Source organism: Homalodisca vitripennis, unplaced genomic scaffold (genome assembly GCF_021130785.1).
Source record: "Homalodisca vitripennis isolate AUS2020 unplaced genomic scaffold, UT_GWSS_2.1 ScUCBcl_4079;HRSCAF=10011, whole genome shotgun sequence".
Taxonomy (NCBI): domain Eukaryota; kingdom Metazoa; phylum Arthropoda; class Insecta; order Hemiptera; family Cicadellidae; genus Homalodisca; species Homalodisca vitripennis.
In genome coordinates, this window is record NW_025780189.1 from 1 (window position 1) to 50,497 (window position 50,497).

General features: G+C 32.0%; 1 protein-coding gene across 1 annotated transcript; it reads right to left on the bottom strand.

Annotated features, from left to right (window-relative positions):
* Positions 1–199: 199 nt before the first annotated feature.
* LOC124372807 (platelet-activating factor acetylhydrolase-like) lies at positions 200–44,851 on the bottom strand. Its single transcript, XM_046831215.1, has 4 exons — positions 44,790–44,851; positions 33,216–33,389; positions 4,194–4,335; positions 200–736 (listed from the first exon to the last, which is right to left on the bottom strand). Exons 1-3 carry the CDS (start codon positions 44,849–44,851, stop codon positions 4,278–4,280), a joined length of 294 nt encoding a protein of 97 aa, XP_046687171.1. The 3' UTR covers positions 200–736; positions 4,194–4,277.
* Between the last annotated feature and the right edge of the window lie 5,646 nt (positions 44,852–50,497).

Here is a 50,497-nt window from a genome sequence, read left to right on the forward strand (position 1 = left end):
TTATTGAAATATACCTGTCAATATTAACTAATAACAAAAATTCAATTCAATTCATAATCGAGAAAAATTGTTGAATTGAAATTGAAATCACTCCAATTCTAAATACAGTACTTCTTAAACCAATATGGTAGTTTTAGAAAGTAAATAAATATATTAGTACCCCACCAAATAATTAATAATATAGCAATGACTAAACTTATGGAATGCAATATTGTATTGTATTTCTTTTCCTTAGTTACAACTAACTGTCTCATCTACTACTAGAGGATGTTTAGTCTACAAACCTCAGAATTTTAACAACATATACAATAAAATATTATTTGGTAAACGTTAGTGCAGGAAACTATGTTAAAATATCACAGTTACTTTTTAAAGTACATATGTACCAAAACATAAAAATTACACTTTGTAATTGATGTTTATTAAAACCCTCGGACCTGCATAGTTGGCCAGATCTAAAATAAATCTATAAATGTAATATTTCTTCATAAAAAAACTTTCCCTGACTTCATTCACTATTTCCAAACTTAGTAATAAAATAAGTCTGGAGTTATAGTCATCCCCTGATGTGTTTGAACTCTAGAAGATTGTGTAGTTCACACTTGTCCTGTTATGCAAACATTGTGATGAACCGTTTAACGAGCACGACGAACCGAAGATGGCAGCTTGCCTTCAATTATCAGTTCCCGATTTTCATCCAACACTTGAAGTTCCTTGGATATGTTATCTGGCAAATCTGAAAGAAGAGGTAATGTATTATGATTGATTCAGCACAAATATTAAATGTAATATAAAACAAATAAAATTATCATATAAGCATGTTATTCATCAAGTGAATATTAAAAAACATATCCATTTGATGTTGAAATTGTCAGTCCACTTATAAAAAATTTATCTGAAGGAAGTTTTTGATGTTCTCTTGAATTTTTTTTAATTGTCTGATTTCATGAGGTTAACCCATTACAAAGCCTAAACGTCAAGGCCTTTTATAACGGTTATATAACCTAACAAGACGTATTAGCAAATCATTTTCACTCTTGTATGGGCAAATTTCTAAAGATGGATAAAATGAGTGTGCAATGTTAGTGCACACTGCATGATTTATATTACAAGAACAGTGACCAGAACAACCTCACAAGGAGACTTGTTTACTTCTGTACTATACAAACAACTGTAAGTCTCAGCTCTTCTACACAGCAGTAAACAGGCTGATCATGAAACAGAAACAAATAAGAGTGACCATAACAAACTTAAAGACAGATTTCAAGTCCATGGAAAATGAATTCTAATGAAAATCTGGTTATTTGTAACAAAAAACAATTGGACGTTGTTCGCCCGGTGGTTTCTTTTGACATGAGTGGATATTTTGTTGAGGCAGTATATTCTGTAACATACTACCTTTGGTGATATACTGCCCTGTTGTCCACAAAGAGTTAATATACAAAGACTCATCTTTTGCAAGAATCCATTCCATTTAACCACCACGGATTAGATAAATCGTTTTTATGTTATCAGCTGTGCTGTTTAATGGTAACAGCTGTTATATTGTGTTAATCAGTGTTTTATTTGATTGGAAATGTTATATGATATTGTGGTCTAGTTAGTAGTGCTATCTAATAAGGTGCAAATTCCAAGTGTATTCATGAATACAATAAAAAACATGGACACAGTTAACAGAACGGACATGGTGCTCACCTATGTAGTTAGCATGGGGCGTACGCATGAGTGATACAAAAACCTGTTGCTTCATATTCTGGATATGGCAGTCCTCAGTGCTCATGCATTAATTATGTGTAAAACTATTACTTTCTGAATTATAATTCGAAGTTGTACGTTTTGAAAATATACAGCTATGCTGATTCAGCATAAGAAAGGGAAGTGAAGCTGATTCAAAGTTATTTCCCTACGTGTGTTCCCTCGACAGATAAAGAGTATTAAACACAGCAGTGTCACTTGTGCAAACACGTGACAGATGAGCCAAGCAAGAATAATGTTATATGTGCAAGGACTGTGGCGTTATCTTGTGTGTGATACCGTGCTTAAAGGAATTTCATATTCTTAAGGAAATACTGAAAGGAACACTAGTGGGTTTTTATATAGTATATACAAAATAACATTTGATCCTTTTTTCATTTTTCAATCGATAAAAATTGTGGTTTTTATCTCTAGAAAAAATGTAATACGAAAAACTTACTAGAAAATGGTTTTTATATTTTCTTGATATATCCTCCTCTCCAGGGTTTCATAAATAAAATGTTATATTATCAAATATTAATTGAGCTTTAAGATGTTCATTCACATACTTGATAACAGTTTGCTTTAAATGATAAACTTTACATGGCATATTTAAAGATTAAAGAACTAATAAAAACAGGAAAAAAATACCCAGTTCTGGTTAATATCACTAAACACTTTGATTGCACTGCGTGCCTGGACTCACAGGGGTTAAAGGGTTTAAAATATCCTTGCTCATATTTAATGCAATCAATTTGACCCAAAAATCATGTTGCAGCTTTACTTCACAGAAATTGTGTTATGTGATATCTATATATAAAACACAACATATATTTGTGTGATTTATTCATTACATGTAAGCGTCTACACCGTTATGCGTAGAAGACTCGGTTGCTCCGGTTTGAGATTGTGTCAGTTAACATCGTAATGCACTCAGTTGTGCATATGATGAGACAATGAGAATACCTCTTCACCTAGATTACATTATATTTTGTAGTCTAGGTGTCTCTGATGTCAATGATGTAAAGAGTTCGTTTTGAGCTTCTTTGTTCTTCGTCACCAACTATTTTGGGATCCCTCAGACAAACAAGACTCCAGGGTTTCAGGAGTCAGGTCTATGACAGCATCAGATTTAATATGCTGCATACAAGAGGAAGATGAACTGGAGTTAAACTCAACATTTGCATTGCACCAACCCTTCCCACCAAAGCTGCATCATGTGTAATCGTTATATTGTAAAGTTGAAAAATAAAACAATTTCTAAACATTGTTAACCCTCTCCCAGTCGAATTACTGCGACGCGCTTTTGGGGCTACTGGGCTGAATTAAATAGCCGCTCTGCCGCGAGGGGACACTTATTCGCGTTTTTACTATGTTAAGAACTTTATTTTAATAAAACTATTATGTATTATACATCGTTACAAAGATGATTAAATACTCTATAATAACGTTGTATTTATAAAAAAAGTATCAACCTTATGAGGTAAATTAAAATCAAACAAAAATGCTGCTATCACGCTAACACCTTAAACCTGCCATCTATGAAGTACAGAACCAAATGTAAAGACTGCGAAAACAACTAAAGAAATGGTTTCAGTAAATAAGTGGCTATAAAAAAGTCCCAAATAGTTCATCAAATTACGTTAGATAGCAGCACAAGTCAGAAAGAATTGTACTACTAAACAACTAGATTACCGTCAATGAAGTAATCAATGAACCCGTTTCAAATTATTAATCCTAGATAGCATCCCTAGTCATTAAACTATGAATAAACAAGGGAACAATGATACTGCCAATAGATATTTCCAGTATTAGTTCCCCAAACAACCGTATGACAGCAGCACAAAGCAGAGAGCGTTGATAAAGCAGTTGGAGGCGATTGGACTTTAGCACCAGGCGCCCTGCCGAGGCGTTTGCCCGGGAGAGGGTTTAAAAGGTTTATTTTAGATGTACGCTATTTGCAAGATAACATATAAAATATGTTTTTACTAATAGGTTCTACTACAAACAACGAAATAAATCACATAATAATCATAATTTTACCATAAGAAATAAAAGGCAACTGGTTTGGCTTTAAAAGGGTTAGTAAAACTTTCCCAGTGTATGAAATGAATAAAAAAAGATTTTATTGAGAGGTGAAGTAAGGATGTAAAGTGCTCTCTACCACTTAATCTAAAGAACATTAACAAAATTTTTTGTGATAAATAAGTAAACAAAATAAAATTTATATAAAATTACAAGAAAAGTTCAATCTTATCTTGTCATAATTAATTTACAAACACATTTGTACTCTTATTAACAGACATGCTTTCATCCAACTTGCATTCCAACGCCCCAAGTGCCACATTTCAACACCGATCAGTGCTAGGCTTGGTTTTATGTATCTGCAATATCTTAAATAATAAAATCATAAATGTCCTTTCAGTGCAGAATTAGTTTAGTTTACTTAATGAGTTTACCTGTGTAAGACTTTAAAAATGTGATGATGAGAGAGTTGTTGATGGAACTGCCGAGCTTTGGGTCTATTTTCGGCTTAAATAAGTCTAGCCAATAGCCAACCACGAACGGTGTGTGTCGGTTTGTGTTTCGTGATTGGAAGTTCTGAAAACAAAAGTACATAGTTTAGATATATTATTAAAAACATAGACAAACATTTCTGATTGATTATTCAGCTTAAACTGTATTAAGGAGCTTATTTACTGAAAAAACTTATATTTATGATATCTTTTATATCTTATATTATTATATATTATATTATTTTTATATATATATATATATATATATATATATATGTGATATATATCATATATATATATATATATATATATATATATATATATATATACATATATATGACAAAGTTTTCGATTTTTTTCGGACTGATGATGAAAACTTCCAGTCCACGTAGCTCCTGAACCATTAGAGATATTGAAAAACTCTCAAAAGCAAAAATGTCTTATTTTGTAGAGTAGAATCTAAAAACAACATAAAATACAGGGTGTTCCATAAAAGATTTTAAAGTTGGCCGCCATATTGGAAAATGGCAGCCTTCTTCAAAAAATTTGAAAGTGTATTCCTGAGTGAAACTTAAAATTAGAAAGTTCCAAATTTAAAGTGTGGTGCTAAGTTGTGTAATTAAAAAGTTAGCTATTGGATCACTTTAAAAAAACTCACCCATATACAGGGTGATTCAAAACTAAACGGCAATCTCTCGAGAGCTTATTCTATAGCTAAAAACAAGTAAAAAAGTTCATATAACCATATGCCCGGAAACGCTTCGTTAGCGAGTTACGCCTAGCGAAAGATTTCGCCCGGATTTCAGAACCCTTGGTGAAGTCAGGCCGTATAAAAATGGTAAAGGTAGTTACAAAGATACAAATACGATTGTTTTTTATGTTTTTATATCTGACAAATTTATTAAAATTCGTCCCAGAGCTGTAAATGCAATACTTTCAGAGATATCTTACGTAAAACACAAGAATTGGTGCAAAGAAATAACACATTTTTGTGTTTAACGTAAGATTACTTCCATAAATGTTAAATAAAGGTTCATTTTTTTCTTAAACAGATTTGTAGAACATTTTAATTCTGAAAAGATTCATGTGAAATTACTTAGGAAAAAAAATTAATAATAGGTATTGAAATTTAGCTTTATTTAAAAATAAAACAGACACACAAATATGCATATTCTTATCTGCATAAAATATTAACTAATGTTTAGGTTGTGAGTAACAGCTGATCATTTATTCAACACTTTTTATCGTCATATTTTCTTTGCAAAGGTTGGCAATATCAGCTGATCAACAATTAAGTTCATGAAGTAATATTTGAATAACCTTTATGGAGGTTTTTGTATTGTGGCGTGTGAAGATTGTATTTTGTGAGATCCTGTGATTATTTGGAAATATTTTATACAAGTGTATAAAATATTTTATTAAATATTTATTTTTAAAATATTTTATTAAATATTTTTATAAAAGTGTATGTAATTATCTTAGTAAATAATGGCAGATAATGTAAATGGTATGTATTCGTTTGAAGAGTATACGGACATGATACTGATTTACGGCAAAGTTAACAAGAATCAAAGTCAAAGTCAAAGTCAAATACTTTATTGCCATTGATCATTACAATGAAATAGGCACAGTCACATTTATACATTAAAAACAGGCTATTAAATAAGATACATAAATAAGACATTTCATGAATGAACAATTAGACAGATAAATAGGCTACTTATGCTTAAAAGATAAGGCAAACATCAGTTTGTAAAAACTCCTCTACAGAATAAAATGGATTATTCTGTAACCAGGTGGTCAATTTGTGCTTAAAATTAGATAATGGAGTGTCATGAGCCGAAACGTGTAATTTGTTAAAAAATTTGACACAATTTACCTGATGTGAGGAGCCTGTTTTTGATCAATCAAATCAAATCAATGTAAGTTAGTTTTAGTGTAGATAAGGATATGGTAGATGTACAAATTGATCACTGTAAGAATTTTAGCTTGGATGAACAAAGGTCGGCAGTGTTCAAGATACCTGGCTCCACACAGTGTTCTGACGACTTTCTTTTGTATGATGAGAATATCCGATACACCAGAAGAATGACCCCAAAGAATTAGACCATAAGATAAGTGTGATTGAAACAGTGCAAAATAGGAAGACCTCAGATGTTCTATTGATATTAAAGCTCTTAATTTTCCATAGTAAATAGCTGACTCTCGAGATTTTTATACACACATTATTTACATGCTGAGCCCAGGTCAATTTCGAATCAATAACAAAGCCTAACAACTTTACAGGATGAGGCTTTTCTTTAGATGTTAAACTCAGCAACAGATTTTTGAGTTTTTTCTGGATTGCAATGTTAATTTGTTGGAGGTGAACCAATTTAATGCTCCGGTTTGAGCATTTTCAATCTCTGTTTGAAGAACGTCCAGATATCGGTTACTCGAGAAAAGAGACGTGTCATCCGCATAGATAACTGAGTTTACATTTAAGTTCACTGACAGGTCATTAATTATTACAGTAAAAAAGAAAGGTCCCAATACAGGACCCCTGTGGGACTCCAATTGTTACCTCTTTCATTGAAGAATTACACCCCTTAATAGATACAAACTGCTTTCTATCCGATAGATAAGAGGTAATAATCTGACAAGCACTCTCAGATATACCATAATATTTGAGTTTTTGAATGATTGAATCAAAGGGGACACAATCAAAAGCTTTGCTTAAATCTAAGAGAGATAGAGCCGTTGATTCCCTCCTCTCGAAGGCCACAAGGGTATGACTAACAACCTCCAACACCGCTGAAGTTGTGGACCTGCCTGGCCGAAAACCAAATTGTGATTCAGACAGGAGATTGAAATATTCAAAATACAAAAAAAGCTGTTGGTGTATGATGGTTTCCAAAATTTTAGAGAAAATGGGGACAATAGAAACTGGACGATAACTTTGCGGCTTGTTCCTTGTCACCTTTTTTGTAAATCGGAATAACTTTTGACACTTTTAAAGAGTCAGAGAAAAAACCCGCCTCCAGACATTTATTGAAGACAATAGCCAATGGCCTTTTGATTTCATGGATGGTTTTCTTGATTATATTGTTAGATAACCAGTAATAGTCCATACTTTTGGAATTTGAGAGTTTAGAAACCATTTTAACTAAATCATCTGGTTTAATTTCTTTCCACTGAAATGAGTTAGGAGGAACAGGAATATTACCCAATAAATCCATGAAAGGAGAATTATTCTGTGGCAGATTATTTGAGAGCTCAGTGACTGAATCAAGGAAAAACTGGTTAGTAAGTTCAGGATCTAAGTAAATATCTTTGGAAGAAGCAGGAGATTTTTCCAAATTGATTATTTCCCAAGCAGCCTTACAACTGTTAGCTGATGTCTCTATATACTGCTCATAAGCTTGCCTTTTTGCGGTGGTCAGATTTGACCTGTAAGTTCTTTTAGAAGCTAAATACACGTTGTAGGCTACAGGTGTCTGCTCTGACCCCCTATCTCTAAGGCATTTATAAACATTAAAAAAATTTAACATAACATTTCTATCTTCTGCCAATTTATCATTATACCAGTTGATTTTTCCTATTACTATTTAATATTCTTCTTTTTACTTTTACTGATTAGTGGAGAGCTAAAGTGCCACAAGTCTACATATTTCTTAAAAAAATTATTAAAAAGTTGTTTCTACCCCTAAGTTCAATAACATATTTTCATCCAATTCATTCCATTTTTTCCTCCTTCAAAAACATAATAAATTTATTTATTTGTGCCGCATTTTGTTTTCTAAACTCAAATTTAATACTACCCATATTCTCTTTTGAATTCTTATTCTCCAATTGTCTTACATAAATATTAATCATGCTAGATTTATGATCGGCAAATTGATACTCCATATTGCAATTTTTATACAAGTCCTCTGAGAAATTGACCAGAATATTATCTATACATGCCTTTGCATGGGTTGGAGACTTGACAGTACAGTTTAAATTTAGAGATCTGAGTAAATTAGAGAAACTGATAGAAATATTTTTGATCAATCAACGCCATTTCGATGTTGAAGTCACCACAGACTGTCACCAGGCTGTTTTTTTTAAAGATTGATTTCATTGCCAATTCAAAATTGTCAAAAAAAACTTTGAGATTGCCCTGAGGAGACCTATAAAGACTTACAAGGATGATATTCTGTTCAATCAGCCTGACACCACACAACTCAATATCTAACTCCGCATTATACTGACTAAAATCTAAAACTTCAAACTTTATACTACTTTTTAAGAAAATCCCCGACCCCCCATTCTTTTTTTCTCTTCTACAATAGAAGCTTGCAGGCAAATATCCACTGGGCACAAACAAGTCAATTTCATTTTCTGTCATCCAGTGCTCCGAAACACAAATTGCATCTATCTTATGACTTTCGCCCACATGTTCAAGCTCAAGTAGCTTGTTACGTATGCATTGTACATTAGCCTGCAATATTCTTATAAATTTCCTACAGTTAGCTTTACTTTTGAAAGGAATGTCATTATTGTTATCCGACACCCTCATATCTTTACCAGACTTCTGATAACCAAGGCCTTGGTTACCTCTACAACAGTTCACACTTTGTGAATAAAGGCTTGTCTCTATGGTGGTGCAGCTGGATCTGTCAGTAGACAGTTTCCCAAAGAGGCCGGCATTACCTTTTCCCCATCCATGAGTGGCTCAGAGCCTGAAGTGAAGGCTGCAGCACAGATACCATCGGCAGCGTTTGAGTTAGGTGACCTCTCATCAGTTTTGCTGGCACATACTTCTTGTGGAGCAGTTCCCTGGGTCGTGGACACTTCTATCTTCTTGGTCTCATCCGATGCCTCCCAAATTTGTCCTGCAAGCCAGTGCTTCCCTCTTACATTTAAGTGCATGCCATGCTGAGTATGCACGTGTCTGTCTGCTCTACTAAGCTTAACCAGATAGACATTGGGGAAACTCTTGACTAATAGTTTCTAGCTTTTTATTAAATTGTCTAACCTCTTCATTAACACATGACCAAGTTTGTAAGTCGTGCCTAAAGGGTAAGTCCATTAAGACTACTCTAGAATTATTATATTTTACAATTGTTTCTTTAATTGCATTAATTGCATTTTGTGCTTCATTTCGGGAAACATCATTAGACCCACATGCAATGGCCAGCACATCATCAGGACCCAGTTCTTCACCATCAATGTTGTCAAAGTTCAAAATCTGCTTCGCTAAACCTCCAGGCCTAATAAAACCGACAGCTTCCAATGACTTAGTGTGTTTTTTAAGTTGCTGCTGATGTTTATTTAAGTGAAATGTTAAATCACGGCCATGGCTATCGGCGCATAAAAGCAGTTTTTGTTTAGTTCCGTTATTCTTTCTTATATTAATATGACCTCTTCGTTCTTGATGAGCAGACGAGACTTTTTTGTTAAGTTTTTTGCCGGGTAAGAGACTGTGGACGTTCGTATGGAGTACTGATAGTGTTGGATGTGATAGTGCATTCATTGTAATCAGACTTTTCTGATTCAGAGTCATTCTGGAGCACTGCAAAAGAATTCTCTGAAGTGAAGTCCGAATCCGCTACATTCTTAATTACTCCAAATGATCGCTGTTTCCTCCAACAAGAGCTTTTGGACACTTCCTGCCATTTATTATCAACAGAAGGAGGGTTTTTGTTTATTATTAATATTGTTAAGAGGGGGGAAAGCAATTAAGACAGGTGAATTTCTCCGGACTCAAAGGATCATACTGTTTTTGCTGATCAGAACTTTCCCTTTGTAAGATTTTAATTATACTTTCCAGTGTTTGTATTGTTTTCAAGCATTTTTTTAGTCTCTTCCTTATAAATCACACACCTCATACAATTTCCAGATTGCAAACAGTCCTGTTTCAAACTGTTACTGATCTCCTCCTCAGCATGTAAAATAATATTTTCATTTGCTATTTTTTCCCTTTTTAATTTCTGCTTCAACAATGTTATTTCTTTTGAAAGCTCCTTTTCTCTATCATGAAACAGTGTTTTCATTGATTCAATTTTCTCTTCACAGCCTTTCAACTTGTCTTCAAGTTCCAGTACATAGAGAGAACTTTTATTTTTTTCCTGATGAAGTTCTTGTTTTAATTCTTCATTCTCATGCAAAATGGACTTGTTTATTCTCTTCGGCAAGTGAAGAACAGTTTAACTGTTCAATGATTTCTTCACCAATCACATTTTTACCTGATAGCACATTTTCGTCATCAGTGGAATTTAAATTACATTTTGAACATGTAATTTTTTAGCTGCAAACCAAACATGAATGGTTTAGCTGCAGTTCAGGAATATCGTGATACTTTTCCCACATCGAAGAACACCTGATCGCAAAACATTTTGAAGCTGTGGAGAGACGACTTAGAGAAACTGGTAGCTTTAAAACCGAAGCGAATAGATACTGGTCGTCAACGTAGCACAAGGAACTATAATAATGAACAAGCAATAATAAATGCTGTAGAATTATCACCAACCACAAGCACCAGACGATTATCACGTCAGTTAAATATTTGCCAGTCAAGCGTATGGCGGACACTTCATGAAGCACAGTTGTACCCATTCCATATAACACGTGTTCAAGACTTATTACCGCAAGATATTAATAAACGGAAGATGTTCTGCCGCTGGTTAAGAAGAAATTGTTTACGACATCAGTATTTTCTTCGGCGTATTCTCGTTACTGATGAATCCTGTTTTACTAGAAATGGAATTCTAAATTTTCGTAATACCCATACTTGGGCGTACGACAACCCACATGAAACTGCGACGAGGCATTTTCAACATACATTTTCAGTCAATGTATGGCTTGGTGTTCTGGGTGATAATTTGATTGGTCCATTTTTCCTCCCTAATCGACTTAATGGAGTAGCGTACTTAAATTTTTTAAGAACAAACCTGCCTACCCTCTTAGAAGATATTCCTGTTCAAAACAGAATAAATGCATGGTTTATGCATGACGGAGCACCTCCACATTTTTCTAATGATGTGAAAAACTATTTAAATGATACATACGGTAGACAATGGATTGGTCGAAATGGACCAGTAAAATGGCCACCACATTCTCCTGACCTCACGCCAGCAGACTTTTTCTTATGGGGTTGGATGAAGTCAATTGTTTATTCAAAACGGATTAACACCATAGAGGAGTTACGTAATCGCATTACAGAGGCGGCAGAAACTATCAAGAATGCTCCAAACGTTATGAAACGCGCTAGAAAAGAGTGGATTCGTCGTGTGAAAACGTGCATTGCTAACAACGGAGGACACTTTGAGCAACTATTATAGGTGATTATTACAGTTTTATAAAGGTAAATACTTTTTATGTTAATGTTCAGTCTAGAATAAATGATCAGCTGTTACTCACAACCTAAACATTAGTTAATATTTTATGCAGATAAGAATATGCATTTTTTGTGCGTCTGTTTTATTTTTAAATAAAGCTAAATTTCAATACCTATTATTAATTTTTTTCCTAAGTAATTCACATGAATCTTTTCAGAATTAAATGTTCTACAAATCTGTTTAAGAAAAAAAATGACCTTTATTTAACATTTATGGAAGTAATCTTACGTTAAACACAAAAATGTGTTATTTCTTTGCACCAATTCTTGTGTTTTACGTAAGATATCTCTGAAAGTATTGCATTTACAGCTCTGGGACGAATTTTAATAAATTTGTCAGATATAAAAACATAAAAAACAATCGTATTTGTATCTTTGTAACTACCTTTACCATTTTTATACGGCCTGACTTCACCAAGGGTTCTGAAATCCGGGCGAGATCTTTCGCTAGGCGTAACTCGCTAACGAAGCGTTTCCGGGCATATGGTTATATGAACTTTTTTACTTGTTTTTAGCTATAGAATAAGCTCCCGAGAGATTGCCGTTTAGTTTTGAATCACCCTGTATATATATATATATAAGTAGATAGTAATATGGGGTTCCTGGCGCACTTTCGGAGCCAACCGAAAAGCAATGTAAAATACTGTTCAATGTACCATAAAGGAAGCTGAGAAATAACACAGCAAATCTCAATGAAAAATTAACCGAATCTACAGTCGTTCGTCTCCAAAAGCGATCGGTACATTACTATCTACTCTGTGGAATGAAAAATTAACCAAATCTGAGCTTCTACTTTCTTAAGCTGTGCTTTGTAAAATGTTGTCAAATCTGCTACGAATAAAGGATTTATCTTAATAAAATTTAATCAATTTAAAACATTTTTACTAAAAAACATACTGTACTTTAATAAAAAACTTTTCTACTAAATAAACAACATGAACTCACCAAAGTCTCTACAATTTCTAGCATTAAAACAGTGCAACAAAGATGAATTCAACGAATTACCAAAACATTTTAAAGAACAGTTGATACTTTCCTTAAATGATACAGAATTCAAAGAACTTGTAAAGTCTTTTGCAGAAAAAACGTCTAATGGAGTGTTTTACTATCGGCAAAAAAACTAAAAAAGTAAGGGATTACATATTTAATATAATTACGAAAGATATTGAAAAGAAAGTAAAAAATAAACAAACAGAGAGTTTTCATCGTTTTTTTATGACATTTTTTCCCATATTATACGTTCTTTCAAGATAATCAAGACTTAATTGATGAATTTCTTAGGAATTTTTGTGAGTATCAAGATTTATCAACACAATTCATTAAAGAGCATTATAGAATTTTTCTTATAGAATATAGCCACATTTTGTGTGAAACAAAAGGTATTACTGTAGATAATATTCCATGTGATTCCTATGAAGAAAGACACCAACTATGGTTATCAAAACAGTACTATGACGTGGGGAGGGACTGCAAGTTTTAGAGTTAAGACTTTATTCTACAAAGTTAATTGTTATAATTTCTTTATCTTTTATAGTCTTCTTTCCAGTAACAATCAAGTGTAATTTTTCATTTTTGTTTAATTCTTTAATCTTTTTTTCATCCAAAACAGTCAAAAATCTGTTCGGCAAGTGTACTTTACAATCTTCCAACTCGGCAATTATTGTAAACCCGAATTTATCTTTCATTTTCTCCAAATTCAAGATTCTATGTTTCTTCCTTTCTTCCAATTCATTTAACTTCTTATACTCTTTAAACTTACATTCTCCAATATCATTTAACTCTTTCAAGAACTCCATTTAAATAGAAAAAATTTAAAGACGGAAAAAATGAAATTTGCTAACAATCACTCGAGAAGTCGGGGAGAATGTGAGTAAAACCGCATTCTTTTCAAGAGGTTCCTCGTTTAATTTCTCCAAATGTACTATAAAATCATCGAGGATTTCTGGCTTAAAATCGTAGACAAATTCAACATCCAGATAATGAAAAAATACAGGTAATATCTTTTCATAATAAACGTGTGTATTTAAACCAACAAACCTAATGTATTCTTTGAAAAGGAAAATAATTTTGTCAATGGTTCCAAGAGATAAGTAAAAATTTTTATTCTGTTTTCTAAATTCTGTAACAAATTTTGTTTGCTTCTTGTCTCCATATTGCAATTTTGTAAGCAGATTATTCAAATGTGTTAGTTTATTTCGAAATTTCTTAGGTTTAGGTCTTTCGCACAAAATTAAATTACAACCTCTACAAACTAAATACCTTTTATCGATAATTTCTCCTCTATTAGAACACTTGTAACAGTTGGCATTATACTCTTCCATTTAAACAGAAAGATTTTTTGTTTAAATGGAGATTATGGAACTAAGTCTGCCGAGATATAAATTTTTCAGCGCAAATGTTTGTGTTTACATTTCTACAACAGAGATAAATAGAAATAATTTCATTCTATTGTACAACTATTTAGGATATTATGTGTACGATTATAAAGATTATTACGGGAGAAATCGGGATTTTTCAGTGGCGAAAGAGTATATTTTTGAAATATTAGAAGGAATGAAAGAGAATAATATGAACATCATTAACTACTGAATTTCTCTAATATCGTTCTTAATCACATCATAGGCTAAAAATTTCTCAGAGACAACAACAACATAACAAATCGCGTTTGTAACAGCTTTTTGAAAATCCATATTGATAATTATATCGTTCTTTGAACCAGAAATATTTGTCAAACTCTTTGTTGTATCAATGACATAAATAGGTCTATTCGCTAAAAATTCTTTAGGATTGTAATACATTTCCTTATTATTACAGTAAACTTTCTTAAAATCTTGATACATCTGATACATGATTCTGAAAAGACCTCCTGAAATGTTTAAGTTTTGTAATTCATCTGGATAATAAGAACCGTTCAATTTTACTCTGATATTTTTTACATCCAAACTATCAAACTTTGAAGGATTTTTTTCTTGATTATTCTGTCTATCTGTTTGAAAACCTATGATAACGAACTTGGGATTGAAGATATTTCTATAAATATTTGTAATATCGAACGAATAAGTTGTTCCGGAAATACCTTTTTGTTCAATACATTGCCAATCTAGAAAATTAAACATAATGTTTTGACTTTTTGTAATTTCATCAATCAACCCTAATTTTACTCGTGGTTTTATAATCAATCATTGGAACTCTAATAAAAAAATCTGTAATTGTTATTTTTCCATCAACAGGCATAACATTTCCAGTTGCAGTCTTCAGAATCACATCATCGTCTTCTGCTCTTATAAAACTTAGATAAAATCCTCCTTTATAGATCGGAATAGTAACATTTTCAAAAAATCCTAATCCAAAATGAGATAAATTTCCAGCTGCTTCAAAAACACCAAATTTAAAATCTGATTCAAAGCCATTAGAAGTTTGAGAAATAACATCACTTTTTGAATACGAAATAGTTCCTTTAATTGTGCTTAATTGGCCACAGTTTTCGACTTCTTCTATCAATTTATTGTGTTTTCTTACTTCAATCTTAGAAAATAAAAACGGTATAAAATTATCGATTAATCTAACATTATCAGTTCCAAGATATGCTTGACCATCTTGTTTTGTTAAAGTTCCAGAAATATAAAACTAGAAGTTAGACGAGCAAAAGTTATCTCCAAAATCAATATTAAACTCAGTTCTTTTATTCGGTTCATTCAAATGTTGTTTACTAATTGGATAGAAATTTTTAAACTCCGCCCTTTCAATATCACTAGCATATTTTCTGTAGTCCGCCATTTAATAAGAGAAAATTTAGAAATTTTAAACATCGTGTATCATTTTTTCATCGATCTAATGTACGTTTTTATAAGAAAAGATATAAATTTTAGTAAAATAATTAAAAAGATTAGAGTCATTTTTAATGATCTACTTCGTCATATTCAGGATTCTCTTCCTTAAATTTTGCGATCTCGGTCACATATTTCAATAAAATTTGCACAGGATAGTAACCGCTATCTATAATATTGTTCCAATCAACTGTATCTTTATTTTCATCCAAAAACTTTATACTCAAGTGTTGATAGAGACAAAGAACAGACATATGATCTTTTAATTGATAATGTATATTTTCTTGAATGAACTCTGATGATAAAGTTTGATATTTAGCAATGTTATACCAATTCAATTTGTTTACGTATAATCTCATCATATCTTCGGATAATTCATATTTTTGAGAAATGTCATCCCAATGTTCTTTTTTCAAATCTCTTTCGTGTTGCATGATAAAAAGATCGAAAGCACTGTAATGTCCCGCCATCTCTATTTATTAGGAAAAAATTTCAAAATCAAGTTTTTATAAATTGACTCTTTTTTGAGTTACATTCAGCACATTTTCCCGAAATTCTTTTAACTCTGTTAATGTTTGCATAGTATTTTATATCATTTGTTGCAGTTTTTTTCTTTACATCTCACACAATATATGAGCGCCATTTATATAAGGAAAATTAGTCATCATAGCCGCCTACTCCATTAAATCTGTTGTCGATGTTTTCAAAAGATTTATTAACATCTTCTTTAAATTTATTAAAGTTTTTTCTTCTAGTTTATTTACTTTATCGAGATATAAAGAGTATCGATCATCTATTCTTTTAAGTAATTCATTATTATGTGTTGCTTTCTCATTGAAACGTGTACCAAAATTTTCAAAAAAGTTTACTTTCTCATTGAAATGTGTATCAAAATCTTCCAGAATTTTGTTAATTACTTCACCAACTAATACATTAACATCATTTTTATATGTATTAAAGTTTTCTTCTAGTTTATTTACTTTATCAAGTAATTCACCAACATCGTCTACTGATCTTTTACTTCTTTCATCAAGTTTTTCATAGACTTCTGTTGTAAAATCTTTAACATGCTGTTTATGATTCTCATAATTTTGTTTTAGTTCATTAAACATTTTAATAGGATCTTCTAATTGAATCATTACAACAACATCAAATGGATTAATTCCTTTACTAACACTGCTAATTCTTTTTCCTTTAAAATCTAAGGCATTTTTAACATTCGGATCATGTAAATCAACAATATCGATGTTTTCTGATAATTTTAGAGGTTTTAAAATTTGTTCTTTAACAACAACATCATGTTTGTCAATACCAGGTCGAAACACCGACAATTCTTTTTTTATTAGCCAAACTAACATAATTCTTTTCAACTTTGATCGCTTCAGTAATTTTATCAGCTTTTTCGATATGAGACATTAAATTGGTAAATAACTTTTTTGCACCATCATCAAATTCTTTTTCCAAAGTTTTTATTTTATCAGCAACTTCATTTGAACTCATGAAATTTGCAAGTTTGTTATCATATTCTGCTTTAAAATCTTCAATCTCGACAGCAAAACATATCTGAATCTGGAAGGTTTTGTAATAAATTTTCTAACTTGTTATCAAACTCATTTCTCAAACTATCAAAATTCAAACTATTATCTACATTTTGAATAATTTGTGTTCCAAATACGTCAAAAATATTTTGTGAATCCATATTTATTAAGTAATAATTTGTTAACAACTTCTTTAAAATCTTTACCATTACTCAGTTCATTCAAAACAAAAACACATAAATGACCACAAATTGGGGGATCTTTATAGTCTTGAATCTGAGAATCATTGTAGTAGACGCTTGATTTTTTCAAATATTTAATCAATTCTATAGGTGGTTTGTCCTCAATTCTTCCATACGAATCAAAATAACATGCATTCTTATCATTTTTATAATAACAAATCCAATGCGTTTCCACTTCCCATAATCGAGTCTAAATTCACAATTCCACATTCAAATTTCTTAACTTTTTCAGGTAATGTATCTCTCATGAAGATTCCTCTAAAATGTTTAATATTTTTGCAGATTTCTTCCAATTCTCCGAATGTTAAAGGTTTAAATTTTTTTTTTCAATGTTTGATTTCACGTAATTCAAAGTTTTTTTCATCTAATCCAGATCCTGTAACATCTTCCAACTCTTTATCTAACCAATTTAAAATGTTTCGAACAATAGGAATCACATCTTTTTTAACGATTGGAGCAGCTTTACGAACATAAGGAACAACATTTTTAACAACTGGAATATTTTCTCCAAAATCTAATAAATCTTTCAAAAGTCCACCATTTTTAAGTTCTTTCAACTGATTATAAGAAAATTCTATTCTGGTTCCTTTATTGTTTTTCTTATGTTTTTCGAGTTTATTGTATTGTCTATTTGTTAAAAATATCTTATCTTCGCCATTTTTTAGTTGATCTATTTTAAATTGAATACTAACGGGTATTTTCTTCTTAAAAGCGGATTTTATTTTTTTTCTTTCTGATTTTTGCTGAAATTTACATTCACCTCCATTTATATAGTTAAAATTTCAAGTTCTCTTCGATTCCCATTCCTAGTTTTCTCTTCAAAAACATTGCTCCAGCTGTTGGAAGCGCAACAAATCTTTCACCTAAACTAGCATCTTTTGATAAAAATCTATCCATTGCTTTATCTTGCAAAACTTTATCTGCTATATGTCTGGAATTTGTGTCTCTATGTTTTGCATAAAAAATATCGTGTTCCATAGCAGCTTGATCTAATTTATTTATACCAGTATCTCCTCTTTTTAGTCTTTTTTCGAGTTTTGTGCCGGGCCCCAGATACTGATAAGTTGGCACGTGTAATTCAAAAGGTAAATTGTTGATAAAATCATTCAAAAGTCCACTACCCTCAATCATAGATGAACTTATTGCCGGCAAAACTCGTTTTAAATATTTAATTCCATCAGGTTTTTCAATCATTTCGTCAAGTTTGTTCGAAATAAAATCTTTAATCGCTTTCTTTTCATTCAAAAAATTGTTGTTTCCAGCCTTTTCTTGAGCATAAATATAATTAATAATTCCATCGAGTTTTGTCAAATCGTCGATATATCTGTATTCAATCTTATTATCACTGTATTTTCTCACACCTGATCCTTCGATTCTTTTTTCCCAAATTGGTTTAATCAAATTGAGATATTTTTTACCTTTACTTGACTTTGGTTTCTTAGTTGATGGATCATTATTTTTGTAAATTGAATCAGATTTCCATAAAATTTCTGTATACTTTTGCAAATCTTCTTCAGAATATAAATTGTCTTTTGGGACATCATTGTCTGTTAATAATCTCCATAAACCCTGAGTTCCTTTATATGTTTTATCTTCAATAATTATATCATTATGTTCAAAATTAACGGGTAAATTTCCAATCATAAAACTTTTCTTTTTTTTATCCCAATACAAACCAAATTTATCATCTTTTACTCTAGGAAGGAATTTTTTACCAATTTTACCAATTATTATATCCGTTGTTCCAGGACTTATTGGTTCAACTATGGTAGAGTCTTCAATGATTCGAGGTCTAAATGGTGTTGAAGATGGTAATTTTGGCAATTCAAACTCTTCTACTTCAGATTCTGGAATCGAAATATCAGCAAATTGTCGTACAACTGGAACCAAATTCATTAAATTTTTATTATCGCTTAAAACATTTTCAATTTTGCCCTCAACATTTTTTATTGCAGAAGTTACAGGTTGATTAATTTTTTGAATAAGTTCTTGTTCTTCTTCATCCATTCGAATCTGTTCTTTAAATTCTATGATTAATTTCTTTTCGATTTGATCAAGTTTTTTCGCTTCTTCAGAAGTTACGTTCACCATTTAATTAGGAAAATTTTGAAACGTAGAACGTGAACGTGGAACGTGAAACACGAACGTGAAACGTAAACATGAACGTGAAACACGAACGTGAAACGTAAACACGAACGTAAAACATGAACGTGAAACACGACCGTGAAACATGAACGTGAAACATGAACGTGAACGTGGAACGTGAACAGATTTACCGTTTTTCTGATATTTTCATAATGTAAATAAAAATTAAAGATAATATAAAAATAATTGTAACAAATATTTTATCGAGACCACTGAGCAGCATTTATATTAGAAAATTTATTCAGATATTTACCATTTTTAGGCTTCAAAGTTAGATTAATAGTTAAAAATCCGTAGTCTTCCTTCCAAATTTTATCACATAACTCAATAAAGTGGTTAAAACTCATATCAGATCCCACATAATTGTTATAAATCTTTCTCGAATAGTGATCGTCTTGCTTAAAAACACACAACATATTCAGGTTATTTCTTATAACTTGTTTATCAACCTTTGAAAAGCATTGGGAAAGATAGATACAAGATATGTTTTTGTGACGGGACATTACGAAATATTCCTTAATAACGTCTTGATTTTCTAAAATACAATCATCAAAAACGATTAACGAATTGGGTTTACATTCGCTTAACGGAACTATGTCCTCGGAAGCATTATAAAAATATGATATTTTCTTACTTAAGTTCTTCTCAATATTTTCAAATCTTTCTTGTAATTTTTTATAAGCGTCCTGTTCTAAAGATTTACTAAAGACGTACAAATTGGAATAAGGAATCAACCTATTGTAGATGAAATTCAATAATAAAGTTGTTTTTCCACATCCACTTGAACCAACAATTAACAATCTGATTGGTTGATCTTTCTTATTTTCTTCAAACGTTTGAAGTTTTATCTGATCTTTTTGCTTTAAAAATTTCTCCATTTAAATAGAAGATTTTCATCTTGAAGCAACGCTTGCGAAAATGAAGCTGTTCAAGTTGACTTCAGAAAGCTCTAAATTAGTTTTAAACTTGGAACATCCTATACACTTAGAGGAAGAATCAAATTATTTTATCGGTTTAAGCGGTTTTTATTCTGACAATTTTGTAATAAATATTAGTGAAAGTTCTCCTTATTGCATAGGATTTAGTGAGAAGAAACATAACAAAATACTATGGTTTAAACAAAGGATATTATACTTTCGATCAAATAAAAAATTCCCTTAAAAATTATCTGAAAACATTCAAACAATCAGATAAATCTTTAAACTTTGACGAAAACAAGTTTGAAATGCAAAAAAATTATCTCTCTAATAAAATTCAAATAAAATCACCAGTAAGAATAATGTTTTCAGCAATTATTGTAGAATTGTTAGGGTTTGTTCAAGAAACTATTGAGCCAAATCAGGTATATTTAGGAAATAAAACGCCAAAATTTAGACCGTTTGATGTAATTGAAGTACATTGTAATCTCGTTGAACCTAGTTTTGAAAATCATACCGAACATCTTCACAAAGAATCGGAAATTTTGTACACTTTCTTTCCAAATGTTGCTTATGGATCAAAAATTAGTGAAAAACCGAATGAAATAGACTATATTCCAATTAGAAAAAATATTAAAAGAATTCAAAAAATCGTTCTGACTATTCAAGACTCTGAGGGAAATTTATTAAATAATGAGAGTAAAACAACAATTTATTTAAGATTGTCGAAAGAATGATGAATCAAGGGGAGCTATTGAATAGCTTACCTTCAAATTTTCAAGAAAACAACTTTTGAATGTATAAATTACAGGAGTCTATCCCATAGACCCCTTAACAATCTTCATCCTGACACTGTTTTTATCAATGAATCTGGCCTTCATTCTCAAAATAAAAATTACTAGTTAAATTTTTTTTCTATCTAAATGGAGTCAGTTGTGAATCTACTCAAATTCAATAATAAAGAAATTTTAACATTTGTTGACGAAAATAATGAATTTTGGTTTAAGGCGAAAGATGTTGCAGAGGTGTTAGAATATAAAGATACGAAGAAAGCAATTAAAGAACATGTCAAAGAAAAATATAAAAAAAGCTTCGAAAACATACATTCTGAAGGTAGGGGTGATTCGCCCCCGCCTTCAAACTTTCGAAAAAACACTGTTTTCATAAATGAAGCAGGCATATATTCTTTAATCTTGAAATCTAAAATGAAAATAGCAGAAATGTTTCAAGATTGGGTTTTAGAAGAAGTTTTACCAAGTATTCGTAAATTTGGTGTGTACAAACTTGAAAACGAAAATAAGCAGTTAAAAGATGAAATAAAACAGTTACAAATTTCAGGTCAAATGAAATCCTTGAAAATAGAGAATCAAGAATTGCGAATGGAATTAATGAAGAGAGATATGATATGTAAAAATTTTGATAAGAAAAAGCACCATGTTTTTGTATTAATTAAGAAGAATCACATGTGGGAATATCCTTATTATGTTATCAGAGCTCAGAAACGAGAAATACCGAAAAGATTGAAAGAACTTGAAATTGATTACCCAGAAATGGAAATTTTATTAAGACAAGGAGATCCAAATAGTATAAATCTCTACAACCAAATGAAAGAATCTTTGAATATTTTATACAACGGAAATCATTTTACTACAAATATGGCAGAATCTCGACTGATTTATAGAATATCTAAATTACACGATGAAAATGTTTCTAAATTTTACTAAAAACTCTCGATTTATTATATTTTGTTTGTAAATGTTTAGCATAACTAGGTAACCATCGTAGAATTTTTTTTTCATATTCACAAGGCATTTCGTTTTTATAACTTTCGCTGAAATTTTTTTTAGCACAATCTTTGCAAAAAGCATCTTTTCTATCTTTACTATACTGCCAGTTATTAAATTCAGAAATATTTTTAATTTCTTTACAAAAGTAACACTTTTTTTCTTCTAAAGTTAATTTGTCCATTTTATCATATAATTCCTTACAATAACAGTCTTTTCTATTCTCTTCTTGACACTTTGTACATTTCTTTTGAGACTCCATTTATATAGAACAAATTATTACACGATGAAAATGTTAAACTCTTGAATTATGATATTTTGTTTGTAAATGTTTTTGATAATTATTTAACCATTTTATAGTTCTTCCACATTCACATTGAGTATCTTCATAATATAATCTATGGTGATTCTTCTTTACACAATCTTTACAATAGGAGTCTTTCTTATCTCTACTATAGTGATCACTATTAAACTCTGAAATTTTTTTAGTTTCTTTACATTTAAGACATTCTTTATCTTCCAAAGTTAATTTTTCTATTTTATCATATAATTCTTTATGATATTCCCTTTCACAATCTTTGCAATTATAATGCATTCCATCTTTCCTATTTTTATCTTTATAAAATTCATTTAAATCTTTAAATTCTTTGCACTTTGTACATTTCTTTTGATGCGCCATTTATATATAGAAAATTTATATTACAGTTTTGACTTCTTCAATTCATATTCATAAAACTTTCCGGTTATTTCTTCATTATTTAAATCTTTTATACTATAAGTTACAGGATCTGTGTTATTAATTTGATAAATCACAAAGATTTCTCTTGACCAATTGTTCTTATATTTGTTCGAAAATGTTTGTTTTTTACTAACAATTCTTACATGATCATTGACTTTAAATTTAGTTTTCGTGTGAATTTCAGGTGGAACATACTTGAAAACGGTCTCTAATAACTCCTTTTCTGCATCCTTATCTACGTCTTTGGGCTTCATTTTGATTGTGCTGTGAACTGTATCGTTATAATTGTTTACGATTTTTTGAAGAATATCGATCCATTTAAAGTTTTTATTAATCTCAAAAATTACTTTCATTCTCTCATTTTGAGTTCTGTTATATCTCTCTACAATACTTGATTTCTCTTCATTTTCAGTATGATAAATCTTAATGTTGTATTTTCTCAAAACATCGTTAAATTCTTTATTTTTAAACTCTAAACCCTTATCTGTATGAAGTAGGTTAGGAGGTTTGTGATTGATCCTTATGGCATCTTTTACTATATCTTCGAAAGCTTTTGAAATATCCTTGCCGTTTTTTCTTTTGATAGCTCTTGACCAAGCATATTTTGAGAAAGTATCAATAACATTTAACATATACTTAAATCCATCATTTTGATCTGAATAGTTAGACATTATAACTAAATCTGCTGCCCATAAATCGTCAATTCCTAATGTTATAATTTTTCTCTTTTTAAAACTTTTTTCGTACTGGTGCATGAATTTCTCGAGCTTCAATCTCTATCTCATCTTTAGTCTTCAATTCTTGCTTAACAGGTTTTGGATTTGGATTCTTTATAAACTTACTCTTGTTTGTCTTACATTTTGAACATTTTGCAGCAATTCTATACAATCCATTTTGAGTTTGAACGATTTTTGAATCTATATTTTTCGTTTTCTTTTTACACTTGTGACAGTGAATTAAATCATCTTCCATTTACATATCAAAGTTTCCAAGTTTATTTAATTCATCTAAAATATCTGTTTTATAGCCATACGGTACTGTATCGATCTTATTTTCTAGGACAATTCTCTTATCATCTTTAGCGTTCAGTGCCAGCTTGTTTATGGTAACAGTGTACAACTCATGTTTATAACTTTTGATGACTGTCATCTCCCTAAATTCTTCTTTATCTTCGAACAAACATCTCTTCAAGTTTTCGATATTTATTGTTTTATTTACAACGCTTCTCTTAATTCCTTTACACCTAACTGGGTTTTTATCTAGATATTTGTACGAGTACATCTTAGACCTTAAACCACAAAATTCTTCTAAAACTTCGCTATTTAACTCATCTTTGAATTTCCCTATTACCTTCTTATTTTTAGTAGTGAAACATTCATGATCTTTTGGATAATCACTTGTATCTATATTTTCTTTAATAATTTTAAAAGGATCACGTTTCAATTCTAGAAAATAACTGTCTGTATCCATGTAACACAGATTCAAATCTGGATCAAACCTCTTTAATTTATCGTAATAAAACTCGTACATTAGCAATTTTGATAGGTCAAGAACTGAAAATCCTATGTAGATCGGTTTGTTAAATTTAACCTTTTGTTTATACATGTGACTCGCTATACAGTTGTCGTCAAAGATAGTGAAGCTTTTGAAGTTCGTTTTCTTGGCCTGTTTCATTGAAAATTCTTCATTTCCTAGTCTAATATCGCATCTATTTCGCACATTTTCCATACTTTTTCCAAAAACTGAGTTGTTCATCAGCTTATAAAAATCCTTCTCAAAGTCACTTGTAGCTTTGGTCCTCATATTAGTATTAAAATCAATGTACTCTTTCATAAAAGGCTTCTGATCGAATGCAATAACTCTATTCACATGTTTCAAAATCATACCTTGTTCCAAATAGAACTTCAAATTTCTCGAATGAACAACGTATTCAGTTTTATCCAGTAGAGTTGTGCAAAGTTTGTTTTTAAAATGTTCTGGAGCAAGAGGTAAATCCTTGTGATGTTCGTGTAAATTCGTTGGATATCCAAGATCAACTTCGAGAATATAGCCATAATCTTCGTCGCCAGTGAGTTCCAAAATTGTTTCTTTCCATTCTTCAGTTGTGTAAGTTTTTGGATCCATCCACTTGATATCACTAAACGGCAGTTTTTGCATTAGGCCATACCCATAAAGGTTATTAGCATCAACGTATAACAAATAGTTTTCGGGCTTTGTCTTATCGAAATCTTTCAAATATTTGTTATTTGCTTTCACATATCGTTTAATACACTGAGAAATGCCTCCGCGAATACCTTTTTCGATCATCAAATACATATTATAATCACTAATTAATTGTAATTCTATCTTCGTTAATTTTAACATAGCATCCCATGCAAGACTGGGAGCTGTTAGATAGTGTGCCGGATCGAGTTTATAGCAATTCAAACAAATATTCCTAAAATTTTCAAAGATATCAGCGAGCAATAGAACATCTTGAATGTTATAGAGATCAGAGTAATTTCCTAGATTTTTCTCTTTTAATTTGTTCCAAACATTTAAGTAGTGTTGAAAATCTTTCTCAGATATGCTCTCATCTGTCAAAAGTGAATAGAAATCTTGAATTCTCAATTCTTCTGTGTAATCAAGTTTTTCAATACTATCGATAAATTCATAGGGAAATATTCCTTTTCCAGATAGAATTTTAAAAATCTCGTCGTCGTCATTTGGCTGTCTTTCTATTATCTCATTCAGTCCATCTTGTATAAAATGATTTGTATGTTTGAAGTCTTCTTTCTTTAGATTTTTAGCTAACTTTTCTATAGACGAGGCCATGAATCTGAACGTGTCTACAAACGAAAACTTGATGAATTTTCTTGGCTTATCACCTTCGAATTCATAGCCATATCCAGAATTTACAGAATAATTTATATATTTTTCATCGGTGTTTGCAATCAAATCAACATTTCCATATTGTTTAGCCAATTCTTTTATGTACAAATGAGTATCGTAATTTGACATATTGTGGCAGAAAACGGGAATATTCTGAGGAAATTTCAAATTTAGATTGCAACATGCATGAGCTGCGCCTCGAAACTTGCCGGTTAAATGACAATGATCTCTCACTTTATTATAACTCTTATCTTTCCAACTATCAGGAGTAAAAACCATACTGAATTGACCCAACATCATAAGCAGACCATTCACAGATATGACAAACGTTTGAATTTTGATACGAAATTTCTTCTTCTTCTGTCAATTTCATAGGTTTCATGTTCTTAGAATTATATTTTTTCGCTATGTATTTCGATAATTTATTGAGTTCTTCAAACAATTTTGTCGGGACGTTTTTCAAATCTTCTTCATTTTTGGCACGATAACATATCGGTTTGTACATGCGATTGGTCACATTCGACACTAAATATAGAGTAAAACCATAAGGAATGTGCCTCTGAATCTTGGTTGTAGTCGATCTTTGTGGATTGTTCTTGCATGTCGGAATTTTTTCTAATATGCTCTCAAAGTCCATATAAATTACGTACGGATGGTTAAATTTCTTTTGATAATTAGTAAATTTAGTTGTTTGACCTGGAAATGGCATAATTGGCTTACAAACTTCATGATTTTTACAAATTTCTAAGTGATCTGTTAAATCTCCAGATTTGTAAAAATGGCTTAAACATCTTCTACACAAAAATTTTCTTTCTTTATGTTTAGACAACTGCGAAGAAACAAGCTTATTTAAATCGGTTATCAAAACATAATGAGATTTATCATCTTGTTTAACATACAATAAATCAATGTTTGTTTCAGCGTCATATTTTTCAGAAATTTGTAACGGAACAATGTTAATATTTTCATCAAAACTGTAGACATTGATAGACATTGTTGGATACTTATACTTGGAATTGTAGCTTCGTTTTTCAAATATTTGTATATCTTTCAGAGACATTGGATACTCAAAACCTGAAAATATTTCGTCATTCACAAATTTTTCGTATTGCTTTACACGTTCACAGTCTCTTTCTGGTTTTTCAATAGCACATCTTATTGAGTAAATAAAGCAAAAATCATCTCTATTTTTTATATTTATACAAGCTTTTTTATCTTTGATATTCTTTGGTAAATCGATGTATGATCCTGCATTCATCATTTCGTGTTTGTTAAGGCTCAAAACTAGTTGTTTACAACTTTTAAATGTCCATCCGGAACCTTTATTTGGATTATTCGTTTGTTCTCGATGTGTTAATTTATTAAATTGCTTAGTAATAAAGTCATTTACGTCAAAGATTTCGTCTGCTTTGATAGTAAAATACATTAGACATGTTTGCGGTTCACCATTCACTAAAGTTCGTTCGTATTCACATTCCAAAGAGAGATAGCCCTTCATATTTTTAACATTTTCTTGAAATTTCTCGATTAAACTTTTAATTTCTGACCGCATAATTGAAAGATATTTGTAAATTGACATGGAATTGTCGTTCAAGTTTGTTAAAATGTATTGCTTGAAAAGACCGTGTATTGAGGATAAAACTTCTACATCAATGATATTTTCGGATTTTACTTTAAGAGTTTTATCAATTTCTTCGATCATTTCAGACTTGGTTTTATCGTTAGTACCGATAGCCAACTTTTCAGCTATTGAATGAAGTTTTTCATCATTAAATAGGTCGAGATTTTTCTTTTCAACTTTGAAATTTCTCTTTAATTCACGTAATTTCTCAATATTAAACATGTTTTCGTGATCGGCAATTTTATTTTCTCTAGCCCACTGTCTTAAATAATTTAGTTCATTATTGTAAATTTGCTTGTTTTTTTCATGACTTTTAGAATTATAATGGCGATCATAGTTTTTTCTTAAAAATTTCTATTTTGCAGAACGGACATGATATTTTATCGCGCTCCATTTAGATAGAAAAATTTATTTAACTAAATGGTGCTTGTAAACCAACGATTGCGCCTCTCACGGCGTGATATCACTACGGATATGACGCAGGCGAAGCGATTATCGTGATGGTCGGTCTGTAGTAGCACACCTCGACTGTCATTGATACACACAGCGCAATCTTTCGGAACTAAAATGTCGGTAATGCAGATTTGCTTTTAAGAATAAAAATTGTGTTCCCGTTTACTATTATAACATTTTCTTTTTCAAAATGTTAGATAATTTTACCTATTTTAAATATGCGTACATTTTGTTACTTGTAATTTTCAAATTATATTTTAAATTAATTTCTTAAATTTTTACTTCTCGATGGGCTGTTGTATTGTGTTGCTGAGTATATATGTCCGCGAATTCGGTTTGGTCGGTTAGGAAGTTTACTTCTGAACTGTTTCAATGCGAGTGGCCATAGCGGAGAAACACCAAGTTCAGAAGTATTCAGATCGTATTCCGGAACCATTTCTCTATCCGTATCTCGCTCTTCTCTCTCTCTCTAGCCTGAATATAGATCCTAGCCTATAAACGGCAGAAGTGATCGTGTCATAGGCATAAAAAGAGAGGGAGAGAGAAAGAGACAGAGGGAGGAGAAAAGGTCGACCGAGAAATGGTTTTGCACTTTTTGACTTTGAATTTTTTCTATTTAAATGGAGTTCTTGAAAGAGTTAAATGATATTGGAGAATGTAAGTTTAAAGAGTATAAGAAGTTAAATGAATTGGAAGAAAGGAAGAAACATAGAATCTTGAATTTGGAGAAAATGAAAGATAAATTCGGGTTTACAATAATTGCCGAGTTGGAAGATTGTAAAGTACACTTGCCGAACAGATTTTTGACTGTTTTGGATGAAAAAAAGATTAAAGAATTAAACAAAAATGAAAAATTACACTTGATTGTTACTGGAAAGAAGACTATAAAAGATAAAGAAATTATAACAATTAACTTTGTAGAATAAAGTCTTAACTCTAAAACTTGCAGTCCCTCCCCACGTCATAGTACTGTTTTGATAACCATAGTTGGTGTCTTTCTTCATAGGAATCACATGGAATATTATCTACAGTAATACCTTTTGTTTCACACAAAATGTGGCTATATTCTATAAGAAAAATTCTATAATGCTCTTTAATGAATTGTGTTGATAAATCTTGATACTCACAAAAATTCCTAAGAAATTCATCAATTAAGTCTTGATTATCTTGAAAGAACGTATAATATGGAAAAATGTCATAAAAAAACGATGAAAACTCTCTGTTTGTTTATTTTTTACTTTCTTTTCAATATCTTTCGTAATTATATTAAATATGTAATCCCTTACTTTTTTAGTTTTTTTGCCGATAGTAAAACACTCCATTAGACGTTTTTTCTGCAAAAGACTTTACAAGTTCTTTGAATTCTGTATCATTTAAGGAAAGTATCAACTGTTCTTTAAAATGTTTTGGTAATTCGTTGAATTCATCTTTGTTGCACTGTTTTAATGCTAGAAATTGTAGAGACTTTGGTGAGTTCATGTTGTTTATTTAGTAGAAAAGTTTTTTATTAAAGTACAGTATGTTTTTAGTAAAAATGTTTTTAAATTGATTAAATTTTATTAAGATAAATCCTTTATTCGTAGCAGATTTGACAACATTTTACAAAGCACAGCTTAAGAAAGTAGAAGCTCAGATTTGGTTAATTTTTCATTCCACAGAGTAGATAGTAATGTACCGATCGCTTTTGGAGACGAACGACTGTAGATTCGGTTAATTTTTCATTGAGATTTGCTGTGTTATTTCTCAGCTTCCTTTATGGTACATTGAACAGTATTTTACATTGCTTTTCGGTTGGCTCCGAAAGTGCGCCAGGAACCCCATATTACTATCTACTTATATATATATATACGAATTTATGTAGTTATTTAATTTATTTTTTATTTATTGTGGTAATGTAATGTGTGTGCTTTGTTTTTAATATTGATATGGTTTATTCATTATTCTAATTGTGTATATTTTAACTCTGAAAAGAGGAGTTGCCCAGGCCCATCTGCCTTCAATTAATTAGTGATGGCAACCTCAACTGAGCTATTACCTCAGAGGTGCTTATCCATTGTACTTTTATCTACTGCTGTGATATATTTTTGTGTTAACAAATGATTGTAATGTACTTTGGAAATAAAGATTCTTGATTCTTGTTTTATTTAAATTGGGCATTCAAGCTAGAAAGTCAATAATAGATCCTGTGATCAAACTAAAAAACATCATACAAATACATCACATTTAATATGTCTAAAAATAAAATAAAATAGCCATTTCATAAAGCTTATACACCTGTTAATTTAGTGTTATTAGCCTCAAACGACTTTTGCTTCCATTCAGGCCCCAGAGTTTGTAAAGTTTTATTTCAATATATCTTCCTCATTTGACTTCTAAGATATGTGTTTTTATACTGATCCTTACACCTGTACACCAATGAAACAAAATAAAAACTGCATCTATAGGCCTACCCGCTATAGTTAAGCAGTCTTATTAAAATAACAGACATACCAAATATTCTGTTTTCCTCATAAATTTAGCTTACTTAAGTAATTTTTGTAAGTCTTAAATCTAATAAAATATAACTAGTATAAATCACACAAGTTGCCAATGTAACTTGTGGTGTTGCCAGTTTGGTATGGTTAAATTAACTATATCATTGATTTCAAAGGCCTCGTACAAATACAAATTTACATTGTTACTTATTTTGTTGTACATGTCGAGCATATTAAATTAACTATTTTCAAATTACTCCAAGAATCTTCATTCAAGCTATTTTAAATAAATATACAATTTAACACTTTGAGTGCGGATCCAATAATTTTACGGAATGCCAAAACTTCATGAAGAATTACATAACATGTAAGTTTACAGAATAAATGTTTTTAATAATAATCACTAATTTTACGTTGTAATCGTTTATTGTGTAATTTGACATCTATTGAGTTGTTAGCAATTCTTAACTACAACATGTGCGCTGTATTACATCAGCTTGTTTACAAAGCAAGAGGTGATGCCTTGTATTGTTAGTTGATTTTTGTCCCTCATGGATTCATAAACAAATTTCCAACGTATATATATATAAAATTGTACTTATACCTTACTGTTTTGTGTGTATACATTCAAAAACATTGTAAAGACAAAATAGTGTGTTTTATTTGTATAGAACTTTGTTGATTTCAAATGTTTTCCAAATACTATGTAAAATTATCAAGTATACATAATGCAATAAAAAAATATGTGTCACAATAAAGAAAAGACACAGAGATTTCAGCAATGTATCTTTTTATACCTTAACTGGTTTGTGAACAATAATTGAAAAAAGTAACACCCAAAATGGCTATGCATGACCACGTATTTTAGAGCCATCACTCAAACTATCAAGTTAATCTTTGTTTGAAACCTCATTATTAGCTATGGATAATTTAAAAAGATACAAGAGTTTCTATAAATGTAAAAAATGAAATTTTGTAGTTAAATTAAAAATATGGTTGTGATGTCATAACAGAATGTTTACATAGAACAGTTGATTACATTATTTTAACAGGCTCTTTCAATTAACAAAATTTGTTTGCTGTACTGCAACTTTAGACACCAAGATGGATCTCCTCAAAGTAATCTCCTCCAGTGTCAATGAACTTTCAAAGTTGGATTTACACTCATTGAAAGCACCCAACTTTTCAATTTTTGAAATGGAGACCAAAATATTTACAAATCTCATCATCACATCGATTTTTGTGTTTAAACACATTGAAGACCATCCAGAAGTCGCACATAGTGAGATCAGGTGAATAAGGCCTCCATCGTTCTGATGTATTTTCGGCATTTTGAGACCTTGTGAGAAGAAGCATCGCTGTGGTGCCAAATTAAACCCTTAATGTACAATGTTAATGTTCTAAAGAACTTCTGTAAGAACTGTTCAATGTACCAACTTGCTGTGTCCTCTGTTCCTCCATCTTAATAGCCTTCACGTACTCCAGAAGAAAATAGCGTACATAACTATCTTCACAGATCATATCTTTTGACAATTGTGTGGATGGTTCATCTTCAAACAGCCATAAGTGATTCTCTACTCGAACTCGTAAAATGGTATGTGTGCCTCATCACCAGTAACGGTACTATTAATGGTAACAGTAATAAGATTTAGCAGTTGTCTGCTGGGTGATTCTCACACGCTCAGTGTTTTTTCTTTGTTCATCTGTCAAATCTTGAGATACACCCATTTACAAAAAGTTTTCTGACAATTAATAGGTCATGCAATGTTACTCAAATTGCTGTGGATCTACTCCCTAGGGAAGCTTCAATCATTAAATAAGTGGAGTGTCTGTCCCTCTTGGATTATAAAATCACGCATCTGATCAATGTTTTATTGGCAGCAGAATGAGGCCTTCCTGAATATTCGTCATCTTTCAAAACTCAAAATTTTGAATACCATCTAAAAGCAGAAGCACGAGATTCTGCTTTAGAACCAAAGGCAATTTTGAGATATTAAATCATAGCTCAAAAATTCTATCTCAACAATTTTGTGACTTCATAAAGTTGATGTTTCCAAACAGACAACACACATACACTGATAAGCTCAAATACTGTCAGGTACTGACTGGCTCTCTTACAATAAGATAACTATATATATGATTATTATAGTACGCACTGTCTGCTAGTATCTTAAAACTTACAAACTGACTCCCATATAGATTTTGTATCTGGTATACTGAGTGAAAGAATACTAATAATAAGAATATTTAAGTTGATTATAAGTTCTATTATATCCAGTTAAATCATAAAAATTAAATATATGAATCTACAAATTATATTACAAATGTATCGCACAAAGGATAATCTTTTCATTTTGTATTTTTTGCATTGGTTTTTTAGAACATCTTATAACTTTATAAAACATTTATGATATTGTGAAATGTGTACAAAAAATTCTAAAAAAGGAAGAATACATTTATAATTGTGAAAATTAATTTTATATTAGTTTAGAGTAGTATATAGTTTTTTTATAGCAATGTGTGTAAAAAATTATTCAGTGAATTGGTACAAAGATGGCATATTTACTGTAATCAGTATTATTACTAAGAAAAGATGGACAAATATTGATGAATAACCTACTTATCATAAACAAAGTTAGTAATGGTATAACAAATTTATAAAAATACATACATGAAATACTGGCAGCAAACAGCACAAGTATGTTTTAAAATTTAAAAAAAAGTATTGATTACATAATGACTTTATTAAAAATATTGATAGTCATTCTGTCAAGTCATCCTGTTCTGAAACAAAAGAATCAGATTGGTTCAAATTATTATCTGTTGGTGTTTGAAATAACATATTCCAAGGCAGGATTTAAACATATACATTACCCACATAGCTACCACAGACATCAGAGGGTAAAAAACAGTGGTCCTTTGAATCAGATATCTAGCATATTTTGGTTAGAGCATTCCTTAGAAAAACAAGAGGTCCTGACTATGATAGCTTACTTGATGATGAAGAGTTGACGATGCGAGCCTGGAGGGCTGGAAATAAACCTCTCCATGACAGTTAAGTTGCTGGTGATGTGGAAGGTGGGAGTGTTGATGAACAAGAGAGGTTGTGCCACTTCTAGCTTTTCTTCCTTCAAGGGGAACATCCAGCCATCCAGAATCACACCTTGCCTGTACAATTTGTTGACTTGGATCATTATAATGCATATAAGAGTAATTTTAAAAATAACTAGTTCACAGTATTGAAGATCCAAGAAAGAATCAGATGTACAATGTGTTATAGGTTTAGATGGCCTTGGAACATTAGCGAAGGCCTATTACTTGTGGGGCTGAGAAATTTCATTTCTATCTGTCTATTCTCTTGAAATTTTGTATGAAGCTTCATTTCTACACGAGGAATTCTGAGTTCGACTATGGTTCCTGTCACTTCAAGGGATTAGACTGAGCATTAGCGAATATTTTTACATTGACCTTATAGTTAACCATGATGGTAATGAGAAAAAAATAGCAGAATAAATTAATTTTTAAACAAAACTCAGTATGCTCATAAGATATTTTTACATATTAAAATATGTTCCCTAAATTATTCCAACACATCCAAAATCGTTTTACAGTGACTTGGTGTGTAGACTTTTTTTATTTAGGCACTGATTTGAAACCCAATTTACTGAGAAATACGTGTATCTGTCGCAAGATATCTCAGGAAGTATTTTATCTGTAGACTTGAAAGTTTGCATTAAACTTCATTCCTACATAGACAAAAATGACTTTTAGGATGTTCTATGTCTGACAATAGACTCAGTGTCATTGAAGCCTATCACTCAGTAGGTGACACTTTTCTTTTGTTTGCTGAGGATCTGTAAGTAATAAAAATTGAAGCTGGTGTGGCCTACTCCTACCCTGTCCATAAATGGGTAGAAATCTTTGTTAAAACTATTACATACTAAGTAGTTTGTAATTACGAGGGGTATTAGAAAAATAAGGTTCCCTATGCTGCCGAGACAGAATGCGTTATTTTGGGAGAAATCTAGCAACACTGTCTTACTCATCAGCTGTCCCTCTCTCTATCCATACCACTCCCGCCTCTCTACGTCCAACAGTGACGGCATAGCTGCCTTCGAAGATGGAGCTCCCTATCGTTGTTACCGCCAGATGCGAAATTCGTGCTGTGATACGTTTTTTAAATGCAAAACAGATTTCATCTATTGAAATTCATCGTCAGTTAATCGAAGTTTATGGGGAAAACTGCATATCTGTTCAACACATTCGGAAATGGTGTAGAGAATTCAATGAAGGGCGCATGGAAATTCACGAAGAAAACTGAATTGGTCGGACTTCAGTTTCAGATGGAGTTGTTGAAAAAGTTGAGAGATTATTGTTTGAAGATCGGAGAATCACCATTCACGAACTTGCTTTGCTTATTCCTGAGATTTCCAGCACCACAATTCATAAGATTTTAACCGAAAAAATTAGGCTATCACAAAGTGTGTGAGCGGTGATTCATGACAACACTCGACCTCATGTCTCACGTCAAACTCAAGAACTGCTGACAAATTTTTGGCTAGACTATTGTGCCCCATCCCCCCTACAGCCCAGACCTAGCCCCAAGTGATTATCACTTATTCCCAAAATTAAAGGAACACTTGGGTGGCCAAACGCTTCAGTACCGATGATGAAGTTAAGGAAGAGGTTACTCGATTCCTCAAAGGATTGGCGGCAGAATTCTACAACATGGGGATAGAAAAGTTGGAGCATCGTCTACAAAAGTGTTTGGACAGAAACGGTGATTATGTGAAAAAATAGCTTAACTTTTAAGTTTTAAATTGATGTATAACACTAAGTAGAAATATAGAGCTGACTACTTAAAAAATCATGGGAACCTTATTTTTCTAATACCCCTCGTATTATTAAACCTCATCATTTAAATTGTTCCATGAACAGTTACATTGACAGTTTTAATTTTTCTCTAAGCAGTGTATGGAATACAAATAATTGTCACAACATACAATGAAATAAATGACAAAATACGTGTTGTGAGTTTATATTGGTCAGTATACTTCATCATTTGTCCCATAATTTACTATAGCTAAATATATTGGCCAAGGCCTTTACTTTATAACAAGAATGTGTTGGTCAGAGGATGATCAATAATATGATGCATCTGAGTATCTATCTTGTGACAAGAAAACAGTCTTATATTTTAAACAACTGCAATCATTTTCATCAAGAATAATTTTTGTAAATAGACCAAATTGAGTACGGACTGTCTGCTTCCCCACATTTATGATTAAACTTAACAGAATGTGATGATTTTAATAATCATTCTTTAAATATTGCAGGGTCTTCTTCATCTCAAACGATTTAACAAGGATAGAAAAAAAAGGAACTGATTACTCACAAAGAGTTGATGGGATTGAGTGGCATCTGTTCCATGCAGGTCTAAGTCAAAAACAATTGTTATTAACTCAAAGCTAAAATTAAAATGGTCGATAGGACGGTTCATGGCCAATAAAGTAATGAATAGAATTTTTCCTTTATAAACTGCCACTGATTTTTTGGCTTATTATGACTCTTCAATAGAGGATATTTCTGCATTATTAAAAAATTGTATGCAATAATCAATTATAAATATGAGTATGTTAATGAAATACTAATTATAGTTCTACTATAATTTTAGTATGGTAGGTAGAATTGCTGTTAATTTCATTAAAATCAAACACCTTATTTTTTTCAACATGGACTGTTGTAAAATGTTCAAATGAACAGTTACGTAGGATGAAGATTTAACATCCAACATCCAAAACGTAACTGAAAAAGCTGCAAGAAAAGGCTTTTCAAGACCTGAGTACACCTTGAAGGAATTTATAGAAAATCCAAGTGGTGAGTGGATTGAAAATTTCTTATAAACGGGAACACTACAGTAACAGAACTTGTTTTCTATACATAAAAAATTTCACACAATTCTTGACAAATGTAAATAGAGATTTGATTTATTGGTTGGTTGCAAACAGAATCCTTAAGTCCTTGAAGATAATGCTTTACAAGACTATACTCGATTTAAAGAAGGCAGTTGACACTAATAATTATAAAAACATTTCTGAAAAAAAAAAAAACAACAAAAACTGTATTAATGGCGTTCAAGGAAAAGAACTTTCCTTACTGAAATCATATCTTTACAAATAAGATACAGTATATAATGGTATCAATCATAAATCTGCAATCAAGAGCTGGAGCCACTCTGTATTATCATAGTTAATGATCTCTCCAAAAATTTCCCCAAAGGTCAGTACTCTATGCAACTGTCTTTACATGGCCAAAAATTAGACAGTCAAATCTGCTACGTTGGATGTAGATATTACATTAAAGTAACCATGACCTGTTCCCTTGTCAATGAGCTTAATTTAAATTTTGATATGAGAGCCAATTAACTTTTTTACTCTTAAGAAAACTGATATTCATCTTAAAAATGTTAACGAATATTGGAAGATTTACTCTATGATAAGATGACGGGTGGTATATTAATATCAATATCCCTAAAACTTATATTGAGTAACATATATCTTTATACTTAAATGTTGTGGGAGAGAAATTTCATGGTTTCTTGTCTTATGATGCATTTCCTTGATGCACTTGTTTTAAGGGTGTTGAGGATATTTTTTCATTATCACTCCCACCCACTGACTATCACAAGAGCAAAAAGAGTTATAGATGGATTAAACAGAATCAACCAAACACACATATGAAATACAGAGATAGTTTAGTCTGCTTTCTAAATTTTTCTTAACTAGTCGTTTGTCAATATACACATTAAGGATTATGATAGATGTGACCAGTTCCATTCCTAAGAAATAAAAGATTACTCTTCTTAAAGCTACCCAGTTTTTGGATTCAAGAAAGAATCGAGAAGCCATCATTCCATTCATGTTAATTGAAATGGCTACTTATCTAAATGTATAAAATTTAAAGCTAGTATTAGTTTGTAAACAAGTTTATACCTGAATATATTTTAATTTAATAATTAACGAATAATTATTTATTCACATTAAAGTAAATATTACATGCTATTACAAACATACCGTCAAGTGATTAATTGCATTATGTAGCTTTAGAAAAACATTCACAAATAAATTCTTAAAATTTTCTATGTATATTACCTTTTTGGGCTTATTAATTATAAATTACAAAAGAAGAAAAATGTTAACTGCCAAAAGCTTCGAAGGTTTTTCGTTAATACCTCAATAAATAGTAAACTTTATAATTTATATGTCAATTATATGATTATGGCCAAAGTATTAACCAGTTTGATATGAATATTCTTTGTTGATTGGCCAATTAATTGACATACATAATTAAATTCTGTCAGAACCAAGATTATACATGAACATGTTGGGCCAACTGTTAGAAATTTGAATATGAATGTAATTTATCCCCTTTTAATTATAAAAAAATATCACCAAAGATTGACCAACTGAAATAATTTTGGATGTTGATGCTCTTTTAATGATATGTAGAATCAAGAATCAAGAATCAAGAGATTTATTTGCCATTAAATACAAAAAACAGTACAATAGGCATCGTCAATCAAGCCCCAATAATGAAATAAAAACTCTTAACTAGTCCGAATGATAATATCACACATGTCACTACAATTCAAGTACTCTTCAACAGTATAGAAGGCTTTGATCTTAAGCCACTTGCTAACCATAATACTAAATTTCTTAGGTGGTAGAGATTTTACAGAATTTGGCAACTTGTTGAATAATAATAGTTGATGATATTTATAGCTCTTATAATACTTATTGAGTCTAATGCTAGGTTTAAACAAATTTTCTTTTTGCCTTGTGTTGTAACTATGAACTAAGGAATTTTCTTTAAAATCATCTATATTATTTTTTACATAGAATAGGTTACAGTAAATATATGCACTAGCTAGAGTCATAATGTTAAGATTTGGGAAAACCTTTCTGCATGACTCCATTGAAAACAATCCAGTAATTGCTCTTATCGCTTTTTTTGCCATACAAAGGCTTTTTTGGCAGAGGCTGAATTTCCCCAGAGTCTAATTCCATAAATTAGATGAGTATGGAACAATCCAAAATAGCACATAATTAGTACTTCTGAACTTACACAAGTTTTTAATTTTCTCAAGAGATAGGTCACTCTTGCCAATTTTTTACATAAATTACTGACATGTTCCTCCCAACAGAGCTTACTGTCTAGATATATGCCGAGCAGCTTTACCGGCTTAAACATACTATCATCTAAGTTAATGTGATGTTTCAAAGAGAATATGATGTGTTCTGTTTTATTTTCATTTATAAACAATTTGTTAGAGAAATACCATGTTTTTGCCTGTATGAGAGCTTCATTCAGTTTTGCTTGTACATTTGGAATATTTACATCATTTTGGATCAACGTGGTGTCATCAGCATACAGTATAGAGAAAGCTGACACATTATAACTAAAGTCATTCACAAACACCAAAAAAAGAAAAGGACCAAGGACAGAGCCCTGCGGAACACCTGCATAAACATCAAGATATTCTGAGCACTCATTTTTAACAGCAACCATTTGTTTCCTATTCTTAAGATAACTTTCTATTACTGACAGTTCTTCATTTACAACACCATAATGTTTAAGTTTTTGACATAACATAACATGAGAAACATTGTCAAAAGCCTTACTTAGGTCTAATAGGCTAGTACCAACCACCAGCTTGTCCTCAAAGCTGTTTAAAATATAGTCTACAATTTTCTCAACTGCATCCACGGTTGTATGTTTAGGCCTAAAGCCAAATTGAAAAGGATACAACAAATTGTTGGTAACAAAGTATTCATACAGCTGTGCCACCAGGCAAGACTCGATTACCTTACTTAAAATTGGGACAATTGTGATCGGCCGATAATTTTCAGGACAGTTCATATCTCCTTTCTTAAATATAGGTGTAACTTTAGACATCTTTAGGCAGTCTGGAAAATATCCTACAGTAACAACTAAATTTACCAGATAAGTAAGTGGTAACAATATAACATTAATTATATTTTTAAGCAAAAAATTGGACAAACCATACACATCCTCACTATGTGAACCACTCATTTTATTGACAACACACTTTACCATTCCTTCATCCACCAACTTCCATTTAAATACATTATCAGCATTAGGCCTAGTAGAATTTGATAGCAAGTCAGAGTACACTGAGTCATTTACATCAATGACCTCATCCTGTTTATCATTACTGTCAATAGACAAATTAACAAAGTAAGAGTTTCAATTGGCCAGGTGAGATTGGTATACTGCGTTTTGTTGAGCAATTAAGATTACATTCTCTTTTAGCAACAAACCATGCAGCTTTGCATTGGTTATTGGAATTACTGATATATCTATTGTTGGCAGCTACTTTAGCCTTCATGATTTCCTGCTTATAGAGTTTTTTAAAACTATTGTAAAGTATGTGATCATCTTGGTTCCGAGTAATCCTCCATTTATCATATAGAGCAAGAAGTTGCATTCGCCTATCTAGTAATTCTGGCGTAAACCAGTTTATCACATCGCATTTCTTAGATCTAGGTATCACAGATATCTTTGGGCAACTAATATTAAAATGCATGGTTAAAATATTTAAAAAAACTATTTACAGCAATATTTACATCTTTGTGATACACACAATTCCAGTCAGAATTACTTAAACATTCAACTAGATTACCTAACCTATCTTGTGACATGAGACGTTTTTGGCCAACTTTCATGTCATTGGGCTTAGGTCTAATAGTACTGCCATCCCGACTAGATCTATGTATATAATTTATCTTCTGTCAACCACAATATTATCACCAGAAATCTTGATCATTTATTATGTTTTTGGTATGAATGCTCTTAGTTGGTACGACAATCAATGAATACAATACTTATCTTTCATAGATCAAATTTGGACTATATAAAATTAGTTAACCAGCTGTCACAATAGTAGATATGACTGATGTGAGTTGATTCATTCAATCTGTACTCTCCGCCAGTCACACAAATATGGCCAAATTTTGAGTATAGATGATCTTTATTTATAGACAATAGACAAAATTCTTTATTCATAATCTTCAAGATTAGAATGGTGTCATAAAGTTTACATGTAATAAAGTTTACGATGGTTGTGTAAGTGTAAATAAGTTATCAGTTCTCCTGTTAAGAAATTCTTCAATTGAGTAGAAGGGACGTTCTTGGAGCCATCTGGTTAGTTCCCTTCTGAATTGCTGTTTGTCTGCAGTATGATTTTTAACTTCAGGCGGTAGTATGTTCAGGAATTTGGCGCCCGTATAAGTAGGTTGCTTCTCAAATAGAGTCAATCTATGAGAGGGAAGTGAGTAATTGTTTGCTGCTCTTGTGTTGTGTGAATGTACATCTCCTCTTCTTGGTATGTTTTGTTGACTGGTATGGACAGTTACTTCTAATATGAATAGGGCAACTGTTGTTAGAATATTTAAGTTTTTAAAAGCTTCCCTGCATGAATCTATTGGTCCTAATCCTGACATTATGCGGATTGTTTTCTTTTGCAGCACCATGATCCTGTTAGTGTTAGTTTTCGAGGAGCTGCCCCAGATGGCTATACCATATCTCAGGTGGCTTTCAAAGAGAGCGTAGTATGCACATTTAATTATTTCTGGACTACCAACTTGTTTTAATCTCCTTAGCACATACAATGATGTACTGAGTTTTCCACATAGCTGGTCTATTTGGTCATTCCAGGAGAGAGTTTTCGTCTATGACTAGTCCAAGGTACTTTACATTTTGCATTCTTTCAGCCTCTGGTAGTTCCAAAAACTTCTCCTTTGCTTCGTCCAAGTATTAGTTGCTGAGTTTTAGTGCTGTTCAGTACTAGATCATTGGCTTGACAATATTCTATTGCCATATTAATAGCTATATATGAGTCTATTTCCAATCTGGTGGGCTTTTTGTTTTGTAACAGGAGTACTGTATCGTCAGCATACAATAGCATAGAGCAGTATTCTCTGAGGTAGTCAGGGAAGTCACTAACAAAAATTATATACAGTATGGGGCCCAAAACTGAGCCTTGTGGAACTCCTCTACTGACTGGCAGTGGTGTCGAGGTAGTTTTTGTTGTCACTCCTTGTGTTGTGCTTCTTATTTCTACCGTTTGCATTCTGTCCGTTAGGTAGCTCGTAAACCAGTCAGCAGTTTTCCCTACCACTCTCCCCGAGCCTTCAACTTTTTCACAAGTATGTCATGGCTTAAGCAGTCAAAAGCTTTTGTAAAATCCAAGAAAATAGCAGTTGTTGTATCTCCTTTGTCTATTGCTTTTATTAAATATTCGACAATGCTTGTCAGTCCAGTTGATGTAGATTTACCTCCCATAAAGCCATGTTGTTCTTGGGGAAGAAGGTTGTTAGTATTGAGATGGTTTAATAGTCTTGATAACACAATCTTCTCGATAATTTTGGATATTGCAGGCAGTAGGGATATTGGCCGATAGTTACTGGCTTGTGTTGGATCCCCTTTTTTGAGTTTAGGGTACACTTTAGGTAACTTCAATTTTGTTGGGAAGATGCCCTGTGCGAATGACTTATTTATTATGTTGGTCAGAGGTAATATTAGATGATCTTTACATGCTTTTAATAAGTTTAGTGGAGATGTCGTCAAAACCAGCTGAGTTTTTCTGTTTCATTGTCTGTATAGTTTTCCTAACTTCCTGTTCAGTTGTCGGTGAGAGAGTAAGCGTGTCTTGAATGTTGTGTATAGTGGAAGGTCGTTTAACTAGGTGACCGTCATATGTAAGCTTGTAGTAGGGTGTTATTAGCGACATTAGCAAAGAATTTATTGAAGTGGTCTGCTACCTTTAAGGGATCTGAAATTAAAGTTCCATTATTGCTAAGTTTTATCGTATCATTACCATTTTTACTTTTGTGTCTCTCCTTATTAATTATATTCCATATTGCCTTGCTTTTATTTTCTGCTTTATTAATGTGTTCAGATGTCTTAAGTTTCCTTTGGTTTTTGAGATGAATGTCGTATTCCCTTTTCTTTTCTGTTGCCTTAGCCTTGTTTTTATGTGAGCCAGTAAGCAGATATTTTTCCTGTGCAGCTAGGAACTGATTTCGCTTTTTCCATTGTTTCTTGGTTAAGTACAGTTGGCTGTTGCGGTTTTCCTCTTGCGAGTTCGAGTATGTGGGCATGCTACATCCATGTTATACGTCAGAGTTCTTAAGAATGTGTTATAAGTGTCTTCTACCGTTTCTAATCTAAGAATGTCATTCCAAGTCTCCTGTTTGAGTAACCTATTAAGCAGTTCCAAGTTTCTGTCAGTGAAATGTCTACTATACATAATTTGGTCAAATGGATTGAGCTTGTTGTTGTTCAGTGTCACCAGTTGTCCTGTATGGTCGGATATGAAGGTGTTAATGACATTGACTGTTGGTTTGCAAGGAATTTGATTGGAGCAGACCATATCAATGGAAGTTGCAGTGTTCGGGGTGATACGTGTAGGTGGTAGTTGATGTCTTGTGATATTGTATGAATTAAGAGTCTCTTGGAGTTGGTTGTTGTTTCTATTTGTCTCAAGGCAGTCAATGTTGATGTCACCGATTATCAGTACTGGGCTATTCCATGTAGGTATAGTTTCTAGCGTGCTAGATAAGATGTCAATGGCTTCGTCCAAATTCGTGTTTGGTCTGTAGATTCCGACAATGTATGTGATTTGTTTTTTTATTGTCAGTTTTATTGCAGACAGCTCACATACAAGTTCCTGGCTATGTATGTTTCTTTCCAGTCCAGAAGCGTAGTTCTTAAGTTCATCTTTCACTAGTATCGCCACTCCCCCTTTTTGGTGGTGCTCTCGACAAAAACTCTCTATTAGTGTATAGCCTTCTAGGTTGGTATTTTCTAGATTTGACTTTGAGAGGCCGTGTTCTGTTATTATGAGGACATCTGGATAGGTATTGGTGAGGAGGTCAGTCATCATATCTATTTTATTTGAGATTCGATCTGTATTTTGATGTAATATTGTTAGTGAAGTGTCTTTTTTTGTAGAAATTGTGGGTCTTTCCTTTTTTTTGGATGCTGCATCTGTTGGTTTTTGTTTATTTAGGATATTTTTGGGAGGAGTACATTGGTTTCTAGCAGGTTTAATTTTGTTAACTCTATGTTGCGTATTGGGGTAGGAGCAGGGTATGGTCTTGTCTTGCATCATGATCCGGTTTGGTGTTGTTATGTATTTTTCTGTGTCATGTGGTGGTCTTCTAAAAAATGAGTTGAAGCGCTGGTATCTGGAATTTTGTCTTGAGCAACGTCTGGTAGTTTGATTGTTTTTCTTGTCACTTCTTGTAGGTGTTCCATTAAAAATTCTTCAAGCGTTATACCTTTAAGTTGTGTTGCTGTAATTGGGGAGGGGCCTATTTTGTACACGAAAAGTACCAAACTCTTTGACAATTTTATTGGCTGGTGTTTTTTTTGATGGTTTCATTTTTGTGTCCTCTTTATTTCTTGGAGTTCTTTATTTTTTGCTACCTGTAGCGAGATACTGAAGATATTTTGTTTCTTAGATCCTTGTTTTTTAAATTTTTTTATTCGTGCAATTTGGTGATAGAGGTTGTTAAGCTGGAGATGTTTTGTAAGTTAGCTCTGCAGGTGTCATTGTGTTTTGTAGTTTGCATTGCAAATCATTTATTGTTGATTGGTGTTGTTATTGGATTTTATACACCAATAAGTTGATTGGTGTATAAAATTGATATTTTTCTGTTACATTTATGATCAGTTTGTTGTTAACACCTTCATTGCAACAAGTCATGTACCGACTTTAGAGTATGCAGTAGTAATAATGTATGTCCGCCACAGTCAATCTGTTTAAACAATGATTACCTCTGTGGCTATATTATATGTCGTTAATACCTTCACTGAGACATGTCATGTACCGACTTTAGAGTATGCAGTATTAATAATGTATGTCCGCCACAGTCAATCTGTTAAACAATGATACCTCTGTGGCTATATTATATGTCGTTAATACCTTCACTGAGACATGTCATGTACCGACTTTAGAGTATGCAGTATTAATAATGTATGTCCGCCACAGTCAATCTGTTAAACAATGATACCTCTGTGGCTATATTATATGTCGTTAATACCTTCACTGGAGACATGTCATGTACTGACTTTTAGAACACACAGAATAATGGTAATGTGAGTTCACTGCAGTCAACGTGTTAATATACCGATAAAAATTAATATATATTTTATCTTCTGTATATTGTATCATTATAGTTAAATGTATTGACCAAATTTAATGACTTTAGATATAAATGTTCTTTATTGATTTTTGAATATAATAAATAATACAGAAAAATGTACAGATATATTTTAATTTAAAACATTATTAAAGAAAAAAATTGGAATTCAGATTAAACACAATGCAAATAATAATAAGATACAAAATGAGTTATTACATTTGTTGCACAGAAGTAATTAATATAAAATTAATAAGTAAATAAAAAAATTAATAAATGCAGTTTATTACTCAGAGTATTACTACAAGTTTTTCATATTAAAGTGAATTTATTTACTTACTTAAACCTGTAGTCTGAACTGAGAGTCAGCAAGGCTGTGGCACCACCAAAGGAATGACCCATTATTGATTGTCACTTGATCCAGGTCCAACTGCCCCTATAAATAGAATTCCTGTGTTAGTATAATCCTCATTTTAGTTATGGATTTAAGTATATCAAATGTAATATAGTTGTATTTAAATCCTTGGAAAGTGGTCAAATTCAATACTCAGCATACAGTTTGTTTAATCTAGAATAAATGCTGTTTACCTAAATGGTATGTACTTTATAATCTTGCAAGGATCAATTAATATAAACAGGTTTGGTTATCAAAAGAAATTGTAATAAATCTTTGACCTAGAATTGATTGAAGTCCAGTAAACTTGTACTGTTAGGGAGAGGGATGAACTGACCACAAATTTCTTGGATCCCTTTACTATCAAAACAGAACATAAGTGAACAGGAAGTCTCTGTGAAGCAGCGGACAATAATAAAGTTTTTGCCAAGATAGGAGTGAAGGAAAAGTAAAGGAAAATCATCATATAAAATTTTGAATCATCTAGTGTAGTGTTTAAAGAATCTTCCTGGACTAAAAGAAATAAAATTGAAAGTGCATGTATGACAGTTTTAAAAGATAATTGTATTTCCCAACCTTCCGTAAATTTCAGTGATATTTTTTATACCATTAGTGAAAAAAGAAATCCATTCCAAAATTATAAATTGCAAACCATATTTTTGTACATAATTCTTTTATAATTTATCGGTTTTTGGTCTTTACAGTTAGTTTTAAATTTTATTCTATTTTATCATATGTTTTTTTTTCTATTTTACACATATGTTTTTTTCTGTAAACAATAATCAAACTGATGAATGCCTTAACCGGCAAAAGCGGTTTTTAAATAACATTTAATGTGGAAGTATGCACAATGTCTTTTCCATTAAAACCTACTCACTTCCACCAAGAATACAAAGCAGAAGATATTAGTGAGCCCAACCAAAAGTTTACGTGATTACAGGCCCAGTTTTGGGAAAATAATCCTCCAAGAACTTGTGTGTATTTTGGTATAAAGACTTTTCTGAAATGCGTGAACAGGTTGAGAATGAGAGCCACAATAGTTTAGCCCAAAAGCAAGGGGCCAAAAACTCGGTTGCTCCACCGTGCTATGGGATCATGTCTAATACATCATAGTGCACTCTACTGTGTACCTGAGGAGAATAATGGGAAACACCTCTTTATCTATAAAACACTTTCTTTTGTAGTCCTAAGTGTCTCTGATATCAAAAGAATAAAAGAAATTTGTTTTTAAATTCTTTTCACTGACTTCAAGATTTCAGATGCTGCACTAAGTAAAAGGTGAAATGTATGTTAAATTCACATTTTGCATTTGAATCAAACCTTCCCACAATAGGTATGTTATGTGAAAAAAAGTTATGTCAAGTCTCAAAGTAGTTTAAAAAAATAAATATAAGCTATTTATAAATAATACATATACATTTTAATATAAACATAAATATTTTATGTTACATATAAAAAAATCCTAAAATATGTTTTCACCAATTAGTTTTTCTGGAAAATTAACTTGAAGACTTTCATGCCAAACACACACACACACACAAATAAGAAGAATGATGAACAAATGGTATAAATGTTGCTAGAGACTATGAAAAGTAGCCAGAACTGTTTTATTTATTTACATAAACCATTTTCAAGCTGCAGTGTTTTTGTCCTTGTTACTGTATGTGAACATATTAAAAAAACAATAAGTTTACATATTTTGGTTCCAGTAAAGAGCTAACTCTTTGTATTTGTTTTTCTTCTATTCCTGCCAGCTTTGGTGAAAATAATGAAAAATTAGATTCAGGATTTAAAAACTTAATTCCAAACTCACCTCAAAATCTGAAAGATCTACTGATGTGTTTAAAATATTCTTAGAAGCATTGCCGTTTGTTGATTTCCGCCAACAAATCGAGAGCTTTTATGCACTCATCTCTCCTATACTTCAACTGAAAATGTTACAAAACAATACAAAATTAGACACCTTAATAATTCACAGATATCCAAACAAGTTCAAAGATTCTGTGCTTAAAATTCAAAGTTCAGTGAATAAGGTTTCACCTGTTTATATTCCTGAGAGTGTAATGTGTAACTCCCAGCTCCAGTCCTGACATGTTGTATCCATGTGCGCTCGTCTCTATCCCTGTGTGCTGGGCCTCTGATAGTAGTAAGTGGCACAAGATGACGTGTCCTCTGCAACAAAACAAACAGAAAACGCAGACTTAATAAAACCCAAAGTTACAGAAAAATGCACATTTCCAGTAACAAGGTATAATAAAATTGTAACCAATAACTTAAACTTCAACAGCTCTTGTATTTCTGTTAATGTTTTTGTGAAATAACCGATCTCCTCTTTGCACAGGCAAAACCAACCTTCTTATGCCCATTTAAGGCTGCTGCACTGAGATCACAAAGACCAACAAGCAAGCAATCTGTATACCGGCTTGCTGCAAATGAGAGAAAGCCGAGCTCACTCATTTGGTGCCCTTCCTGTAGAATGGAAGAGGACCGATATGCAACTATTTAAGTAAACATTAAACCTGGCCAATAAGATAATCCTTTCTATTGACACTATCTGCAAGTGGGAAATTGATTTAGTACAGAGCACTCCTCCTGAGAGTATCCACACCACCTATTGCAATTATTGGGTTAGGTACCAAAATGCCATTCACAAATTGTTAGAAGATTTACCTCAGTTGGCTTTCCAAGCATCGACACTATCCGTCAGTGTGCAATTTATTTAATATAGTTCACTCCTACTGAAGACGATCTATACCACTTGCTGGTAATCGTTGGGTTAGGTACCCACAATGTGATCCACTATTCAAACCTTCCCTAGAATTTTTCACAAGGTGTTTGTGGTTAGGAGTTTTTCTGACATTAAAAAGAACACTAATGCAAGGATAGTTTTCTGGGGTATGTAAACAATTCCTCTCTCGTTACAGATCCTGTAAGATGAATGTATTGGAAGCCAGAGGATTTTACTACACAGAGTCTTATGAAAAGAAATATAGGTCAATATTGCGAACTGTGTCACTGTTAACCGTTTTGACTGGTGGGTTTTTTTCTCAGTGTAAATGACCTAAAAAGTGAGTTTTTTAAATTTTTAGATTTTGGGTTTTTTAGGTGGGTTTACTGCAGGAGAAATGTTATAAAAACACTCAATTAAACATCCTGTAAGATGAATGTATTGGAAGCCAGAGGATTTCACCACACAGAGTCTTATAAGAAGAAATATAGGTTAATATGGCGAACTGTTATCACTTGTTAAACGTTTGACTGGTGGGTTTTTTCTCAGTATAAGTGCCCTAACAAGTGAGTTTTTAATTTTAGATTTGGGTTTTTAGGTGGGTTTACTGTAGGAGAAGTGTTTATTACAAAAAAAATTAAATAAAACATTTTTGAAGTTTTGTGTGTGTGTATTTTATTTATACATAAATTAATCTAATGTTGCACAAAAGTTATTATATTTTACAAAATAATGAGTAGAATATAAAATATTCAGTATTTTCCTCATAAACACACTAAGGTACGTGTTAGGTACAAGTTAGTTTTACAGTACACAAGACTCCCTCAGAATTTTTAGATGGTAGGGAACAGTGGTGCATACAAAGTGGAACGTCGCAATCGTGGCACATCCATGTCTTATCGTGGCGCCACTGCTCACTGATGCTGGTCCATCTGCACATGTGGCATGTCCTTCCATAATCTGTAATAAGGATGGTAAGCGGGGAAATGCCAGGCAGTGAGTCTCAGGGGAGCATATCAGGTCAAAAATTTCGTCTGCATCTCTTTCTTATGCCATTTTACACACTCAGTAATTACACAAACACCTACATTTATTTACTCACGATAAACACAATGAAACGTTTACAAACAATCAGGTTAGCCGATAATGTAAAAGTGAGTACAACATGTATCCAGTATACAAACAGAAATAGAATCAGCTGATTATTTGGAACAACTGATTCAATACCATCATATGGCAGTAAATTGGGTCTAAAAGAAATATACAATAAAGCAAATGCGATCCTAGTAGGAATGACAAAAACTACTTCAAAGTGTTCCTTATCTACTCTGCTAGAATTGCATACGTATTCAGGGTGAGAGATTATTCATCACAAAACATTATTGTGTGAAAACTGTTTTAGCTCCAGAGCGCTTCCTATACGGCTATTGGGTTTACTGTGTGTGGCAAACAGTGCGCCTTCCGAATACTTCAGGAGCACAAATATTTTGGAGTTAAAAAGGCCAAGAACAACGCTGAAATATGCAGTACTTTTGCTCTTGTTATCCTAGTCATACCAACTAGAAACTGAACTATATTTCTCCTTATTCTAATCTCATCTGCAGTGCTTTGAAGATGGATTTAACCCTATAAGTGGCAGTTCAGTACTGCTATATTAGTAAGTCCTTTTTTAAAACGATTTCCATTATTATTATTCAAATGTTGCTATTAATACATATATAAATGTGTATTACAAACAACTTTACCCACAAAAAGATGTATATTATTATAGTGTAAAAGCATACTATATATACATATGTATAAAAAGGCTAACATATTAATATTGACGTACTGTACTATATACGAGGCATGTTTTTAAAGTAAGTACAATTTTTAAATTATGCCTCCCGCAGCACTGCAGTTACCGTTTAGCGCATGCGCGTAGTGTATCTACATCAGTTGGGAAGCCATAGACGCCATTACGATGCCGTTTGATTATGTGATTTTAAAATGCCGCTGACCATCGAGAATCCCGCCGACTGTGAAGTGCGTGCTGTGATTTAGTTTTCTCTATGCTAAAGGCTTAAAAGCAATTGACATTCATCGTCAAATCAGTGAAGTTTATGGTGAAAACAATATGAATGAAGGAATGGTGCGAAAATGGGTTAGGGCCTTCAAAGATGGCCGCACAAACGTTCTTGATGAGGAACGAAGTGGGCGACCTTCAGTCATTACCGATGATCTCCATTCAAAAAGTGGACTGTAAAGTGAAAGGGAAGAGACTGTTCACAATTTCGCCCTTAGCTGAAAAATTTCCTGCTGTATCAAGAAGTGTTCTCTATGAAATTGTGTCCGAACGTTTAAATTTATCGGAAACTGTGTTCACGGTGGGTATCGAAAATGTTGAATGATGAGCACAAAACCAAACGATTGGCAGTGCATTGAGTTTTCTTACAGAGCGTTACAGTAACGAGGGCAATGATTTTTTAAACCATACTGTTACAGGCGATGAAACGTGTGTAGCCTACGTTACAACCAGAATCAAAACAACAGTCAATGGAATGGTGGCATTCAACATCCCCTAGGAAAGTCAAATTCAAGCAAACAATTTCTGCCCAGAAAATCATGTGCACTGTCTTTTGGGACAGACAGGGGTGTGTTGTTGGTCAATTTTCTGCCTTGTGGTGAAACGATTAATGATTAATGTACCGTGTACTGTGAAACTTAAAAAAAACTGCACCGCGCAATTCAAAACAAAAGGCGTGGCATGCTGAGTGCAGGCGTCATATTGCTCCACGATAATGCTCGTCCACATTCAGCAAATTGAACGCAAGAGCTTATCATTTCACTTAGCTGGGAACAATTGGACCATCCTCCATACAGTCCCGATCTAGCGCCAAGTGACTAACCATTTGTTTCTGCACTTGAAGACGCATTTGGCGGGGAA

Coding starts and splice junctions, on each gene's coding strand:
- LOC124372807 (XM_046831215.1), bottom strand. CDS start 44,851: ATGGGTCATTCCTTTGGTGGTGCCACAGCCTTGCTGACTCTCAGTTCA. Junction 33,390..44,789: donor AGTTCAGACTACAGGTTTAA/GTAAGTAAATAA, acceptor CAAATTGTACAG/GCAAGGTGTGATTCTGGATG. Junction 4,336..33,215: donor CGTCAACTCTTCATCATCAA/GTAAGCTATCAT, acceptor TTTTGTTTTCAG/AACTTCCAATCACGAAACAC.